The 72,089-nt window shown below is 43.9% G+C and overlaps 1 protein-coding gene and 1 pseudogene across 1 annotated transcript in view; both read right to left on the bottom strand.

Moving 5' to 3' along the window:
- The window catches only part of LOC119929970, a 21,800-nt gene extending 7,677 nt beyond the window's left edge, over window positions 1-14,123 (bottom strand). Inside the window, exons 1-3 of the mRNA XM_038748361.1 lie at window positions 14,019-14,123; window positions 8,796-9,221; window positions 2,525-2,623 (exon numbers count right to left, since the gene is read on the bottom strand). Coding sequence (XP_038604289.1) covers window positions 2,525-2,623; window positions 8,796-9,221; window positions 14,019-14,070 — 577 coding nt within the window. The 5' untranslated portion in view covers window positions 14,071-14,123. The remainder of the gene's footprint in view (window positions 1-2,524; window positions 2,624-8,795; window positions 9,222-14,018) is intronic.
- A 17,765-nt stretch (window positions 14,124-31,888) lies between these two features.
- On the bottom strand, window positions 31,889-55,299 carry LOC119929605 (annotated as a pseudogene).
- Between the last annotated feature and the right edge of the window lie 16,790 nt (window positions 55,300-72,089).

Raw genomic sequence — 72,089 nt, 5'->3', positions numbered from 1 at the left:
TCTCTTCCTCCCTTCAAGGCCCTACTGAGAGCTCACCTCCTCCAGGAGGCCTTCCCAGACTGAGCCCCCTCCTTCCCCTCTCTATCCCCCCTTGCCTTACCTCCTTCCCTTCCCCACAGCACCTGTATATATGTATATATGTTTGTACGTATTTATTACTCGATTTATTTATTTATTTTATTTGTACATATCTGTTCTATGTATTTTATTTTGTTAATATGTTTTGTTTTGTTCTCTGTCTCCCCCTTCTAGACTGTGAGCCCACTGTTGGGTAGGGACCATCTCTATATGTTGCCAATTTGTACTTCCCAAGCACTTAGTACAGTGCTCTGCACACAGTAAGCGCTCAATAAATACGATTGATTGATTGATTGTTACATATTCTGTTGTACTGTCCATGTTCTATTTCATGTTCCATGTTCATATCTGTTCTATTTATTTTATTTTGTTAATGCGTTTTGTTCTCTGTCTCCCCCTTCTAGACAGTGAGCCCATTGTTGGGTAGGGACCGTCTCTATATGTTACCAACTTGTACTTCCCAAGCGCTTAGTACAGTGCTCTGCACACAGTAAGTGCTCAATAAATACAATTGATTGATTGATTGATACATATTCTGTTGCACTGTCTTCAGTTCATGTATGCCACCTCGGGTGACAGAAAAATTGCGGATCAGTTATCCAAATGTGTTGCCTATTTAGACCGGTCTGATCCTTGTACATTTTGGGTAAAAGAGGGGACACTGTAGAATCACCTTGTTCTCACAGAGTTGCTAACACCATTTAGCATTCTACATCTTCTTCCTGCTTTTTATCACATATTGAGGTTCCAGCACTGTACTAAGCACTGAGATATTAAGCAAGCTAATCAGGTTGGACACAGTCGATGTCCTTCCTGGGCTCACAGTCTTAATCCATATTTTACAAATGAGGTAACTGAGGCACAGAGAAGTGAAGTGACTTGCCCAAAGTCACACAGCAGGTAAGTGGCAAAGCCAGGATAAGAACCCAGGTCTTTCTGACTCCCAGTCCCTTGCTCTATCCCCTAAGTCACACTGCTTCTCTAACCTAGTATACTGTTTTGCCCTTCCTAGCAAACTCCCCTTAATCAAGTTTTCCCTGCCTATTTGCTCCTAGCCACTGGAGGTGTTTCTCCTTCCAAACAGAGACCAAAACCTGTGGAATTTGGGGGGTGATGGGGAGGAGAGATGAATGGGTGATGACAAACGGTGGGAATCAGTAAGTTGGCACACCCTAGCAATGACTCCATATCCTGATAGGGATCCAGTGTCTCCCAGACACAGAATGCAGGGTCTTAGGGATGAACCTGTCTTTCCATGGCTATCCAATTCAAATATCTCCAATTATGGCCAGTTTTCTGGAGCTCCTTTGCCCGAAGGGGAAAAAGGAATCTTCTGGGCCCTTTCAATTGACTTTATTGTTTTTCCTCTCCTCCTCCCCACCCCCCATCTGCCCAACCTCCTTCCCCTCCCCACAGCACTTATATATATTTGTACAGATTTATTACTCTATTTTACTTGTGCATATTTACTATTTTATTTATTTTGTTAATGATTTTGACTCCTGTCTACATGTTTTGTTTTTTTGTCTGTCTCTCCCCTGTAGACTGTGAGCCCGTTGTTTGGTAGGGACCATCTCTATATGTTGCTGACTTGAACTTCCCAAGCGCTTAGTACAGTGTTCTGCACACCATAACCGCTCAATAAATATGATTGAATGAATGAATGAATCACAAGAGTCACTGATTTGGGCAATCCTGTTGGACACTCTCCTGTTGGATAATAATGAAAATAAAAGAATAAAAATAATAATAACTGTGGTATTTGTTAAGTGTTTACAACATGTCAAGCAATGTGGTAGATTCAAGACAATCAGGTCAGACACAATATCCCTCTACCACATAGCGCTCACAGTCTAAATAGCCAGAAATAGGATTTAATCCCCATTTTCCAGGTGAGAAAACTGTGGCACAAAGTTAAGAGACTTGCCTGAGGTCACAAAGCAGGCAAGTAGCAGAATTGAGATTAGAAACCAGGTCTTCTGACTTCCAGGGCGTGTTCTTTCCACTAGTCCACACACTCTGCTGTCCCCAGATAAAGATCTTAATTTTTCAGTTGTTTGCATAATAACCACTTCTCTCAGTACCTCAACAATCATTGTAATTATTTCTTAAAAAAAATTTAGGATGTTCAAATGGGGCTCTGTGTAACCACAACCTATCAAGGAAGTTAGATTAGGGTCAGTCACCTCTAACTCACTACCCTGGGCCATTCTTCAAGGACTGCCCTGGTTTGGCTTTTTCTAAATAATTTAGGAAGCATCAGAAACCCAGATGCCAGCTCAACTCATTATGCTTCACCTCCATTTTTTATTTTATTTCTTTTCTTTTCATCATTAGCATCACTAGCATCACAGCTGTTATCCCATCATCTTTAGCAAAATCTACGTGACCTTCCAGCATTTGTAGGGCTCATTGCAAAAAAATCAAAGACAGCTGATCCACTCACCTCTGTGGCTTTGGCAGCCCAACAGAAATAGCAGGAGAATGAGGATGATGAAAATACAGCAGATCCCAACAATGAGGCCCAAAGTCAGGGCATTGCTTCCTAAGAAGAAAATATTGTGCTCTTTGAGTACTTCACTTGGTATATTTATTTTTCAAAAAGAAATATAGACATCCATATGTGCGTGCGTTCAAATGGATACCCAATCAATAAATCAGTAGCATTTTCTAAGTCCTTACTGTTTGTAAAAGCATCATACAAGACAATTTGAAGAGTGCAGGTGAAGTTCAAGACACATTCCTTGCCTTAGAGGACTTACAAGCTAATACTAGAGATAGGCAGACACAAATTCACAAATAGTGGAAACAGGGGAATATATAGAATGCAATCGTGGAGTATAGGAGAATGGAATAGTGAGTGAGAATTAACATAAATTAATATGTACAAACATGCTAAGGAAAAGTGTATGAGCAGAAAAGAACTCTTCTTTCTGGCCTCCCATCCTCCAGCCTCTCCCCGGCCTAATCTATACTACGTGCTGCTGCGCAGAAATATCACTCAGCCCACATCTCTCCTATCCTCAAAACCCTCCGATGGCTTCCTGTGTCCCTCTGTCTCAAACAAAAACACCTCATAATCAGCTTCAAGGCAAACCACGATCTGGCCCCAGTTTACTTCTCTGCTTTCTATATCTGCTAGTCTCTAACTCACTTTCTTCTTTCCTGGCTCTAGGCTGTAAGCTCCCTATGGTTAGTGAATGTGTCTATCGGCTCTGTTGTATTGTACTTCCCAAGTTCTTAATACAGTGTTCTGCATGCAGTTAGGACTCAATAAATGCCCCTGACTGACTGATTCTTTTCTCCCAAGCCAGCCTTCTAGCTATGTCTGATCCTTGAATCTTGCTCCTCTGCCCCCTGGGCACACTGTTCACCCAGCATGAAACTCCCTTCCTCCCTGCATCAAACTGGTCACAACTTTCCCCACATTCAAAACTTTCCTAAATTCTTGCTTCCTCCAACAAGCCTTTCCCAATTATTATTAATAATAATAATAATAATAATAGTATTTGTTAAGTGCTTACTATGTGCCAAGCACTGTTCTAAATGCTGGGGTAGATACAAGGTAATCAGGTTGTCCCTCATGGGGCTCACAGTCTTAATCCCCATTTTACAGAAGAGATAACTGAGGCACAGAGGAGGTAAGTGACTTGCCCACGGTCACAGAGCAGACAAGTGGCAGAGACAGGATTAGAACCTGCATCCTCTGACTACCAAGCCTGGGCTCTTTCCACTAAACCATGCTAATTTCCCAGAACCCCGAGCTCTATCACCCCTTCAGCCAACTTGAGAGCTTATAAACCTATTTATAACCTTCTCAGCATTCAGGTTATATGCATTCAGTTATTAATTTTGACCACTCTAGTTGTAAGCATTTTAGCTTGTAAGTGTAAGCTTCTTATGGGCACTCTGTCACTTCTTTATTGTGTATTTCCCGAGCACCTAGTACAGCGCAAAGCAGCAAGTGGACTCTAATACTACCATTACTGCCCTTGAGCAACTCCAGACAACACAGAATGGAAGCTTCCTTGTCCTGACGGTTTCATATATGAGTTCTTTTTCCCAAGATTTTAATTTTGAAGTGGTTCAGGTGTTAAGCCTATGCTCAATGATGTTCAAATAAATTCCATTTCAGGAGACTAGGTCTGCTACAGCTGCTTTTATCAAAAGTGATTGAACACCCAGGAGAGAGAAAGAGAGAAAACAAGAGAGAGGGAGAGAGAGAAAGGAAAAAAAAGCAGGAAAGTTAGTTCTATCACAAGATAGAGAATGAAATAGATATATTACTGAAACCTCCTCTCCGAAGTGTGTTTATAACAGGATTTTGTTTTTTGAGAATGCCATTGAGATGCTACTTGTCCCCAATCCTGAATTAATGAACACATTAGCAAGCATGGGGATCTACGCAGCAAGCCAGGCTAATACAAGAGTTACTGGGATACAGCCAACTTTAATTGTGAATCACCTGCTTATATAAATCCATTAGTTATCTAAAACAGGTTATTCTCAGCCTTAGGTACCACAGCAAGAACTATAGTAGTTTATTTAAGTAGCTTGGATGGAGAACTTCCAAAAGTATAGCTAATAGTTCCTGAAACAGTGGTTTAAATGCACTAGTTCATCATCATTATCAGTAGCATTTATTGAGCACCTACAGCATCCTGAATTCATTCATTCATTTGCATTTATTGAGCACTTACTGTGTGCAGAGCACTGTACTAAGCACTTGGGAAGTACAATTGCTTGCTATATGACCTTGGTGAGTCACTTACTTCTCTGTGCCTCGGTTTCCTCAACTATAAAATGGAGATTAAATACCTGTTCTCCCTTCTACTTAGACTGTGAGTCCCATGTGGGACAAGGGCTGTGTCCTACCTAATTAACTTGTACCTACCCCAGTGCTTAAAACAGTGTTTGATAATAAGTGCTTAAAAATACCATAAAAAAGACCAGGTAAGTCACATGGGGCTCTCAGTTTAAGAGGGATGATCCCTATCTTTAAGAAGCTTGCAATCTAATAGTGGACACAAATTGCCAAATATACAATAAGAAAAAAATTTCAAAAGTAGTTGGTTGTGGTATTTAATAAGCACTTACTGTGTGCCAAACACTGTGCTAAGCACTGGGATAGATTATAAATATATCAGAGCAGGCAAAGTGCCTGCCCCACAAGGAGCTCACCATCTAGATAAAGTTGGAAGACGAAGAGAATGGTAATAATAATGGATTGCAAATAACAAGCAAGAAGCTCAACCAGGCAAGAGTGCAATGTCAAGCAAATAAAACATTGGATCTGGAAGATGAAAGTCCTTAAACTTCCTACTGTGATAGGTAAACAGTCTTTAGCTAGATAAAAATGATAAACAAAGACAAATCCTTAAACAAACAAATATATAATGAGATATATATGGGAGTGCTCAGATGATAGATGAGACAGCATGACCAGGAAGGTGGAGATTAGTCAAGGAATGCTTTCTCCTTCTCCAGACTGTAAATTCCCCTCTAGATTGTAGTCTCATTGTGGGCAGGGAACCTGTCTGCAAATTCTGTTGTAATGTGCTCTTCCAAGAGCTTAGTACAGTGCTGTGCACATAGTAAGTTCTCAATAAATATGATTGATTGATTAATTTCTCCAGATGGTGAGTTTTTAGGAGAAAATTGTTTTGTCAACTGTAACTATTCAGGGCTTTTGCAGATAGGAGTGAAGTTCTTTGATCATCTTTTTAGGTATAAGAATGGGAAAAACCTGAAGCTGAGAGGCTATAAAGAAGCTGCTCCTTCCGTAACCCAGCTAGCGGGTGGGGTGGGGGTAGGGAGGAAGTGATATGGGCTTCAACCAAGGTGGTAGCAAAGATGGAGAGGAAGGAGCAGATCTTTGAAATACTATAGAATGAAAGAAACACTCGGTGTTGTCTGGAAAAGATTTGATCAAAGTATGGGAATAATGTTCTCTGTCAGTCAACTGCATTTATTGAGTGCTTACCGTTCACAGCGTACTGTACTAAGCACTTGGGAGAGAGGAGCAGCGTGGCTCAGTGGAAAGAGCATGGGCTTTGGAGTCAGAGATAATGGGTTCAAATCCCAGCTCCTTCAATTGTCAGCTGTGTGACTTTGGGCAAGTCACTTTACTTCTCTGGGTTTCAGTACCCTCATCTGTCAAATGGGTATTAAAACTGTGAGCTCCCCGTGGGAACACCTGACCACCTTGTAACCTCCCCAGCGCTTAGAACAGTGCTTTGCACATAGTAAGCACTTAACATATACCATTATTATTATTATTACAATATGATAATGAACAGACACATTCCCTGACCATAAGTTTATAGTCTACCCCGACCCCAAGAAGGGCCTAGAGAAAAGAGTCTCTGCACTTGCACCACTTGAGAAGTGAAAGGCAGTTCCCAGCTGCCCGTCCCAGGCCTCCAACCCCTCCTCCTCCTCAACTGGGAACAGAAGCTACTTCTTTGGGTCCAATGTGCCTGTGAAAGTGGATCTGTAGTTGGGAGTGGGACAGCTGACTCTCTGGGGGGGGATGGGACCAGGCTGGGGTAACCCAGGCTGACCACCCTGGACCCATAGCTGCTAGATCTCAGCCCTGTTGTCTCCTTGCATTCATTCAATAATAATAATAATAATAATAATAATAATAATAATAATAATAATGGCATTTATTAAGTGCTTACTATGTACAAAGCACTGTTCTAAGCACCGGAGAGGTTACAAAGTGATCAGGTTGTCCCACAGGGGGCTCACAGTCAATCCCCATTTTATAGATGAGGTAACTGAGGTGCAGAAAAGTCAAATGACTTGCCCGAAGTCACAGTGCTGACAATTGGTGGAGCTAGGATTTGAACCCATGACCACTGACTCCAAAGCTCGTGCTCCTTCCACTGAGCCACGCTGCTTCATATTTATTGAGCGCTTACTGTGTGCAGAGTGCAGTACTAAGTGCTTGGAAAGTACAATTCAGCGACAAATAGAGGTAATTCTTACCCAACAATGGGCTTGCAGTCTAGAAAGGGGGAGACAGACAACAAAACAAAACAAGTAAACAGCCGTCAATAGCATCAGTATAAGTAAATAGAATTATGGATATATACACGTCATTAATAAAATAAATAGAATAATATGTACATATATGCACAAGTGCTATAGGGCATGGAGGGGGGTAGAGCAGAGGGAGGGAGTCGGGGTGATGGGGAGGGGAGGAAGAGCAGAGGAAAAGAATGGGCTTAGTTTGGGAATGCCTCCTGAAGGAAGTGAACTTTCAGTAGGGTTTTGAAGGGGGGAAATGTGTTAGTTTGTGGCAGTAGGGAGGGCATTCCAGGCCAGAGGTAGAACATGGGCCAGGGGTCGATGGTGGGACAGGTGAGAATTAGGCACAGTGAGAAGGTTAGTGGCAGACGAGAGGACTGTGCAGGCTGGGCTGTAGAAAGAGAGAAGAGAGGTGAGGTAGGAGGGGGAGGATGCTGGGGGAGGCTCTTTTTCTAATTCCTTCAGAGCCACACATTCCTCACCGTACCATCCCCTTCCTCTCTTCCTTCCTCCCCTCAGTCATGTGTAGGGGCTGTGGAAGCATCTGCTTTTGACTTGGGAAACCAGCTAGTGGAGAGTAGGCAAAACAGGTGCACAAAATTGCATCTGCAACTGCTCCCCCAACATATACCAGCATATAGACTTCCATGGCATAGTGGATAGAGCCCGGGCCTGGAAGTTAGAAGGTCATAGGTTCTGATCTGGGCTCCACCACTTGTCTGCTGTGCAAACTTGGGCAAGTTACTTCATTTCTCTGTGCCTTAGTTGCCTCATCTGTAAAATGGGGATTGAGACTGTGAGCCCCACATGGGATAAGGACTGTGTCTAACCCAATTTGCTTGTACCCACCCCAGCAATAAATACAGTGCCTGGTACGTAGTAAATACTTAACAGGTACCACAATTATTATTAATTTAAACCTTTCATGAGCGTATTTGGTTGTAAAAAAAAGTGCATCCAGCTGGATGGCAATCAGCTTGGTGATAGGATTGTATTTCCAAAATATGGTATCTATAGGCAATCTGAAAATATATTGTACAAACTCTTCAAAAGATATAATATATGAAGAACTGACAGGATTCTGGGTCAGACTGAATAACTGAGAGAAGTCAAAGATAACACCAAGATTGTGATCTTTTGGGACAGGGAGGATGGTGGACTTGTCAAGGGGCACAGGACAGTTAGGAAGAAGAGAAGGTTTAGGAGGGAAGATGAGGATGAGGAACTCAGATTGGAGATGTCTTGAAGTCAGAAGGAAATACAGGATTGTGAAACTGTGAGAGATCAGGGCTGCAGATGTGCATTTGGAAATGCATTTGGAAATCATCTTCATAGAAAATATTTAAGCAATGAGTGAGATATACAAAGTTATTTTCTCCATTCTGAAGTCAAATTTTGGTCCTTCAAAAGATATAGATTTATCTGCTGTTTCATGTTTCATTCTATTCTGTGTCCACAATGCTGGCTAAAGTGGTCGAATCTAGTGGCTTCTATTAGTGCAAGATTTAAATTGCATTGGTTTTTCTCTTTTTTTCTCCCCACTTCAACAGCAATGAGACCATGAGACAAAATTGGACCCAGAAGACAGACTCTCACTGCAGACAGCCTTGTCTCCATGGTCTAGGTGGCTGTTTGGTCCTCCCAGCCCACCCCAATTCCCCATCCTCTAACTCACTCTGTACCTGTATTTCTAGGTGGCTTGGTTGCTGCACTTCCTGGCATGGAAGCAGGGGCTGTCACCAACAGCTCGATTACTTCAAACTCACATGCTCCATTAAATGCTACTTTGTAGACTCCAGAGTCATTGAGTGTCAAGTTGTGGAGGAGCACAGAAAGGGTTTCAGGAGACAGTTCCACACGGCCTTGATGGCGTGGACCCTGAGTGAATGACTTGTTGCAACAGTGGGTGGGATTCTCCCAGACACAGCTCAAAGAGCAGTTCTTGACTGTGAGGGAGCCAAGTATTTCGTTCTCATTAAAATACCATCTAATAGCCAGAGGATCAGGAACTGATGAGTTGAATATGAAGCGAAAGGGCAGAAGGACAGACTGACCAACTGTTCCATTGAGTGGAATCTGAGAGCTTCCAGCAAGAACCTTGGGTAATTCTGAAATAAAAAGGACAGCATCATCCAACAGTCTAAAATGATAATTTTAAACATCGTGTATATTCACAGAATTATGACCAGAAATTATTTTTGTTTGTTCATTCATTCATTCAATCCTATTTATTGAGCGCTTACTGTGTGCAGAGCACTCTACTAAGCACTTGGGAAGTACAAGTTGGCAACACATAGAGATGGTCCCTACCCAACAACTGGCTCACAGTCTAGAATGGGGAGACAGACAACAAAACAAAACATGTGAACAGGTGTCAAGTCATCAGAATAAATAGAAGTAAAGCTAGATGCACATCATTAACGAAATGAAATAAATAGAATAGTAAATATGTACAAGTAAAATAGAGTAATAAATCTGTACAAACATATGCACAGATGCTGTGGAAGGGGAAGGAGGTAGGGCGGAGGGATGGGGAGGGGGAGAGGAAGGAGAGGACTCAGACTCGGAGGGCCTCCTGGAGGAGGTGAGCTCTCAGTAGGGTTTTGAAGGGAGGAAGAGAGCTAGTTTGGCGGATGTGTGGAGGGAGGGCATTCCAGGCCAGGGGGAGGACATGGGCCAGGGGTTGACAGCGGGACAGGCAAGAACGAGGCACAGTGAGGAGGTTAGCAGCAGAAGAGCGGAGGGTGCGGGCTGGGCTGTAAAAGGAAAGAAGGGAGGTGAGGTAGGAGGGGGCGAGGTGATGGACAGCCTTGAATACGAGAGTGAGGAGTTTTTGCCTGATGCATAGGTTGACTGGTAGCCACTGGAGATTTTTGAGGAGGGGAGTAACATGCCCAGAGCGTTTCTGCACAAAGATGAGGGGAAGATTTAAGCACATGCTGTTTGTAAAGAGGATTTTCAGGGCTGATGGAAATTCAAAATAACAAAATAATGTCAGGCATGTAAGTGACACAAGTGAGGTCATCAACTACTTGAGTTTTTCACCTTTCTCTAGACCAGTGTTTTAAACCATTTAAGCCTCATTCTCTGAAAGTGAAGAAAACAATGTAGTAGTTTTATCCAAGAGGCTTGAAGCAAGTTCAGATAGTGGTGTGAGAAGTTTCAACTAGTGACACTGGTTAAAAAACTTAGAGCTGACTGGCTGTTGTAGCAATCACAGCACTTTCAGCGTATTGGGACTTAAAACAATTCTGCACAATGAGCCCAATTGCTCTACAGGGAAAGGTTCCCTCTGATTGGAGACAGTGATCACTTGGGGCATCTTCTGGGGTAGAAACTGGCATGGATAATGTACTTTGCACCTGTATATGCGGAATATTCACCCATATCCAATCCATATGCATTAAAGGTCAAGAGCTCCAACCTGACATGATCTGCCTTTCTGTTTATAATTTAGATTACCAAGAAATTCTAGCAGCAGAAAAACCTTCTTAGGCTTCCAGAAGCCCTGGTTGGGAGAACCAGACGGTGTTGATTAAAGGCACACTTCCTCCTAAAGGCCTTCCCCAACTAAGCCCTCATTTCCTATGCAGCATGGCATAGTGAATAGAGATTGGGCCTGGGAGTCAGAAGGTCATGGGTTCTAATCCGTATTCTGCCGTTCATCTGCTGTGTGATCCTGGGCAAGTTACTTCACTTCTCTGGGCCTCAGCTACCTCATTCTCCCTTCTTTGTCACCTCTGAACTTGGATGTGTACTCCTTAAGCATTTGATTTTCACCCCACCCTCTGTCCCACAGCACTTACGTATATATCCTTATACTCTGACATTTCCCTTTCCTGTAATTTATTTTAATGCCTGTCTCACCCTCTAAACTGGAAGCCCATTGTGGGCAGGGATCATGTCTATCAACTTTATTGTTCTCTCCCAAGCTCTCTCAGTACAGTGCTCTGCATACAGTAAGTGTTCAATAATCATCATTGACTGCCATTTATGTGGCTCGTCATAATTGTTAATGACTGAATTTTTCTTAAGGTGTGAAGTCAAGTCTCTCATGGGAGTTATTGGTCCTTCCTAAACTCTGCCTCTCAATTGTTCAGATTTCTTCCCGGGAGATATAAATTGATACTCCACTTGGTTTCTCCTCATTTTATTTCAGGTGAAGAAGTTTGGGGTTTGATGGCTGCCTTTTAAAGAATAATCACTACCGGCTCTTTTCCAGCCCTCACCCTTCCTCACCCAGAAACTTCAATTACCTGCCTTATCCTTTTACAGGGAACATCAGTGAATCAAGTCAGATCAACTGAAGGTATGCAAGTCTCTAATCTGGGTGCTCTTATCATTGTGCCACAGGAAAACAAGATGGAAGGTCCTCTAAGAGTCCCACGGCAAAAGAGCATCCAATCATAGTATCAGACCCAGGTATTTATTCATTCATTCATTCATTCATATTTATTGAGTGCTTACTGTGTGCAGAGCTCTGTACTAAGCACTTGGGAAGTTCAAGTCGGCAACATATAGAGACGGTACCTACCCAACAACGGGCTCACAGTCTAGAAGGGGGAGACAGACAACAAAACAAAACATGTAGACAGTTGTCAAAACCGTCAGAATAAATAGAATTACAGCTATATGCACATCATTAACAAAATAGAGTAGTTATATGTACAAGTAAAATAAATAGAGTAACAAATATGTACAAATATATACAGGTGTGGTGGGGAGGGGAAGGGGGTAGGGCGGGGGGGATGTGGTGGAGGAGAGGAAAAAGGGGGCTCAGTCTGGGAAGGCCTCCTGGAGGAGGTGAGCTCTCAGTAGGGCTTTGAAGGGAGGAAGAGAGCTAGCTTGGCGGATGTGCGGAGGGAGGGCATTCCAGGCCAGGGGGAGGATGTGGGCTAGGGAGCGTGTCTACCAACTCTGTTGTATTGTTTTCTCTCAAGTGCTCAGTTCAGTGCTCTGCACACAGTAAGCACTCAATAGACACCACTGATTGATTTATTGATTTGTCCCTGTTCCAGTTCCTGGTCACAGGACCACCTTCAAGGCATCACCAGGGCAATTGGAACATTAGAGAAGCAACGTGGTCTAGTGGCTACAGCATGGACTTGGGAGTCAAGAGGACCTGGGTTCTAAATCCTACTCTGACACTTGTCTGCTTGAGCAAGTCACTTAATTTCTCAGAGTCTCAGTTACCTCATCTGAAAAATGGGGATTAAGAAACAGAGCCCCATATGGGACATGCACTGCATCCAACCTGATTAGCTTGTGGCTACCCCTGTGTTTAGCACAGTTCTTGGCACATAGTAATCATTTAACAAATACCATTAAAAAAAACTAGGCCACAGGTGGAGACAGTAGCCATATTAAAAACTGCAGGTAAGAAGCAATAGCTTAATGTCATTTAAAATTCTGAAAAATGAGTCCCAACTTGTTAAGTGCCATACACTGTACTAAGCTGTAGAAGCGGCGTGGCTCAGTGGAAAGAGCCCGTGCTTGGGAGTCAGAGGTCATGGGTTTGAATCCCAGCTCCACCACTTGTAAGCTGTGTGACTTTGGGTAAGTCACTTAACTTCTCTGTGCCTCAGCTCCCTCATCTGTAAAATGGGGATGAAGACTGTGAGCCCCACGTGGGACAACTTTGATTACCTTGTATCCCCCCCAGATCTCAGAACAGTGCTTCGGCACATTGTAAGCACTTAACAAATACCAACATTATTATTATTATTATTAAGCTTTGGGGTGGATATAAGCAAATTGCGTTGGACACAGTCCCTGTCTCACATGGGGCTCACAATCTGAATCTCCATTTTACATATGAGGTAACTGAGGCACAGAAGAGTTAGGTGACTTGCCCGAGATAACACAGCAGACAAGTGACAGAGCCAAGATTAGAATCCAGGTCCTTCTGACTCCCAAGTCCATGCTCTATCCACCAGGTTACACTGCGTTTCTACTAGGGAAAGCAGATCCATACATCAGTACCAGGCTAGGCCAGGGCTACACTGTCTAGGCAAAGATGAGTGAAATATATTTGTATATAGCTTAATCTGCCTGTATGGATATATTATGACCTAAAATAGATTTCCAAGTCCCTGCATCATCTGGTTTGGCTGTCTTCACGGCCTGAATTCCCTGAATGACCACTGACTCTCCTCTTCACTTGGGAGCCAAACTCAAGGGTATATCAGTCAAACAATGGTATTTACTGAGTGTTTACTTTGTGAAGGGCACTAACTAAGTGTTAGGGAAAGTGCAGTGCAGCAGAGTTGGTAAACATGATCCTTTCCCACAAAAGAGTTTACAGTCTACAGGGGGAGACAGGCATTAAAGTAGATTACTGATAGTGGAAATACTACAGTACATGGGGACTGAAGTAATCATCTGGGTAGTTTAAGTCAAACTCATCCCTCCCCCCTTGATATTGAGCATCCCTCTTTGATTTGAAATAGGTTGACTGTGCACATTGGCTAAATTATTTGAATAATTGCTCAACTTTCCATTTCACAGTGGCCTTGTATACAGCAGCAACGAATGCATTCTAATCATCAGCACTGCCCAGAGCCACCCTTCAGAAACCTCCCTACCCAAGTCTCCTATACTTTCCACAGAGCCCTGCACCCCAAAGAGAATCAGCCAACTAACTCAGAATCATGTTCATCTTGCACAGTACTGGCACGTAAACTCTTCATAGTGAAACTCTACACCACATCTACCTATAAAAGTCAAAGCTAACTAAATAATCTTTTCATTGTAAGAATTTCAGCTTCTTTTTCCCTCACTAATTGTGAAATAGTTCCAAATAAGTGACCATTAAAGGTAAAATTCCCAGGCTCCAATACTTCGGGGCTGAATTTAGCAGCTCCCACAGTTACGAGGGCCTAGGCTCGGTCTCTCTCCGCACTTACCAAGGAGCAGGAGGAGGAAGGAGAGGCTCCAGTTGCTGGGAGGAAGCTCCATGTCTCCCCGGGAGCAGCAGCTCAGGGCTTGGCCATTACTGGTGCTCTCTGGTGAACCTCTCTGACAGTGTCATCTCAACACACTCAGACCAAGGAGGAGATGGCAACAGGATCACAAGACGTGTGTGTCACTGGCAGATCTCTCTGTAACCCTAAGTCATCTGTAGCTTCACTTCTCTCTTTGTAAAGCAATGGCCTTTTGAGAGCTGTAGGCAGTGCCTTCATCCTGCAGGAGGCATGGAAGCTGTTTCTTAATGAATGCGCTCTTGATCTCCTTCTCTTTCTCTCTCTCTCTTTCTCTCTTTCCTTCCCCTCTCTCAGCTCCTCTTACTCAACCTCTCTCTCCCTTTCTTTCACTCCAGCCCTCTTTCATCGGCCTCTCTCTCTTTCTTTCTTTCTTTCTCTCTCTCTCTGTCTCTCTCTCTCTTCCTCCATCCCTCTTTCTCCTCTCAAGAATAGGAAGAGAGGGACAGGAGGAGGGAAAGGGCAGGAAGAGGAGTTTAAAAATATCAGTGAATGTGTCTGCTAATTCTGTTGTATTATAGTCTCCCAAGCGCTAAGTATAGTGCTCTGAACACAGTAAGTGCTCAATAGATACTATTGATTGATTGATGTCCAGATGAGGACAATGTCACCAAACTCAGAGCATTTGATGATACTATTCCTAGAGATAAAGTATGTTCCTGCTGTAGTATAAGGGGGATCCAAAGGAATCTTGGACTCCCCTGGAACTTAAATCAAAGGGGACCAGTGAGCAGTTCTAAGCATAAATGGTGCAATGATCCATGATATTCACAAGGGGTCAGCAGCTATTTTTTGAAGGGGGCACCCACTGATAACTGTTGAAAAGTTACCAAGAAGACCCTTCTCCATACAGTGGGTGGTAAACATCTGAAATGCCTCATGTAAGATGTTGGGTAGAGCAAAAATATAAAAAGGCGCAAGGAGGATTTGGATTAAGTCATGGGTGAGAGGTCCATGATGGTTCCAGAAGGAACTAAGCACTTAGTACAGTGCTCGGGGCACAGAAAGCTCTCAGTAAATGTCATTGATTGACTGATTGATTGAAAGTCTGGGATATAGAGGGAAAAGTTAGGGATGCTAGATGACCCATCCTAAACATTAGAATGGAGGTGAAGGACCAATATCACATTTCCTCTGAACTATAAACTCTTTGTGGCTAGGGAACATGCCTACCAATTCTAGTAATACTGTCCTCTCTCAAGCACTTAGTACAGGTCTCTACACATAATAAGCCCTCAATAAATATGACTGATTGATTCCCAGACTATGTGGAGTATGTGCCTCCCTTTTAATAATAATAATAATAATAATAATAATGATAATAGTACTTGTTAAGTGCTTTACTATATGCCAATCACCGTTCTAAGTGCTGGGGTAGATATAAGGTTGTCAGTCCCTGTCCCACACAGGGCTCACACTCTTCATTCCCATTTTACAGATGAGGTCACTGAGGCCCAGAGAAGTGAGGTGACTTGCCCATGGTCACAGAGCAGGCATGTGGCAGAGCTAGGATTGAAACCCATGACCTTCTGATTCCCAGGCCTTTGCTCTATCCACTGAGTCATGCTGTTTCTCTAATACCTTTTCCCTTTAATACCCCTCCTTCCCTGGGCCTGATCCTTGGCAAACCCTGAGATGTAGATTTGGGTGTCATCAGCGTAGAGATGATAGTTGAAGCTGTGGGAGCAAAAGAGTTCCCCAAGGGAGTGAGTGTAGATAGAGAACAGAAGGGGACCAAGAACTGACCCTTGAGGAACCCCTACAGTAAGGGGATGGGAGGGAAAAGAGGGGCCCGCAAAAGAGAATGAGAATGAATGGCCAGAGAGATAGCAGGAGAACCAGGAGAGGACAGAGTCTGTGAAGCCAAGGTTGAATAGCGTGTTGAGGAGAAGGGGGTGGTCCACAGTGTCGAAGGCAGCTGAGAGGTCGAGGAGGATTAGGTAATGATGATGATGATGATGATGATGATGATGATGGTGGATGTGGAAACCCAGATGACATTATTTCACTTTGTCTGATGACAGGGAGGGTACTATATACCAATCAATCTGCGCATCAGGCAGAAACTCCTCACCCTCGGCTTCAAGGCTCTCCATCACCTTGCCCCCTCCTACCTCACCTCCCTTCTCTCCTTCTACAGCCCACCCCACACCCTCCGCTCCTCTGCTGCTAATCTCCTCACTGTGCCTCGTTCTCGCTTGTCCCGCCATCGACCCCCGGCCCAGGTCATCCCCCGGGCCTGGAATGCCCTCCCTCTGCCCATCCGCCAAGCTAGCTCTCTTCCTCCCTTCAAGGCCCTACTGAGAGCTCACCTCCTCCAGGAGGCCTTCCCAGACTGAGCCCCTTCCTTCCTCTTCCCCTAGCCCCCCTCTCCATCCCCCATCTTACCTCCTTCCCTTCCCCACAGCACCTGTATATATGTATATATGTTTGTACATATTTATTACTTTATTTATTTACTTATTTATTTTACTTGTACATATCTATTCTATTTATTTTATTTTGTTAGTATGTTTGGTTTTGTTCTCTGTCTCCCCCTTCTAGACTGTGAGCCCACTGTTGGGTAGGGACTGTCTCTATATGTTGCCAACTTCTACTTCCCAAGCGCTTAGTACAGTGCCCTGCACACAGTAAGCACTCAATAAATACGATTGATTGATTGATTGATTGATTGATTGATTGATATAGGAGCCAAACCAGAATTCTCTAATTCCTGCTCCAGTAGCAGGCTGTGTGTCTCCAGCTCCCTGGACCCAGTGGAACCCCCACCCTGGAGCTTGGGAGACAAGCAAAAAGTTCTGTCCATTGAGAAGCAGTGTGGTCTAGTGGACAGAGTATGGGCCTAGGAGTCAGAAAGAACTGGGTTCTAATCCGGGCCCTGCTACTTGTCTGCTGGGTGATCTTGGGCAAATCACTTCACTTTCCTGGGCCTCACTCACCTCATCTGCAAAATGGAGATTAAGACTGTGAGCCCCACATGTGGGACATGGACTGTGTCCAACCTGATTGCTATATTGTACTTACCAAGTTCTTAGTTCAGTGCTCTGTACACAGTAAGCCCTCAATAAATACGATTGAGTGACTGAATGAATGAATTAGTTTGTATCTACGCCAGCACTTAGTACAGTGCCTGACACATAGTAAGCACTTAACAAATGCCATTTTGAAAAAAGCACAAAAGTCCAGCATTTTCTGTTTTTATATCACTGTGGGGGTTGTAGGAGCTGGCAGGTGTGTCTACCTAACAAGGCTACCCATTGAATGGCATTGTTGGATGACATGGGGAGTAAAGCGCTTAGAACAGTGCTTTGCTCATAGTAAGTGCTTAACAAATGCCATCATTATCATTATTAAAGGGGCATCCTAGAGTCCACCTGGGAGGGAAGGCTGGTCACATGTTACCCAGAGCCCCACAAGAAGCTGAAACTCAGTTCCTCTATTCTGTAAGCTCACTGTGGCCAGGGAATATGTCTGTTATATTTTACTCTCCCAAGCACTTAGTACAGTGGCACACAGTATATATATATATATATATATATATATATATATATATATATATATATAATATATATGATAGCATTTATTAAGTGTTTACTATGTGCAAAGCACTGTTCTAAGTACTGGGGAGGTTACAGTGTGATCAGGGTATCCCACGGCAGGCTCACAGTCTTAATCCCCATTTTACAGATGAGGTAACTGAAGCACAGAGAAGTTATGTGACTTGCCTAAAGTCACACAGCTGACAATTGGCAGATCCAGGGTTTGAACCCATGACCTCTGACTCCAAAGTCCGTGCTCTTTCCACTGAAGTGCTCAATAAATATGTTTGTTGGATTGATTGTGCATCCTCATAGGTTTTCCATTCTCAGCTTCCCTACAAGGACAGGATCAATGCCAGGACAGAACTTTTGAGTCACAGAATAACTTCCCTGTGCAGAGAGGATGTGAAGAGATATTATCAGCCAGTCTCTCTGAAACCCTGCTGCCTGGGTCACAGCTGCTACCACAACATTCTGGAACTGAGGAGGAGTAGAGGAACTTCTCCCAGTAGCAGAACTTCTGTCTTTGGAGAGGAAGGGAAAGGATCAGAGGTTAGTACCCTGCACCTCCCCTTTCGTCCAGACATGGCAAATGAAACACGCCAGGCAACTACCAGCCACAGTGGCTCCTTGGTTTTTACAAGCCAAGGAAGTCATCGAAAGAAAGAATAAATTGGAAATAATGTTTCTAAGGAATTTGTAACTACTTACCCGAGTGTACTGTACTGTCTTACTGTTTTCCTGCCAAAGACTTTGAGAAAGAATGTGTACTTACACAACAATTTGTCAAGCACTAGTCAGTCAGTCATATTTATTGAGCACTTACTATGTTCAAAACATTGTACTAAGTGCTTGGGAGAGTATAACATAACAATATAAGGCACATTCCATGCCCACAGTGAGCTTACAGTCTAGAGGGAGAAACAGACATTAATATAGATAAATACAATTACAGAAATGTACATAAGTGCTGTGGGACTAGGATGGGGAATGAATAAAGAGTTAAGTCAGGGTGATGCCGAAGGGAATGGAAGAAAAGGAAAAGAAGGCTTAATCAGGGAAGGTCTCCTGGAGGAGATGTTGGGGGGGAGTAATTGCCTCTTGAATATTAGGATGAAGGGCATTCCAGACCAGAGGCAGGACACAGGCAAGAGGTTGACGGTGAGATAGATGAGACTGAGGTAGAGTGAAAAGGTAGGTTTAGAGGAGTGAAGTGTGTGGGCTGGGTTATAGTAGGAGAGTAGTGAAGTGAGGTAGGAGGGAGCAAGGTAATTTAGTACTATAAAACTGATGTCAAGGAGTTTTTGTTTGATGGGGAGGTGGATGGGCAACCACTGGAGGTTCTTGAGGATTGGGGAAACATTGCCTGAATGATTTTGTAGAAAAATGATCCAGGCAGCAGAGTAAAGTAGGGACTGGAGTGAGGAGAGACAGGAGGCAGGGAGGTCAGCAAAGAGGCTGATACAGTAATCAAGTTGGGATAGGATAAGTGGCTGGATTAAGCACTACTGGTGACTCTACCAAGAAGATTTGATCTTTAACACCAAGGAATTAATTCTAATTTCACATTACTGCTGCTACAGTTTAGTAGGGTTTCTATGCAGTTGGCAGTTATTAATGTATTCCTATTTTCTACTAGTTCAAGGTCCTGTCAGTTGACCCCAAGAAGGGATATCTCTGTAGACATTGAGATGGAGGGGAAAAGACATAGAAGTAGTGGATGGAATGGAGAGAAATGACAGAAGCAATTAAAGAGGTGTCAGGAGAGCCTGCTCTGGAGAGTTTGGGAAAAGAGGGGCAGAAAAAACCAGCCATGGAGTCTCAACCAGCTTTCCTCTAGCCCCATTAATAATGCAGGGAAAAATTAAGCCTTGTGGGGTTGGAGGAGAAGATAGAATGACTGCTCTCCCCTTGGCTCCTTCTGACTGAATTATTCTCTAGTCCTACTGCAGCTATTATTATCATTATTATTATGGTACTTATTACATGCTTACTATGGGCCAAGCACTGTGATATATGCAAAATAATCAGGTTGGGAATAGTCCCTGTCTCACATGGAACACCTTCCCCAAAATGATTTCTCCACCCAACCCTTCAGATGCTCCAGGAACACTGGCAAGAGAAAGAACTAGACTGTAAGCTCACTGTAGACAGGGAATGCCACTATTGTTATATTGTGCTTTCCCAAGTGCTTAGTACAGTGCTCCTGCACACAGTAAGTGCTTGATAAATATGATTGAATAATTAAATGACTCAGGGATCTCTTAGGCTGGATGTGAACCCCTCCTGGATCATACAGGGGATTCCCTCCAACTTGACTTCACTTCCCTCATATAAAGAACAGAGATCATCTCCTACCCCACCACGAGACTAGACAGACACAATTATATCTCATGAGGAAGACTGAGACTCCTCCTGCAACTGCTTATTCAGTCTCCCCATTGAACAATGAAGAGGGAAGTGAGAAGGTTGAGAACTTTGTAAAGAAATAAATGATTAAAAACCACCGGGCAAGTGATCTGGTGGTTCTGTCTCTTTATTTCAGTATTCTCCCAGGATTTTCTTGCTGAAATCTCTCTTGGTCGGCCAGAGTATCCACCAGTCAATTCCCTTCATACTCCATCTTCCAGTTCCTCTCTATTAAATGACATTTCAATGCCACCGTGAACCCTTGGGTGCCTTCTTGGGTGAGAATTCTTCTACCAAGGCAGACTGGACAGGTCTCAACCTCTATGGGAGGACCAACCAAGCATTGAGATGGAGTGGAAATTCAACTTGGTGCAGTGCTCTGCACACAGGAAGGGCTCAATAAATATAATTGAATGAAAGAACCCCCAAATCTCTGCTCTGAAGGGACCAAGACTAGCACTTGTGAATTTAATTATGCTTTCATTAGCACATATGTGTTTGAGTGTGTATGTATATACATATAAATACATACATGTATACATGTTTAACTTATTTATTTTAACTATGCTTAAAGTATTTTAGGGTCTCTCTCTCCCATTACAGGATAAACTCCTTTTGGACAGGGATCAGATCACTTCATTATTCAGTACTTCCCAAATACCCACACCAAATGGATCCACTATGAATGCTACCACTACTACTGCTATCAATCAGTTGTATTTAATCAATGTATATATCGAGTGCTTACTGTGTGCAGAGCACTACACTAAGTGCTTGGGACAGTACAATACAACAGAGTTGGTAGATACATTCTCTGCCCACAACAAGCTGACAGTCTAGAGGGATAGACATTGATATAAATAAATAATTTATAACATAATTTATAGTTATGTACATAGATAATTCATAATAATAATAATGGTGGTATTTGTTAAGTGCTTACTATGTGCCAAGCACTGTTCTAAGCACTGGAGAAGATAAAAGGTAATCAGGTTCTCCCATGTGGGGTTCACAGTCTTAATCTCCATTTTACAGATGAGGTAACTTGAGGAACAGAGAAGTTAAGTGACTTGCCCAAAGTCACACAGCTGATAAGTGGCAGAACTGGGATTAGAACCCATAACCTCTGAGTCCCAAGCCAGTGCTTTTACCACTAAGCTATGCTAGTCTCCAATTCATACATATGTACATTTGTACTACTTACTAGTAGTACTTACTCATACTATTATTACTACTACTACTAGCAGTACTAATAGTACTAGTATTACTACTACTACTACTACTACTATTATCACTACTACTACTCTATGTGACTATATGAAGTCACAAGCCAGTGAATTTGGAGAGATCACACTCTGAGTGGTAGGATTCACCTTTGGGCAGGGGAAGTGCAATATTACTTGAACCTCCTCTTCCCTGGTAATACTGGAATATTTATTTATTTATTTATTTATTTATTCATTCATTCATTCATTCTTTACAGCAAGTGGGGCACTAGTAACCCTGGGCCAGCCTCCTTCGCCACCTTACCCAACTGAGGGATTCCTGTTATAGGGCATGTGTGCTCTGAAGCGATTTCAAAAGATGGGAAATTTCAGAAAATGCAAAAACAAAGTAAACAAAAGAATGAAATAAAATTCTTTCTCATAAAAAAACAAATATTTTATTCACGGTCCTGAGCTGGGGACGACTAGGAGATGGGAAGCTGAAATGTTGGCTAGGAACTGAGCCCAGATAAATTTATGTCTTTTGCAAAAGCCCAGAGACCTTTTATATGGGTAGCAGCATGGTTTATTGGGAAAAGCTGTAGCTACGAGTTGTGGAGGCTAGATGCTAATCCCAAATCTGCCACTGGCCTACTGTGTTACCTTAGGCAAGTCACAACTCCTCTGGACTGCCTTTTCCCTATATATTAAGTGGAAGGAAAATACCTGTTCTCCTCATTGCTTTGATTGCAGGCCCTTTGTAGGACAGGGACTGTGTCCAAACTGATTATCATGTATATACCCCAACAGTTAGCAAAGTACACAGTACCTTGTAGTTAAAAATGAATAATTATGGCTACAATAGTTTTCACATTTGTTAAGCATTTACTATGCATCAAACACTATACTAAGCACTTGGGTAGATACAGGTTAACCAGGTCAGACACTGTCCCTATCTAACATGGGGCTCATAGTCTAAGTAAGAGGGAGAACATGAACTGAATTCCCATTTTACAGATGAAGAAACTAAGACACGGGGAAGTTAAGTAACTTGCTCAAAGTAGAAAGCAGGCAAGTGTCAGAGATCGTACTAGAACCCAGGTCTTCAGACTCCCAGACCTTTCCATCGGTCAATCAATTATATTTATTAAGTGCTCTTACTGTGTGCAGACCACTGTATTAAGTACAGTGTATTGCCAATCAACCTACGCATCAGGCAGAAACTCCTCACCCTGGGCTTCAAGGCGCTCCATCACCTCGCCCCCTCCTACCTCACCTCCCTTCTCTCCTTCTACAGCCCAGCCCGCACCCTCTGCTCCACTGCTGCTAATCTCCTCACTGTGCCTCGTTCTCGCCTGTCTGGCCGTCGAACCCCGGCCCACGTCATCCCACTGGCCTGGAATGTCCTCCCTCCCCACATCCGCCAAGCTAGCTCTCTTCCTCCCTTCAAGGCCCTACTGAGAGCTCACCTCCTCCAGGAGGCCTTCCCAGACTGAGCCCCCTCCTTCCTCTCCCCCTCCTCCCCCTCTCCATTCCCCCCACCTTACCTCCTTCCCCTCCCCACAGCACCTGTATATATGTATATATGTTTGTATGTATTTATTACTCTATTTATTTTATTTGTACATATTTATTCTATTTATTTTATTTTGTTAATATGTTTTGTTTTGTTCTCTGTCTCCCCCTTCTAGACTGTGAGCCCACTGTTGGGTAGGACCGTTTCTATATGTTTCCAACTTGTACTTCCCAAGCGCTTAGTACAGTGCTTTGCACACAGTAAGCACTCAATAAATACGATTTAATGAATGAATGAATGAATGAAAAGTGCTTGTGAGAGTAGAATATAAGGGAGATTACCATGTAAAGACCTACACTCTTTCCACTAGGCCATGCTGCTCCTCTATAAGTAAATGCTTAGTGAATACCATGACAAGAAAGTGTGAAGCAGAGGAAGTTGGCTTGCCAATTTCACCCCATTCTCAGGCTCTTCATATTGTGAAAAAGAGGTTGAATCTCAAGCTTTTCATAATACCAACTTGCATCTGAAGAATCCTACAATTTCTCTTGGGGAAGATGCCACTTTCATAAACAGAAACAGACCTGCTTAGCTTGATTCAACCCACATAGTTATCACATTTATGGCAGGTGGCTTGTTGCTCTCTAAAACTCACAGAAAGAGAACTCTGGCATAAACCAAATGAGGACAGAATGAGAGGAAGCACCAACCTATAGCTAAGACCCTGTTGTGCAATTGAGGTGGGGGGCTACAAAAAGGGCAACCTAAACACGTCAGAACTCCTTATCTTCCCACCCAAACCCTATCCTTCCCCTGAATTTCCATCACTGTAGATTGCACCACCATCTTTCCTGTCTCACAAGCCTGTAACTTTGGCATTTTCCTTGACTCCTCTCTCTCATTCAACTCACATATTCACTCCATCACTAAATCCTGTTGATTCGACCTTCACAACATCGCTAAAATCCGCCCTTTCCTCTCCATCCAAACAGCTACCACATTAATCCAAGCACTTTTCCTATCCCGCCTTAATTTCTGTATCAGCCTCCTTGCTGACCTCCCTGCGTCCTGTCTCTCCCTACTCTGCTGCCCAGACCATTTCTCTACAGAACTGTTCAGGCCAAATTTCCCCACTCATCAAAAACCCCCGGTGGTTGCCCATCCACCTCCGCAGAAACTCCTTGCCATCAGCTTTAAAGCTGTCAATCACCTTGCCCCCTCCTACCAACCTCACCTTGCTATTCTCCTACTACAACCCAGCCCACACACTTCACTCTTCTAATGCTAACCTTTTCACTGAACCTCAATCTCGTCTATCTTGCCACCTACTTCTCGCCCACTCCTGCCGCTGGGCTGGAACACTCTCCCTCCACATATATGAGAGACAATTAATCTTCCCCATTTAAGTCTTATTGAAGGCACATCTCCTCCAGACCTTTTCTGACTAAGCTCTCTTTTCCTTTCCTTCCATTCCCTTCTGCATCACCCCGACTTAAGTCTTTATTCAGCCCCCCTCACAGTCAGTCCCACAGCAGTTATGTACATTTCTGTGATTTTATTTATTTATATTAATGTCTGTCTCTCCTTCTAGACTGTAAGCTCACTCTGTGCTGGGAATGTGTCTTATATTGTTATACAGAACTCTCCCAAGCACTTAGTACGGTGCTCTGTACACAGTAAACTCTCAATAAATACAACTGACTGACTTCAGGGAGCCTCTTTTTCAGGCTTTTCTAAGGCTTCTTTTTCACTTATATGGCTGAGTTAATTTGTCAAATTCTCTGGGATCATCATCGATGGGAAAAAAATAAATACCCAGAATGTCCTGATGCCGGTCCTCTATAATTCATTCATTCATTGATTCATTCAATCGCATTTATTGAGCGCTTACTGTGTGCAGAGCACTGTACTAAGTGCTTGGAAGGTATAATGCAACCTAATGAGGCAGAGAGAAAATGGGGCTGTTTCCAGAATTAACTATCTACTGTCATCTTCCCCCCACCCAACATTGCTTATAGATTTCTCAATAAATATGGAATTGATCACCCATCTGCCCCAACATGTAGTAACCTTGGTTCACTTATGCAACTGGATGCTAATCCCAACTCTGCCATTGGACTACTGGGTAACCTTAGGCAAGTTACTTAACCTCTAGAGTCCCCTAGGAAAGATGTGGGGAGGCTCAGAGCTAGAGCTGTGCTCCTGCTTCTTTCTTTGCCTTTCAAAACTGATGGGAATGGGAGATAAGGAGGAGAGACAAATGAAGAGAGAGGTGCTCTTACAGTTGAGAAACAGTGGGACCTAGAAGAAAAAGCATGGGCCTAGAATTCAGAGGACTGGAGTCCTAATCCCAGCTCTTCCACTTGCCTGTTGTGTGACTCTGGGCAAGTCATTTCACATTTTTGTCTAGACTGTTATCTAGACTGTGAGCCCATTGTCTAGACTGTGAGCCTGTTGTTGGATAGGGATTGTCTCTATCTGTTGCTGAATTGTACTTTCCAAACACTTAGTACAATGCTCTGCACACAGTAAGCTCTCAATGAATGAATGTTCATGCCTCAGTTCCTTCGTCTGTAAAGTGGGGATTCAATAACTGTTTTCCCTTCCTCTTAGAGTGTGAGCCCCATGAAGGACAGGTCTATATCTAGCCTGATCTTTTATCTACTCTATTGCTTAGTAGTGTTTGGCACCTAAGCCATATGGGCTAGTGATTACAGTACAGGACTGGGAGTCAGAAGGACCTGAGCTCTAATCTCCACTCTGCCACTTTTCTGCGGTAATACCTTGGGCAAGTCACTTAACTTCTCTGTGCCTCATCTGTAAAATGGAGATTGAGACTGGTAGCTCTATGTGGGACAGGGACTGTGTCCAACAGATTATTTTATATTTACCCCAGCACTTAGTACAGTGTCTGGCACATAGTAAGCACTCAACAAATACCACACAATTATTTAACAAATATTGTTATTATTATTTAATTATTATTCTCCCAGAAAGTGGGAGCACAGAATTAGGAGTGTGTCTCTGAACTATGGCTGAGGAATTACAAAATAGGGCAAAACAGAATTGCTGTGGTTAGAAGGGGTTTGCTTGTGTATATAGGTGGCCATCTAAGAGACTTCACACATGACTTGGTTTCGGGCAGGGTGACCCAGAAATGTGTAGGTTGCCCCAGGCCATTAAAAAAAACTTAACTTCTCTGTTTCCTCATCTGTAAAATGGAGATTGAGACTGGTAGCTCTATGTGGGACAGGGACTGTGTCCAACAGATTATCTTATATCTACCCCAGCACTTAGTACAGTGTCTGGCACATAGTAAGCACTCAACAAATACTACACAATTATTTAACAAATATTGTTATTATTATTTAATTATTATTCTCCCAGAAAGTGGGAGCACAGAATTAGTAGTGTGTCTCTGAACTATGGCTGAGGAATTGCAAAATAGGGCAAAACAGAATTGCTGTGGTTAGAAGGGGTTTGCTTGTGTATATAGGTGGCCATCTAAGAGACTTCACACATGACTTAGTTTGGGGCAGGGTGACCCAGAAATGTGTAGGTTGCCCCAGGCCATTAAAAAAAACAACAGAATTTGGGCTGTTCCATATAAACTGAGCTATCTCTCTGCTGCATGCTTCATGCTTCACTGAGGGCCAGCTGCAATAGAGCAGTGCACTTGGCACTGGACTTAGCATGAGCTGCTTGTGCAAACTTTGAATGCTTGGACTTTTATGCCCTGCCCCATCAATTAATCAAGCAATGAATGGTATTTACTAAGAGCTTACTGTGTACTAAGCACTTGGGAGAGTACAACAAATTCCCTACTCACAAAGAGCTTATAGTCAGCAAAGCTTGCTGACTTTCACCTCACACTTCCCTCCCACTGTCAGGGTAGCTGAGAGGGAAGAGGCTGATGGGCCCCCCAGTCCTCATGTTCAAAAGTAATGTGACTGCCTAACCCTGTATGCCTAGACCAAAATTCCTGCCCAGGTTGGGTGAGGAAGTTCCTATTTTCCAGTCTATGTTCTAGTGACACAACATCACAGAAATTGCATCTCATCATCAATCGTATTTATTGAGCGCTTACTGTGTGCAGAGCACAGTCTCCTCTCCTTAGAGGATTCTCCAAAAATTAAGGAAAGGTGCTCTTAATAAGATCCCGGACCATGGCACTATGGGGGTGGGCACTCAAGCGCTTAGTACAGTGCTCTCCATACAGTAAGTGCTCAATAAATACAATTGAATGAATATGCCAGCATCAGATTGCATCATATGACTGGACAGGGGAGGTGGTACCATGTGTTGTTGTTTTTTTGAAAAAAGGTACCTGTTGAATGCTTACTATGTGCCAGGCACTATACTAAGCCCTAGGATATAATAATAATAATAATAATAATAATAATAATAATAATAATAGCATTTATTAAGCACTTACTATGTGCAAAGCACCATTCTAAGTGCTGGGGAGGTTTCAAGGAGATCAGGTTGTCCCACATGGGGCTCACAGTCTTAATCCCCATTTTACCTATGAGGTAACTGAGGCACAGAGAACTTAAGTGACTTGCCCAAGTCACACAGCTGACAATTGGTGGAGCTGGGATTTGAACCCATGACCTCTGACTCCAAAGCCCATGCTCTTTCCACTGAGCCACGCTGATATGGAGGTAACCAAATTGAACACAATCCATGCCTCACATGGGGTTTACAATCTTAATCTCCATTTTACAGATGAGGTAACTGAAGCACAGAGAAATGAAATGACTTATCCAAAGTCACACAGCAGACATGCGGTGGAGAGGAGATTAGAACCCAGGTCCTTCTGACTCCTAGGCCCTTGCTCTATCCACTAAGCCATGATGCTTCTTTACTGTAATAAAAATAATAATATTCATTCATTCATTCATTCATTAAATCGTATTTATTGAGCACTTACTGTGTGCAGAGCACTGTACTAAGCACTTGGGAAATATAAATCGGCAACGTATAGAGACGATCCCTATTCAACAACAGGCTCACAGTCTAGGAGGGGGAGACGGACTAAAAAAACCCAAACAAGTAGACAGGTGTCAATACCAACAGAATAAATTGAATTATAGCTATATACACATCATTAATAAAATAAATACAGTAATAAATATGTACAAATATACAAAAGTGTTGTGGGGAGGGGAAAGGGGAAGGACAGAAGTGGGGGTGGATGGGGAGGGGAGGAGGAGAGGAAAAAGCACTTACTATGTGCCAGGCACTGTACTAAGTGCCTGGATGGATATAAGCAAATCAAGTTGGACACAGTAGTTCAACCCGTTAACCTCGGAATTGATAGAATTAATAGGCTGCTCTGATGAATTTGTAAGGCAATCTAACACCTCTTATGCAAATCACAGGCCAGCCACAGACTGATTCTCACATTTAAGTAGCCAGAATTTGATACTAGTATTTTTAGTCCCAAGTCAGCACTGTGGGACACAACACCATTAGGTGCCGGTGGTGCAGACAAGGTGTTTTCCACTAGACCCGTTCATTGGTCCTTGCATGTTCTTCCTGATTGGACACAGCCCCTGTTTGATTAGGTGCTGTCTCTGTCACTGCTGCTGACATCTGTGAGTTTTAATGGTTCTGCCCCATTCCAGCTAGCCTACTTCCTCAGCTCTGTCCTGCTCTAATAATAATAACAATGATAATAATAATAGTGGTGTTTGTTATGTTAAGCACTTACAATGTGCCAAACACTGGGTTAGATAAAATCAGATCAGATACAGCCCCTGTTCCACACTGGGCTCATAAACTGAGGCAGAGGGGGTGTAGGTATTTAATCCCCATATTTTACAAATGAGGAAACTACGTCCCAGAGTTGCTTGCTCACTTTCACAGTGACTTGCTTAACTCACACAGCTGGTAAGTGGCAGAATAGGGATTAATAATAATAATAATCATGATGGCATTTGTTAAGCACTTACTATGTGCAAAGCACCGTTCTAAGTGCTGGGTAGGTTTCAAGGAGATCAGGTTGTCCCACGTGGGGCTCACAGTTTTAATCCCCATTTTACAGATGAGGGAACTGAGGCACAGAGAAGTTAAGTGACTTGCCCAAAGTCACACAGCTGACAATTGGTGGAGATGGGAGTAGGACCCAGGCCTTCGGACTCCCAGGCCTGTGCTCTTTCCACTAGGCCATGCTGTTTCTCTCAGACTATTCTCTAGGCTCTGTCCCCATATCACTCAGCCTACTTTCTGGACTCTGCTCTGAGCCATTCTACCAGCTCTCTAGACTCTCTCCATATCACCCGCTCTCAGACTCAGCTCTTCTCCAGTCAGCCAGCTCTCTAGACTTAGTCCCAGATCCCCCAGGGTTTTAGCAGGGACCTGGAACCAGGCTGGTGACCAGAAAAATCTGAAACACAACTTGTCAGACAGGTAGATAATCTGATTAGTGATAGGCAGGGACGGTTCTAGAAGGTAGGACTAGTGATATATGGGCTAAGAAATGTAAGCTGCTATCCCAGTTAACTGACTGTGAAAAAAGAGTGAGAAAGAGAGATGGAAACTTGCTGACCTTTCTGTTTGAAGACTGCTGTTGGCAGTAAGCATTATTCATGTTTGCAAGTGTGACTGAAGCTTACTGGGAGGAAAAAAAGCATACCAACAGGAAAATTCTCTTCAAATTATACATCTTGTCCCAGGTAAACTTGACTTCTGTGTACTTATCTGCTCCATTAACTGAGGTCTTGTGAACACACTTGATGGTGTTATCAACAGGCAGGGTACAAAAGTAGGTTAACTGGTGTAAATCTGCCACAGGGTTCGAGAACCCAAGGTGGTGACGCATATATGAAAAATGACTCGAAGACATGAGTTCAGATAGAGCAGAAAAGGTAGGAAGGTTGACTACTCACCCGTTCACCTCCCAAGAGGTATGAGTGGCAAGCAGCCCCGATCCCAGCTGCTTCTTCCTCTTTTATTTGGTTCCCAATCCGAGCTACACAAAGGATTCCTGCGTACATGCCACACGTGAAACCTTGGCATTCCTAGATCCTGAGTTAAATTACAACCCTTTGTTTGTCATGGTTTGGTTAGTGTCAAAATTCCTGTTATCAGGATGTTATCAGGAGATAATGGTCAGCACAGGATGGGGACATTCCAGACAGAGAGAAGCCACTTTGATTAATGTAGCTTTGCACACACTGGAGTGCTTTCAGTCTGCACAAAATGGAGGGTTAATGTTGGTATGCACAAGATGGAGTCAGTCATGCCAAGTCTGCTGGTGGACAACACTGGACATTAAAAAAGTCCTAGTTATAAATATGTCAAAAACATCATTTATGCTGTTTGGGAGACAGGCCAAAGAGGAACCAGGTTTTGTATCTCGGACTGGACTGCTGGAAGCTGCTGTGGTTTGCTATTCATCTTTTGTTGCTGGGCTGCCCTGACTGAACTGCTATGAAAGCACGGGAATGAGGAAGTTCAGGAGTTTCAGGTTTTCTTCAATAACAAATATAAGCAATCACAAGACCCTTTGCAAGCCCAGAGGATTGTATAAAGGTTAAATAAGAATATCGCTTATTAGTCCTGATGCTGTGTAGGCTTAAAACATTTTTTTTAGGAAAAAATTGTAAAGTCAGCTTTGGAGTATAATTTAGAGAAAAAAAATACCACAATGAGCTCCCTGCACCTCTTCTACCTACCACACTCGAATTTAGGGTGGCTTTGCAATAGTTTGAGCTCCTCCAAGCTTCAGTACAACCTCTGACATGTGGCACCATTTCGGGGTGTGGGGCTGAAGTGAGGTAGTGGGAAGCTAGGGGCACACTTGGCAGGCATGTGCTCACAGCTCATCTGTTGGAAGTGAGGGAGCAGCTACAGATGTTTCCCACACATCTGAACCGTGGCTGTTTTGGGGGAAAAACAGAGAGGATTTGCTCTCTGTAATTTTGCCAAGTGCCCCAAAAGGAGAAAATCAAGGTGAATTTTCGGACCCTTTCCATCCCAACCACAAACCCCCGAATCTGTGAATTTTGGAAGTAAATACTGAGCCTTTAAGAATGTTGGATGGTAATTGACTTCTCTTGGACCATGAGTTCACTTTCCTTCTTCTCGATCTACATCACCTACCTTAGCCTAGTGAAATAAGGTCTCTTCCAGTCCTCTAGACTGTAAGCTCATTGAAGGCAAGGAACATCTCTACCCACTCTATTATACTCTACTCTCCCAATAATTATAGTATTTGCTAAGTGCTTACTTTGTGCCAAACACTCTTCTAAGCGCTGGGGTATGTTCAAGTTAATCAATCAATCATATTTATTGAGCGCTTACTGTGTGCAGAGCACTGTACTAAGCGCTTGGTAAGTACAAGTTGGCAACATATACAGTCCCTACCCAACAGTGGGCTCACAGTCTAGAAGACTCAGAAGTTAATCAGGTTGAACACAGTCACTGTCCCAAATGAGGCTCCCAGTCTACATAGGAGGGAGTAGCATTGAATCCCCACTTTACAAATGAGATAACTGAGGCATAGAGAAGTTATGTGACTTTCCCAAGGTCACCTAGCAGACACAGGGCTGAGCCAGGATTAAAAGCCAGGTCTCCTGACTCCCAGGTACATGCTCTATCCATCAGGCCGCACTCCTTCTCTAAAATTTTTTAAGCTTCCTAAGAGCTAAGTACACAGTGAGCATCCAGTAAGAATGAATGATTGATTCCAGCACAGGTTCTCCCATAGGTAGATGCCACTGGCAAGGAGACTCTTTGTTTCAGATGGCTATTTGCCAGCCTATCTGAAATGTAATCTGTAAAGATTACCCTGGTGGGTGTGCCAGGAAACCAATCTTTTTATGTAAACGATGAGAGCTTTGCATTTCAGACTGAGGCCTTTCCTTGCCAATGCACCCACAGAGTTGGCCCTGAGTTAGTTGAATCTCACGCCTTTTATGACTATACTTTTTGACAAGGCTGGTTCTTTGTACTTGGTCCCGGGCAGAAAGTGTGATGATATCAACGAGTCGGGGAACAAACCACTGCCTGCCTCTCCTGCCAGGCAAGTGCCGAGTGGGGCCAGGTGCTCTTATCTCCAATGAGTTCCAGCTGCAGAGGCCGCAGCCTCCGCCTGCACAGTAAATCTGCAGTCGGCTCTTAATTGTGGTCAGAACCATGAGGCGAACAGGCATCTTTGAGCTTTCTTACTAAAGCTGTCAGCAGGTCCCTGGGCTTGAAGTGAACAGCAGAAAAGTGACAGGCACTGAAATAGAAAGGCAAGAACCACAAGGGGAAAAATCATCATGATAATGGTATTTGGTAAGCATTCACTGTGGGCCAAGCACTCTACCAAATAGTGGGGTAGACACAAGATCATCAGATCAGACATAGCCCCTGTCCCACATGGGGCTCACAGTCTAAATAGGAAAGAGAACAAATACTGAATCTGCATTTTACAGATGAAGAAACTGAGACACAGAGAAGTTAAGTGATTTTGCCCAAGGTCACTTAGCAGAAAAATGGCAGAGATGGGATGAGAATCTAGGCTCAGGCCTGGGTTCTTTACACTAAGCCATGCTCCTTCTTTCAATGTGAATTAGAAATGTGGTTAATAGTGGGGCTGGATGGAGAGTGTCTCAGAAAGTGATATTCCCATGATTCCCCTTTCCTCTCTGCAGAAGAATGTTTCTTCCCTCTCCTTTCTTCTACTTCCCCATACCCACTATCTCCCAAAATGGTCCTGGGAGGATACTGCACCAAGAGCACTGAGTATGAAGATGGCAGTTTTGTATTGTTGCATTTTGACTTCGTTGGTGTTTTTGTCTGTGAGGGAGTTTTCTTTCCAAGAATGACCTGGAAGAGACTTCCAGTGATAATGAAACAAACTCCCTACCCATTTTGGGCAGGGAGCATGTCTTCTACCTTGATTGTACTTTCCCAAGCGCTTAGTACAATGCCCTGCATAGAGTAGTTGCTCAGTAAGCACTATGGACCATCTGATGATCTCATATCTAGCATTAGGAAGCCGCTTGGCCTAGTGGAAAAAGCACAGGCCTGGGAGTCAGATGATCTGGGTTCGAATTCTGGCCCTGCCACTTACCTGCTGTGTGACCTTGGGTGAGTCACTAAACTTCTCTGAGTCTCAGTTCTCTCATCTGCAAAATGGGAATTCAATGCCTGTTCTCTCTCCTTCTTAGACTATGAACCCAATGTGGGACCTGATTTTTTTGCTTCTACCCCAGTGTTAAGCACAGTGCTCAGCACATAGTAAGTACTTAATAAGTATCATTCACATTATTATTATTATTATTATTATTATTATTATTATTATCATTATCTACCCCAGCACTTAGTACAGTGCTTGGCACATAGGAAGTGCTTAACAAATACTGTAGTTATTATTATTCTTACTGATTAATGCAGGCATGAGGAAAGTAGTTATGAGTTACTGGCATTCCAATATAAGTGACATCCAGGTCTATTGTTCAGCTTCCATCTTAATGAAGTCTTGCAAATAAGCAAAACCCTTGCACTCAGTTCACCTGAGCTACCTGAGAAGATAGTGAGTTTCTGGGGGGCTGCATTGCTGTCTCCATCTCTCCAACCACCAATTCACCTAGAGGAGTGAGGGGTGACTCTACTGGGTTCCAGCAAGAGCTACCAGGGCTAGTGGAGGGAGGCAGAAGGAGTACCATCTTCTCTGGAAGAGGGAAGAGAGGGAGTTGGTTAGGTCAGGGATAGAGCACAGGCCTAGGTGTCAGAAAGTAATGGGTTCTAATCCCAGTTCCACCACTTGTCTGCAGTGTGACTTTCGGCAAAAAGTGAAATGACTTCTTGTGAAAAAGTCATTTCACTTCTCTGTGCCTCAGTTACCTCATCCGTAAAATTGGGCTTGAAACTGTGAGCCCCACGTGGGACAGGGACTGTGTCCAACTCAGTTTGCTTGTATCCAGCCCAATGCTTAGAACATTGCCTGGCACATAGTAAGGACTTAACAAATACCATTATTATTATTATTATTATTATTATTATTATTATTAATCAACAATCAATCAATGGTATTTACTGAGCACATTCTATGTGCAGACACTGTATTAAGCACTTAGGAAAGTACAATACAATAGAGTTGGTAGACATTGATCCCTGCTCACAGGAAGCTCAGGTCTGCAATGGGAGTCAGTCGTTAAAATAAATTACAGATAGGGGAAGGGGCAGAGTATAAAGATAAGGACAGTAAGTGTTGTGGGACTGGGGTGAATATCAAAGAACTTAAAGGGTTCATAGCCAAGTGAATAGTCCACATAGAAGGGGCTTTTAGACTGTGAGCCCACTGTTGGGTAGGGACTGTCTCTATGTGTTGCCAATTTGTACTTCCCAAGCGCTTAGTACAGTGCTCTGCACATAGTAAGCGCTCAATAAATACGATTGATGATGATGATGAAGGGAGGGTGCCTAGAGGAAATGAGAGCTTAGTTAAAGAAGGCCTCTCACCCCTTGGATTTCAAGGAGGAAATATTTTGTCTCCATCCACATCCAAACCCCCAGCCCCCTAAATCCACAACTTGAGCGCACTTGGAAAGGGTGTATTTAGGGTGTCTAAGGTGCATTATTTACTGTATTCTCCCAGGGACTTAGTACATTGCTCTGCACACAGGTAACACTCAATAAAAACAACAAATATCATTGATTGATCAATTGTAGCAACCTTAGAGAACTCTTGACTTCATTCATTTAATCATATTAATTGAGAGCTTACTGTGTGCGGAGCACTGTACTAAGCACTTGGTAGAGTACAGTACAACAATAGACACATTCCCTGCCCACAACGAGATTACAGTCTTGAAGGGGGTGGAGGAGACAGATATCAATAAAAATAAATACATTTCAGATATGTACATAAGTGCTGTGGGGTGGGAGCGACTTTCTACTGGAAGAGCAGGATTTTTTTAAATCTTCAAATCCATTCTAGCAACAACCACAACATGCATTCAGTCCATCTTTACAATATTATTTTGTGTTTCAGGTGTTGTTATGACATCCATTTATGTGTAAAAGTGTGAAAGAAAAGGCAAGTGAGGACATAATTTGAACCTAGGAGAGAAAGTGATTTCCAAACTTCCTCCAAAATTTGACACTTTTCAAAAAAGGCTATGGCCTCAGACTTCTTTTGTCTATAGACAGCATTTGATAGCATCTTTCTGGGTCTGAATGCTTAAAAACCACTTTCCCTCAGGACTGCAAGCTCGTTAAGGGCAGGGAACATGTCTGCTAATTCTGTTATATTGCACTCTCCCAAGGGCTTACTACAGTGCTTTGCACATAGTACATGCTCAATAAATACCATTGATTGATTGATTTTCCTCAAAGTTAAATTCACCCAGCTAGTGTAGACCTCCCTGTTCTGGGAGTTTGGGGATTGGAATGAAATGTAATTAAGTTTTGCATGAAGTTTTAGTACTCGATATATAGTAAATAAGATGTATAAGGGGATAAGATTTTTCTCCTATCAGACCTATCTTAAATAGTCTTCAAAGACACATTGCCAGTCTCTTCTGTTAATGATAATAATAATAATAATAATTGGGATATTTGTTTAGTGTTTACTATGCGTCAAGAACCGTACTAACCAAAGGGATCTTGCCTTGACTTGTGCTGTCGAGTCATTTCCGACCCATAGCAACTTCATGGACACATCTCTCCCGGAATGTCCCAGCTCCATCTTCAATTATTCTGGTAGTGTAGCCATAGAGTTTCTTGGTAAAAATATGGAAGTGGTTTACCATTGCCTTCTTCCACACAGTAAGCTTGAGTGTCCACCCTCAACTATATCCTGTGCTGCCACTGCCCAGCACAGGGGGTTTCTGACATGTAGCAGACTGCCTTCCACTCTCTAGCCAATACCAAAGGTAGGAATGAAATGGATATACCTCTGCTTGACTCTCCCTCCCATAGCTGAGACTGGTAGAGTACAGGAAATTCTCCAGGTACGTTCCTGAGAATGGAAGCAAAGGGATAGATACGAGATAATCAGGTCCCACATGGGGTTCTCAGTCTAAGTAGGAGGGAACTGAATCCAGTTCAGATGAGGGAACTGAGGCACAGAGAAGTTAAGTGACTTGTCAAAGGTCATACAACAGACAAGTGGCAGAGTCAGGATTAGAACCTAGATCCTCTGACTCCCAGGCTTGTGCTCTTTTCACTAGGCCACACTCCTCCAAAGAGATGCAAGGAACATTTCCAAAATGACCTAGGAAGATACATTTTTCAAAATTTCTCATAGCTAATGTTGCCATTTTCTTTCCCACCTAAATATCAGCAGAATTAGCACCTAAATCTCTGTGGCTACTTTCTGTTTAACCTAACACACAAACACTCACACATGGTAGAGAAAACAGACATGAACATTATATAAACATTATATGATAGCTGATTCTGATTCTGATTTTCTTTAATGGGCTTTGTTCAACAGCTCATATGAGTAGAAATATTATTCCACTACAATTTTAAAATTATATTTTTGGAAGGAAGTATTCTATGTCAGATGTCCTATTACTTCGAAATATACTTGCTTCACAGAACCACCTAAAGACAAGTTCCAGGCAATACTTGTCACCCAAGCTGATATCATCTAAGATCCGTCTGTCCTATGATCCTACTCCTGTAATGAATGGATCCCTTCGGCTGGTGGAAAGCGTTTCTAGATTTTAGTGGTTTCCATGGGGGAAGGGAAGTTGTAGCCCCAGAAAACAAAGTAAGCTTCTTTAAAGCAGCCACTTTCACTTCATTCTTTATGGTTTCAGGAAATGGTAAGACTCCTTATTGCAGGCAAGGCTGGATGAAGAGGCTAACCACTTATGGATCAAGCTTGATAGGTGTTGGGCCCTGCTCAACGGGAAGTACATATTTCAGGGGAAGGAGGTGCCTTGAATCCCTGTTCAACTGAAGTAGCTTTCCAAATACAGGCTTGGTGAGAATACTATCTCGCTATCCACAAACCAGGCCTTTTTCCCTCTAGGTCCAAGCAATTCTGCTGCTTTCTCCTAAAGGCTGGGTCAGGGCATGTGACGTGCCATAGGTTTCCACATTCCAGCCAAGAAGAGGATGAGTGCTCACCGTCCCTACCCACCTCCCTAGTTGGGTGGTAGCGTTGGTCGGTAGGGAAAATAGATGCAGACTGAGGTCATGGAAGAGATTACCGCTGTGATCTCAGCAGCAGCAGCAACCAATACCGTGCTTTTACCCATTTTGTTAGCCACCTTTGGTTAACACCCTCAGAGAGGCTTAGTAATGGTTGGGGCCTTTTCCACAACCTTACGAAAACAGGGAGAAATGCCAAAACAAAATAAAGAACAACAGCAACAACAACACAAATCCAGTTGTATTAACAACTACAAAGATTAGAGTCAGAAAATGGTAGGAACAGTAGGAAGAGGGCATATTTGTTAGACAAGGGGACAAGGGCTGTGGTTTCAGGGAAGAGCACATTCCTTCCTCTGGGCAGATTTGGAAGGTTCAGGGCCAGTGACCAACTGGACAGACTAAAGTCAGAAAAAGTAAGAACAGTGGGAAGAGGGTATAAGTGGTAGATGAGGGAAAAGGGGCTGTGGTTTCAGGAGAGAGCACATTTCTATCTCTGGGAAGATTTGGAAGGTCTAAACACCAAAGACCATCCCCGACCAGTCACCACTCCCAAGAGGGGAGACAATTCCTAAAAGATGGGGTACCCAGTACCCGTTACCTATCAGCCCTACTGGGCCACAAGGGTCATCCAGTGCTGTATCCCCACATCCAGCTAGCTTATGTGTTACAAGTGCCACTCTCCTTTCTGGACAACAACAAGGACGATGGCAATGAGAAACAGCATGGTCTAGTGGAAAGAGCACGAGCCTGAGAGTTAGAGGACCTGGATTCTAGTCTCTATTCTGCCACCTACCATCTGACCTTGGGCAAGTCATTTAACTTCTCTGTGCCTCGGTTTTCTCCTCTACAAAATGGGGATTAAATATTTGCTCTCCCTCCCCGTTAGACTGTGAGCCTTGTGTGGGATAGGGAAAGAGTCTGATCTGATTATCTCGTATCTACCCCAGCACTTAACACATTGCTTGTCACATAGGAAGCACTTAATAAATACTATCTCTCCATCTTGCAGTGACCCCATCAGAAGGGACATACTATGAAGGTAAAAGGTGTAGAATATAGGTGTTGGATAGAAAAAGAAAAAATCTTAACAGTGAAAAATGTGGACTCTGTAGGATGTTAGCTAGAGTTCTTGCCCACCCCGACTTCCTAGTCCAGTGGAAGAGCACTTACAAGGCCAGGTGGCTTATCCCGGCTAATGTCATTCTGCTTCCTGAATTGGTTTTGGGTCTGGGCCCAAAGAAGGTGTCTGGGCCCAAAGAAGGTATCTTGTCTTTTTTCTCTGTGGACCCATCCTTCGATCTCACATCCATCTACCTGGTAGTGGGAAACAAAACACTCTACTCCAGGTTAACTAAGGGCATGAAGCAAGGAAGTATATTTCCACACAAGTTCCCCTTACACTCAACACTCCCAGGAAGAGAAGCCGGAGGGGAGTCGTGAGGCAAAGAAGAGGGGAAGGAGTCATATGGGCAAGAAATGGTCAGAATGAGGTAGTTAGTTGTGAAACAGGAAGAGGAAAGATGGTTGCCATAGCCCTGCCCAGCAAGGCCTCTGCTGCAGCTTGCCCCAGCCTTGCCCAGCCCCTGCCAACCTTGGGGACGATATGCCTTCGTAGTTTTCCCAGCCGAGTCCTTCTTCAGCAACTCCAGGTTCCTGTCAGAGACACTGAGGGGAGCTCATAGCTGGGGAAACCCAATGTGGACCCTGGAAATGCTGCTCCTACTGGGCCAGGCTCTGGGCCTCCTGTTTTGGGAGCTGGACAGTTGAATATGTGGGGTGCAGATCTGATGTGGATGGTTCACGCCTCTGGGTTCTTGAAACCACCGCATAAACTGTGGAGTGGCTGAGTGGCTGAGTCTTCAGGCAGTGTCTCTCAGGCCTCGACATCTGGGTGAAAATGAAGAGAAAGTGAGTGACCCAGGCTTCCAGGTTAGATTCTGGGAGGGTGGGAAGTCTGCTAGCTCCCACAGGCAGAGGGAAGCAGGACGGTTTGATGTTAGGGTTCTGATGGCTCCCTCCCCTGGGGTTGCAGCCTGTGCTGAAATGGGGGCTCACACAGCTGGGGTAAGACTGACATGGAGCTGTGTTACACAAGAAGACGAGCTTGGGGAGTCCTGATCAGGGGCTGAGGGAGGTCTCCTGGAGGGGGTCTGGGCCCCCTGTTGGAGAGGGGCCAGAGAGCTCAGGTTCAGTGCTCTCTCACAGCCCACAGCAGGAGGAAACCCTCCCTTCCCCTCCGTTTCCCTCCTTTCACCAGGGATTGGGGAGAAACAGGAGCTCACACTTTGTTCAAGAGGACTCTGAATGGGGTTTCTCTGTGGGGCCCAGAAGACTCGATCTTTATCTTTGACTTGTGTCGAGTCAAAGTCACGGTGCTTCTTGGAAAAGCCTCATCACATAAGAATAAGCAGGAGGTCAGAGGTTTGGGGCCCTTTCAATGACCATAGCTAGGCCTTAGGAAGCAGCTAAAGATGCAGTCCCATCTGATCCTCAGAAGTGTAACAACAGCCCCAAGGGCTGGGTGTGTTGGCAAGAGTCTTGAGCCAAGAAATGGGACCTAGTTGAACTCCCTCAAGTCGAGTGAAAGGGAAATTTCCAGGGCACTGGTATAGTGCAAACATGCTCAGCCCTTCCCAGAATGCACCATACTCTCCAACCCTAAGTTTAAGTCCTGTCCTAAATAGATGACTCTGTTTGGCCAATCAGTCAATGGTATCTGAACATTTACTAATAATAATTATGGAATTTGTTAAATGCGTACTGTGTGCCAGGCACTGTACTAAACACTGGGGTGAATACAAGCAAATTGGGATGGACACAGTCCCTGTCCCACAAGGGGCTCACGGTCTCAATCCCCATTTCACAGATGAGGTAACTGAAGCCCAGGAAAAGTGAAGCTACTTGCCCAAGGTATATAGCAGACAAGTGATGGATCCGGGATTAGAACTCATAACCTTCTGACACCCAGGCCCATGATCTCTCCACTATGCCATGCTCCTTCTCAAACTGTGTGCAGAACACTTTACTAAACCCTTGGCCAATCCAGAAGAAGGTTTTGCTGACTGGAAGCTATTACCATGAACAGTTATTGACTGATAATGTCCCAAAGAGATCTTGGATGGTTGGAGAAAACATGTCTGTTTAGTGAAGAGAACCCAGCTTGATTTACAGACTTTCTTTACCTCTCTAGACAGGAAATGTTTGGTTTAGCCACAGACTATAAAGATTATACTAGATTACTGACTCGTTTCCTACATCGGCAGTGTTTACTATGTGGGCTGCTGCCATTGTCATTAGCCTTCAGATACAGTTCAGCAAAAATAGGTGACTGAAGTGGCCTTTAGTCCTTTTTTAGGATTTTGCAGTCCTTCTAAATAGACTCTGAGTGAACACTCATCTCTCCAATACTTTTTTGGAACTTTATTGACTACCTGGGCTCACAGACATTCTCAAAATGGAGGGTTAGGCCAGGGTATATGGAACCATCATCATATCATCCTTACCTCTCAGGCTAGGTTTGTTTTGTGACTGGATTTTGGAGTATTTACTGGGCATGAGGAAGAGTATTTATTGGGCATGTGCTGCACTAGGCTTGCAGCAGGGCTAGGGGATTTAGAGAGTGTGACCCTCAAGTCTTGAAACACTAAGAAAAGGGTCAATCAGAGTCTCCAGGGAAGATAGCTCAGCACAATATAGTTCCTGTATCAGGAGGAAGGAGAAGAAAATTCAGGAGAGGAAGGTGGAGAAGCTAGTAGATACTGTGTGCGCTCTCCCAAGTGCCTAGCATAGTTCTGCATCCAATTAGTGCTCAACAAATACTATTGATTTATTGATTGATTGCTCATTATGGGCAGGGAATGTGTCTGCTAATTCTGTTGCATTTTATTCTCTCAAAGGCTTGGTTCAGTGCTCTGCACATAGTAAGTAACTACAAGAGAAGAGTCAGTTCTGAGGAAGTGCTATAGAGCATCTTGAAATCCTCCAAACAGAATCCAGGAGTGTTTCTACAGAGTTGCATGATGTCTGATGATAATTTTAGACAGGACTGAAGCTGCACAGTGGTGGGAGTTGATGTGAGGAATTAATCAGACAAAAAATAAAATGTCTACAAGGATTTATTCCAAGCCTTTGGAGGTACAGGGAAAACATTTAAGTAGAATGGTCTAGTGGAAAGAGCACAGGATTGGAAGTCAGAGAACCTGGATTCTAATCCTGGCTCCCGTACTTGCCTGCTGTGTGATCTTGGGAAAATCTCTTAACTTCTCTAGGCCACAGTTTTCCCATTTGTAAAACCTGTCCTCTCTCCTAAGACTGTGAACTTCATGTGAGATAAGAACTGTGTCTGATCTAATTAACTTATACCCGCCCTGTGGCTTAGTGGAAAGAGCCCTGGCTTGGGAGTCAGAGGTCATGGGTTCTAATCCCAGCTCCACCACTTGTATGCTGTCTGACTCTGGGCAAGTCACTTCACTTCTCTGGGCTTCAGTCACCTCATCTGTAAAATGGGGATTAAGACTGTGAGCCCCACATGGGACAACCTGATTACCTTGTATCTACCCCAGAGCTTAGAATGGTGCTTGGCAAATAATAATAATAATAATAATAATAATAATAATAATAATAATAATAATGGCATTTATTAAATGTTTACTATGTGCAAAGCACTGTTCTTAGTGCTGGGGAGGTTACAAGGTGATCAGGTTGTTCCACGGGGGGCTCACAGTCTTAATTCCCATTTTACAGATGAGGGAACTGAAGTCCAGAGAAGTGACTTGCCCAAAGTCATACAGCTGACAACTGGCGGAGCAGAATTTGAACCCATGACCTCTGACTCCAAAACCCTTGCTCTTTCTACTGAGCACTTAACAAATACCATCATTATTATTGTTATTACCCCAGTGCTTAGAACAGTGCTTGACATACAATAACCACTTAAAAAAATACGATTATTATTGAGAGCTCTGGGCTCCTGCCAGCCCTCAGTTACCAGTGTTCAGTCTCTTTATTCCCACAGACATGGAGCCCCTTACCAGAGAACAATCAGGCCTTACCTGTAGCTGCTGTATGATCCTATTCTCCTTAACTTTCTGGGCACGTTCTGTAGGCAAAGGAATAATAATAACAATAATGATGGCATTTGTTAAGTGCTTACTAAATGTAAAGCACTGTTCTAAGTGCTGAGGAGGGTACAAGATGATCAGGTTGTCCCACGTGAGGCTCACAGTCTTAATCCCCATTTTACAGATGAGGTAACTGAGGCCCAGAGAACTGAAGTGACTTGCCCAAAGTCACACAGCTGACAAGTGGTGGAGCCGGGATTTGAACCCCTGACCTCTGACTCCTAAGCCCGTGCTCGTTCCACTGAGCCACGCTGCTTCTCAATAGTTTTAGGGTGAATAAAATATAAATAGAGTAGTTTGAGGGTGACACTGTGCCATTTAGTGCTGATGTCCTCAGGTCGGGCTGATGGGGCCATGCTGGGCATGCAGAGTCACTATTACTGGCCTGTAATTCCCATATCCCCTGCAGCTACTGCCTGCTTCTTAAAGGACCCTGAACCATACTGGGCCCTTCTGCGTAATGACAGATTCTGGGTCCAAAGAACGAGGCCCTTCGATCACACACTAAGAGATCCATTCCAGAAGTATCTCCCACCCCAGATCTTTACAGACTGAGAGCCTCTCGCCTTGGCCACTAGGAAGGGAGAGTCTTGGAGGGGTTGAGATCCCCTCACCACACTCCAGTTCCTGGATTTGCCCTTAGAAGCAAGTTTAGCTAGTGGAAATAACACAGGACTGGGAGTCAGGAGACTCTGCCATTTGCCTGCTGTGTGATTTTGAGCAAGCCACTTAATTTATTTGTGCTCAATTTCCTCATCTGTAAAATGGTGATATGATACCTGTTTTCCTTTCCCCTTAGACTGTGAGCCCCAAATGGGGCAGAGACTGTGTCCAACCTTTTTATCTTGTATCTATCCTAGGACTTAGAACAGTGCTTGGCACATAGTAAGCACTTAAAACCCCACACAATTATTAACATTATAGTCCATGGTTGGCTGACTCTCCAGCCCACCATATTCGTTGATTGTCCATTTTTTTCTCTTTACATTACCAGGATTGACAATCATTTGCATTCAGTATGAAGAAAACCACAGGGCCCTCATCAGCTTACCCTTCATCTTTCTGATCAAGAACAGAATGAGCAAGGGGAGAAGGATGAAACCACAGCAACTTGTGATAATGATGACTCCTATTAGAACCCCAAAATGTGGGTTGTCATTGTTTTTCCCTGTTAAAAAGAAGACATTATCAATTGCAATGTTTTATTTAGAAATAATTAATTGATAAAAAAATCATATGAAGTTATGTACATTTTGAGGGAGGAGATCAAAGAGGACACTATTGCCAATAGGATAAGGCTGGATTTTGTCCCATGTGGGTAAGAGATTAAAATCCTAAAACATTCCAAGTCCCAGAAATAAAGCATGCACACTGGGAGATCTTGGAATGGCAATGGACCCTGGATTCCATTATTCATAATTCCCAGGGTTCTAGGTGGTTGCCTCCACAAAGACTGCCCCCACAAGCACCCCACAACACCTGAAGCTTGCTCCCAAGCCTGACTCAATGTGCGTTGAGCCTGCTACCATATCCTGGCCACCCGTCCACCCCCTCCCCGACTCCATCGTCCCCCTTCCAATATTCCATGTGGACAGATGGCTAGACAGATAGACCAACCCTGTCACCCCCCTGGAGAAGGTCCCCAGCAATGGAAAGAACCAGAGCTCTGGGTCAGATTAAGCGGCTGCTTCCTTTTCTTAGCTGCTCCATCCTGCCTCTGTTTCATTCAGGATCCTGTACTTCTAGGGGCTCAAAAAGGAGCCATTCTCCCTCCCAGTTCTAGTGCAGGAGGCAACACCCTTGGGCTTTCTGAACTCTGGGGCAATGTTGGCAACAGCCTGTGAACTATTAGTACCGTGTTTAGTTAGTAGAGTGTTTTGCACACAGTAAGCGCTCAATAAATATGATTTATAATAACCAATAATAGCAGGGAGCTCAACAATCATAATAGCAATTGTGGTGCTTGTTAAATGCTTGCAATATGGCAAGCACTGTGCTAAAGCACTGGGGTTGGCACTGTGCATTCAGATTAGACACAGTCCCTGTCCCTCAATCTAATGGGGAGGGACAACAGATATTTAATCCCCATTTTCCAAATAAGAAAAATGAGGCACAAAGCATGTAAGTGATTTGCCCAAGGTCACACACTTAAGGGAGAAAGAAAAGCCCCGGCAACCGGACTCCCATCACTGCATCCCTCCTGGGTCTGACCCCAGCACAGTTCTCCTGAGCCCATCAAAACAGGTTCAGAATCAAAGATTCTGGGGGAACAGGCCTGACTGACTCCCTCACTTTAGTTCCAAAGTTAGAATAGGGAAAAAGCAGCTATGCATTTTGTCCTGAGAGACTGAATGTACCTGAAGCAAAGCTAACACTCACTTACAAAATGAAATCCTAAGTGAGCTACCTTTACACTGAAATAGAAAGGAGGCTGGCTATACAATGAGTTCATGTGAGTTTGCACCTTGAGAAGCTGGATTCTGTTCAGGAATCTGCAAGCTCATGCCCTGTTTCTGTTGGGTCTGGGAGCCCTGGCCTTTGGCAGCATTGCCCAGAGGATTGGCAGCCCTGTACTGCTCCCTGCCCCCACTTCCAACTGGAGCAGACCCCAGGGAGGCTGCAAACTCCAATGAACCAGAGAGGCAAAGAGCACGGTGGGAGCCAGGGCTGGCTGCTGGAAAAGCTGGAAATGTATCAGCCAATCAATAGGGCTCTCTGGCTTCAGGATACCCTGGTTATCTAGGGTTGACTGAAGGGTGATAAAGGTGATTTCAGGCTCCAGAAATATCGTTCTCAGCTGCCCAGGGTGATAATAATTAATAATATTTATGGTATGTGTCAGGCACAGTACTAAGTGCTGGGGTGGGTACGAGCAAATTGGGTAGTACACATCCCTGCCCCACATAGGGCTCAGTCTTAATCCCCATTTTGCAGATGAGGTAACTGAGGCACAGAGAAGCGAAGTGACTTGCCCAAGGTCACACAGCAGACAAGTGGCAGAGCTGGGATTTGAACCCATGACCTTCTGACTATCAGGCCCTTGATCTCTCCTGAAGTTGATTTAAAACGTGTCTCATTCCACTGAAGTAGGGAAAGCAAACTTTGCACCAATGAATCTTTTCCTGCAGCCAGATTTGGTCTATCATGTATTTTCATTCTGGGTCCTCATAGAGTTCTTCTGTCAGCCAGGTAGCAGCATCCTTCCTGTCACTCGGGACATCTCACATCCCTAACGGTTAGCTAGTTGCTTTCTCAGCCAGCAGGGAACAGCATGACCTAATGGAAAGAGCACAGGCCTGAGAGTAAGAGGACCTGGGTTCTAATCCCACTCTGACACTTGCTGTGTAACCATGGGCAAATCATTTTACTTCTCTGTACCTCAGTTCTGTCATTGGCAAAATGGGGATTCAATACCTATTTTCCCTCCTCCTTAGCCAGTGAGCCCATGTGGGACCTGATTACCTTGTATCTATCTACCCCAGCAATTAGTACAGTGCTTAGCACATAAGTGCTTAGCAAATAACACAATTATTATTATTATTTATCCAGTGCTCAGGGCAGCAATTTTGTTCTGGAAGTTATTGTCACCAACCACTGCAAAAATGTGTGTGCTCTCTCCCCGCACATTGATGTGTATTCATTTCATCGTATTTATTGAGCATTTACTCTCCTACTACAACAGTTCGCTCCTCTAATGCTAACCTTTTCACTATGCCTTGGTCTCATCTATCTCTCTGCTGACCCCTTGCCCACATCCTGCCTCGGGGTTGGAACACCCTCCCTCCTCAAATCCAACAGACAATTACTCTTCCCAATTTCAAAACATTAGTAAAGGCACATTGCCTCCAAGAGGCCTCGCCTGACTAATCCTCCCTTTCCCCTTCTCCCACTCCCTTCTGGGTCACCCTGACTTGCTCCCATAGTTCATCCCTCCACCTAGCCCCAAAGCACTTATGTACACATTTATGTACACATTTATTTATATTAATATCTGTCACCGCCCCCCCCCCCATCTAGATTGTAAACTCAGGGCAAGGAATTTGAATGTGTCTGTTTATTGTTGTATTGTACTCTCACAAGTGCTTAGTATAGTGCTCTGTACACAGTAAGTGCTCAATAAAAACTTTAGCACAAATGACCCTTTCGGGGTCACACCTGGAGTGTTTCCAGTACTCTACCAGTCTCAGCTATGGGAGGGAGAGTCAAGCAGGGACATATTCATTTCATTCCTAGTTTGGCCAGTGGTCAGCGAGCGGAAGGCAGTCTGCTACAAATCAAGACCACCCTGTGCTGGGCAGCAGTGGCATGGAAGAGAGTCGAAGGCGGAGGCTCAGGTTTACTGTGCAGAAGTAGGCCATGGTAAACCACTTCCGTATTGTTACCAAGAAAACTCTATGGCTACACTAGCAGAACAATTGCAGGTGCAGGTGGGGCATTCTGGGAGAGGTGTGTCCATGGTGACACTATGGGTCGGAGACGACTCGACAGCATAAGACAAGACAGGACAAGCACAAAATTTCACCAAGGAACACCAGAGGAAGTAGATCATGCCTCCTGCTGCTCAGAAGCAAAGGGTATTTAATGACCTTTAGTCTGTTTTGCAGCAGAGAAGAGGGAGTTCTCTTTCACAGTTGGTTCCCACCTGAGTTCTCTGTCAATTCATTCTAGGGCTGAGATGGCCCAACTCTGCAAAAGTTCTCTCAAATGCTTAATACTCCATGAGCCAGGCAATAATCAGACAGGCCAGACCATGATTAATTTTCTCCCTCTATGGGAGCCGGGCAGAGAAAGAGAGAAGGGCTTGCAGAGCTGGAGATTCTCTACTTTTGCCTGCCATTCTTGCATCTTCTTACTGGTTTTTATCTCTAGGTGCTGGCATCTCCAGCCTCCACCTTGTCCCCTCATGGTTAGTCTGGGCACAGGAGGCTATTAGAAATTGCTCCATATGGGTCACATAAACCCTGTCTGAGTGTAAACATCCTGGAGTCCAGGCAAACAGCCTGGCCTAGGTCCCCTTTGCCTGAGTCTCTTACTAGTGCTAAGTTCAACTTTGAGAGATGTGACCTACAGGCTTGAAGAATGACTGCACCTTTCTAAGGACACAGCTTCCTCTCACAGAGGGGCTTGTAGGCCTGAGGGGAAGAAGAGAACATAGTTAGCTGGGTCAGCTCTGAATATCATCAATCGTATTTATTGAGCGTTTGCTGTGTGCAGAGCACTGTACTAAGTGCTTGGGAAGTACAAATTGGCAACATATACAGCCCCTACCCAACAGCGGGCTCACAGTCTAAAAGGGGGAGACAGAGAACAAAACCAAACTTACTAACAAAATAAAATAAATAGAATAGATATGTACAAGTAAAATAAATAAATAAATAAACAGGGTAATAAATATGTACAAACATATATACATATATACAGGTGCTGTGGGGAAGGGAAGGAGGTAAGATGGGGGGATGGAGGGAGGACGAGGGGGAGAGGAAGGAAGGGGCTCAGTCTGGGAAGGCCTCCTGGAGGAGGCCTGAATAGCACAGACTGGGCTGGTAGAATTACTGCTATTTAGAGAAATAATACACACCAGGAAGAAATAGCCGAGAGAATTGGGGCCAGAGAGATGCAACAATGGTGATCTTCTCTTCTGCCTAAGGCATACTTAAGTGAAAGAAAGACTGGGACTTGGGAAAACAATTTCTTGTCTGCTATGCTCAGACCTACTCCTTTGGAAAGTTCATTTGCTCCCACAGCTTCAACCACCATCTTTATGAAGATGATTCCCAACCTATATCTCAATCCTTGATCTCTCTTTCTTTTCAGTCTCACTTTTCCTTCTGCCTTCAGAACATCTCTACTTGGATGTACCACTGACATCTCAAACTTAACATGTCCAAAACACTCCTCATCTTCCCACCCAAACCCTGTCCTCCCCTGTCTTTCCTATCACTGTAGACAACACCACTACCCTTATTTTCTCACAAGCCCCTACATAACCTTTGCATTATCCTCAACTCATCTACATCATTCAACCTATATATTCAATCTGTCGCCATATCTTGTCAGTTCTACCTTCAAAACACCAGTAAAATACTCCCTTTCCTTTCCATCTAATCTGCTACTATGCTGATCCAAGCACTTATTATATCCCATCTTGACTACTGCACCGGCCTCCTTGCTGTCTTCCCTGCTTCTTGTCTTTCTCCACTCCAGTCCTCACTTCACTCTGCTACCCAGATCGTTTTTCTAAAAAGAGTTTAGTCCACTTCTCCCTACTCCTCAAGAACCTTCACCAGTTGCCCATCAACCATTCCAATGGTTCTAAAGCCCTCAATCAGCTTACCTGCTTCTCTCTTACCTCACTACAACCCAGCTCACACACTTCGCTCCTCTAACACCATCCTATTCATTTACCTCAGCTTCATATATTTCACAGCCTATATCTTACCCATATCCTTCCTCAAACCTCAAACCGCCACCCCCCCCGCCCCCTCCATACACTACAGACCCCACTCTCCCCATCTTTAAAGCCTTATTAAGGTCACACCTCATCCAAGAGGCTTCTAATCGATCAATCATATTTATTGAGAGCTTTCTGTGTTCTGAGCACTGTACTAAGCACTTGGGAGACTACAATATAACAAAGAGTTGGTAGACACATTCCCTACCCACACTGAGCTTACAGTCTAGAGGGGGAGCTTACCATTTCTATTATTCCATCTGTCTTCTGCATCACCTAAGCACTTGGATCTTTACGCACTTAATATTTACCCCACCCTCCATCTCACAGCATTTATGTACGTAACTATGATTTATCTTAATGTCTGTCTCCACCTGTAGAGTGTCAGCTCCTTGGGGGCAGAGAATACGACTAAAATCTGTAAACTCATTTTGGTCAGGGAATGTGTCTGTTTATTGTTGTATCGTACTCTCCCAAGCACTTAATACAGTGCTCTGCACACAATAAGCATTCAAAAAATACGATTGAATGAATGAATGAAAACTCTATTGTATTGTACTGTCTCAAGAACCTTGACTGTAAGTTCATCTCTAGACTGTAAGCTCATTATGGGCAGGGAATATGTCTGTTTTATTGTGATATTGTACTCTCCCAAATGCTTAGTACAGTGATTTGTACACAGCAACTGCTCAGTATATATGACTGAATGAATGAACCTCATACAATGCTTTGCACACAATAAGTTCTCAATGAAGATTGACTCCTTAGCCCTTCTGGTAACAGTATGAGTTTTATTTGCACATGTGGGATATTTCTAGGTTATTTTCCATCTTCAATTCCAACCTCATTTAGAACTGTGGATTGAATAGAGATGTACAATGCAGAAGGACTGTTGATACTGCAATCTTATCTAAGAACCTGAAATGTCCTCTCTCTCTCTCTCTCTCTCTCTCTCTCTCTCTCTCTCTCTCTCTCTCTCTCTCTATGTGTATATATATATATATATATATATATATTTCTCTTTCTCTCTTTAACTATCACAGGAGACAGGTTACCATAGTAGAGTCCCCAGTGCCTATGGGTGTCCTGCAATACTCGTGGTCGCTCCATACCTGTTGATCTGGAGGTGACAGGAGGCTCCGTTGCTGTTGCAAACACTGACAGTTTTATCTTCATATTTACATTACTGGCTCTGACAGTGTAGATTCCACTGTCATTGAGTCTCACGTTCCGGAGCAGCAGAGAAAAGTTTTCAGGGGACAATTTCACTCGGCCTTGATGGTGTGGACCCTGAAAGAACGACTTCTCTGCACAGTGGGTGAGATTCCCCCAGTCAGCACTGATGGAGCAGTGCTGGCCTGTGAAGGAGCCAAGTGTTTCATTCCCAGGTAAATGCCATTTAATAGTCAGAGGATCAGGAACTGGTGTCTTGAGTCCGAAGGGAAAGGGCAGATGGACAGACTGACCAACTGTTCCATTGAGTGAGACCGAAGAACTTTCAGTGAGTGAAGCCTGGGAGAATCCTGAAATAAAGAAACAGTGTTACTTGATCATCTGCCCATGGGGAAGTTGAATCATTTCTTTCCTCAAGAAGTCCACACCCTTCCTTCTCACCTGCACTCTAACTGGAGACGGTGAACCAACTGCTGCATGAGGAAAGCTGGAAGTCCATTTTCCTCTTAGGAGACAGGTTATTTAGAGAAATTAGGAAAAAAATTTTGTGTATCTGGCCTTCCTACAGGGTGATCTGTGCATTTACTAAAGGAAAATTCAAGCTGGCCCATGAGGCTCTGATATCACCCCACTCCCCAAGGGCTTTTCTCCCTTCAGAGTGCTAGTGGTGTGGAGAGTGAGTTGGCTGGATATTTAGTAGCTACTCATGCATCCCTAGGGTCAGACTGGGGTCCTGTACCAATGTCCAACAACTTCATAGACCAATCCATCTCCCCTAAAGAATGATGGACTCAAACTGCCAAGAGAAGCAGCGAGACCTAGTGGACTTGTGTTTCAATCACAGTGCTGCCACCTGTCTGCTGTGTGACCTTGGGCAAGTCACTTCACTTCTGTGCATCTCAGTTACCTCATCTGTAAAATGGGGTTTAAGAGTGTGAGCCCCATGTGGGACAGGGACTGTGTCCAACCTGATTAGCTTGTATCTACCCCAGTCTTACAACAGTGCTTGGCACATAGTAAGTGCCATAACAATAATGATCATTATTATTATTATCTTCTATCTGTCTGCACTCATATCCCCCACACTAAACACCTGTTTGTGCTCTCTGCTCCAGTTAGGCTAAAATACTTTCAGTCCCACACACTTTTCTCTCCCCCAAAAAAACCACTGGTCATGCTACTCTCTAACTGAACTGCTCTTTGGTCTCCTCATCATTGAACCACATCATTCCCCTTCTTGAAAACTTTGTTCAAGACCAACCAGAGCTGCCTTTTCTTCATTAGTTCCACCTGACTGAGACACCGGTATCCGCAGCTCTGGCTAGCCCTTGCTTACCCCTATAACTAAGCTTAGGGGCTTCAGACTCACATTCAGCTATCGTTTGGGTTCTCTGCTTCTGTGAGTTGTGATTTTTGATGTCTTAAATATAGTATATTCGTGGTAACACTATTTCCCCAGTAGTATGGAAACACCTGGAGGGCAGAATCAAGTCTTGTTTGACTCACCTTCGCACCCAGTACTGTTCAGAGCTGGGAAGTTCACGGGAAGCAGCATGGTCTAGTGGAAAGACCATGGGCCTAGGAGTCAGAAGACCTGGGTTTCAATCCTGGCTTTGTTACTTGCCTGTTATGTGACCTTGAACGATTCATATACTCCCTTGTGCCTCAGTTTTCTCATCTGTAAAATGGGGATTAAATACCTGTTTTCCCTAACCACGGGACTGTGAGCACCATATAGGAAAGAGACTTATTACCTGATAATTGTGAATCTATCCCAGCACTTGCTACAGTGTTTGACACATAGTAAGTACTTAACAAATACTTCAATTGTCATTATTATTAGAGCACCTCATTCCCCACCACAGTGAGGGGAAGTGGAGACATCCCTTGACAGTGAGGAAGTCTTTTATTAGCTTAGACATTTTCCTCCCCTTACCACCTTGGGCAACTAGCCAAAGGTTCTGGGTTTGCCCCCTGCCCAAACCGGTGCCACAAAGTGGCTGGATTGTAGAATCATGTCAGACAATGGTCAGGACCCACAATAAACTCAACCTCCCAGTCTCAGGAAGGCTGGGTTTCTCATGGATTCACCAACAGATTCAATCTATCACCAAATCCTGTCAGTTCAACCTTCATAACATTGCAAAAATCCACCCTTTCCTCTCCATCCAAACTGCTACCAAGCAGTTATCCTATCCCAATTGGATTATTGCATCCGTTTCCTCACTGTCCTCCCTGCCTACTGTCTCTCTTGCCACTCCAGCCCATACTTCACTCTGCGGCACAGATCATTTTTCTACAAAAACGTCAAGGTCATGTTTCCCCACATGCATAGAACCTTGAGTGGTTGCTCATCCACCACTGCATCAAACAGAAACTCCTTTCCTTGGACTTTAAAGCACTCAATCACATTACTCCCTTCTACCTTATCTCCCTGATTTCTTACTACAACCCAGCTGGCATACTTTGGTCCTCTAATACCATTCCACTCCCTGTATCTTAATTTCATCTATCTTGCTGCCAACCTCTTGCCCACATCCTGCCTTTGGTCTGGAACTCCCTCTCTCTTCCTAGCCAACAGGTGATCCCTCTCCCTTCCTTCAGAGCCTTATTGAAGGCACATCTCCTCCAAGAGCCTTCCTTGACTAAGCCTTCATTTCCTTTTCTCCTAGTCCCTTCTGCGTCACCCTCATATTTGATGATGATAACGATGGTATTTGTTAAGTGCTTACTATGTCCCAAGCACTGTTCTAAGCGCTGGATTTGTACTCTTTATTCATCCCTCCCTCAGCTCCACAGCACCTATGTACATGCCCAGTGGAAAGAGCAAGGCCTTGGGGGTCAGAGGATGTGGATTCTAATCCTGGCTCTGCACTTGACTGCTGGGCTACCTTGGGCAAGCCACTTAACTTCTGTGTGCCTCAGTTATTTCATCTGTAAAATGAGGATTAAGACTGTGAGGCCCGCGTGGGACAACTTGATTATCTTATATCTACCCAGCACTTAGAACAGTGCTTGACATATAATAAGCACTTAACAAATACCATTATTATTATTATATATTATATATTATAATATTATATATTATTATTATGTTTCCAGCTTGTACTTCCCAAGCGCTTAGTACAGTGCTCTGCACACAGTAAGCACTCAATAAATACGATTGATGATGATGATGATTATATCTTTTTTATTTATTTATTTATTTATTTATTTATTTATTTATTTATTTATTTATATTAATGTCTGCCCCCTTGCCCCCTAGACTGTAAACTCATTGTGGTCAGGGAACAAATCAACCAACTCTGTTATACTGTATTCTTCCAAGTTCTCTGAACTCAGTAATTGCTTCCTCTCCCCCTCGTCCCCCTCTCCATCCCCCCATCTTACCTCCTTCCCTTCCCCACAGCACCTGTATATATGTATATATGTTTGTACATATTTATTACTCTATTTATTTATTTTACTTGGACATATCTATTCTATTTATTTTATTTTGTTGGTATGTTTGGTTTTGTCTCCCCCTTTTAGACTGTGAGCCCACTGTTGGGTAGGGACTGTCTCTATATCTTGCCAATTTGTGCTTCCCAAGCGCTTAGTACAGTGCTCTGCACACAGTAAGTGCTCAATAAATACGATTGATGATGAATATGATTGATTGACTGACTGATTGATTCTTCTCTTTATCTGGATCAGGTTAAACGTAGGATGAACACACTTGCTCCTGGAAACTCAGGATCCTACATGTACTTGTATGAAGCAGAGGAGACAGCGTACAATGAGTGCAATGAAATTAGCATCCACTCCAGGAGAATCATGGGAAGAGTATGTAGGCTTCCAATACAATGAACAGATTTATCTGTGAGGTTTCCAAAATTTCAAAAATTCTTTGTGCGAGAGGGGATTTCTCTCTGCCTCTGATTCTAAGTGCTGTAAATCTATGATGGATATATGCTAGGTATTGCAGGAGCATAGGTTGGAGTCAGATATATGAGAGTGATTAACAAATACCGTAAAATTTATTATCATTATCATTATTATCAACAATCAGTGCTATCTCTTGAGTGCTTACTCCATGTGGAAAACTGTACTACGTATCCAAGAAACAAGTAGATAAAGTCACTCTCCCCCATCAGCTCTAACTCTAGCTCTAGCAGGGGCCTGGGAATCAGAAGGACCTGTGTTCTAATTCCAAACCACCACTTGTCTGCTGTGTCACCTTGGGCAAGTCACTTCACTTCTCTGGGCCCCAGTTACCTCATCTGTAAAATGGAGGTTAAGAGTGTGAGCCCTACATGGGGCAAGGACCATGTCCAACCTGATTAATTTGTAGCTACCCCAGCACTTAGAACAATGCTTGGTACATAGTAAGCGCCTAACAAATCCCGTATTTATTGTTAATTATTAAATGGAATTCAATGAAGCTATGATTCTCACTCTACCTTCAACAAATGTTAATCAGTAAATAGCCAGCTATGCACCCTATAAGACAAGCTCCATTAGCCATGTAGCAGAGCTGCCATCATGACTCCACTATGCCCAGAGCTCAGCTTTTCCAACAGGCTTGCAATAAAATCACCAAGCTGCATATCTTCTGAAATTCGTATTGTCCCTAGCTAGTGAGTGGGAAACAACAGTCAGTCCATACAGCACCCACTCTCTTTTTCCTAAAACACTCCCCCGAGTGACATAGAGCCTAGCCAACAGTGTTTTAATCAAATTCACAATCATTTAACTAAGTGTAGATACAAATATAAACTAATTTAAATTAACATAAACTAATTTAGCTACTATAGATGTGGCTTTTCTGATTAGTTCCTTTGACTATTCAGTCATATTTATTGAGGGCTTACTATGTGCAAATCACTGTACTAAGCGCTTGGGAGCATACAGTGTAACAAGCAGACACATTAATAATAATAATAATAATGGTATTTATTAAGCACTTACTATGTGCAAAGCACTGTTCTAAGGGCTGGGGAGGTTACAAGGTGATCAGGTTGTCCCACGGGGGGCTCTCAGTCTTAATCCCCATTTTACAGAAGAGGTAAATGAGGCACAGAGAAGTTAAGGGAGAAGGGAATCAGTCCAGGGAAGGGATGGAGAGATGGGGGGGAGGAATGGGGGATGGGGAGGGGATGGGGGTAACGGATGGGGGAGAAGGGATGGGGGAAGGGATGGGGGGAAAGGGTTGGGAGATGGAGTAACAGATGGGGGAAAGGATGGGGGAATGGGGAGGTGGAGGAAGGGATGGGGGTAACAGATGGGGGAAGGGATTGGGGAAGGCATGGGAGGAGGGATGGGGGAAAGGATGGGGGAATAGGGGTGGGGGAAGGGATGGGGGGAGAAGGGATGAGGAGTGGGCGGTGGGGTGGGCCTGTGTGGGGCCTGGTGTGCTCCAGTCCCGCCGCTGGCACCGGCAGCTGTGGTTACATTCCTGCCCACAGCGAGCTCACAGTCTAGAGGGAGAGATAGACATTAATATGATGAAACGATTCTATTTCTGGGCTGGTGAATATCATGATAAGAAGCCTTCATCCCTGTACATGTCTGCCTCAATATACAATTACCAGGGGACAGGGAGGGGAGGATTGGGGAGGGGGAGAGAGGAAGCAGTAGGGTCTGACTCTATCTCTCCTTACACTTACCGAGAAGGAGGAGGAGGACAGAGAGGGTCCGGTCATTGGGAAGAAACTCCATGTCTCCCCAGGGCAATGTGGGATGGCAGCAGCTCAGACCCAGGCCATCAGCTCAGGAAACTTCCCTGACATGACCTTCAGGTTCAGCCTTCCCACTGAAAGGGTAAGGGTGAGGGTGTCACCCTCTCCTCCTTTCCTCCTCAAGAGCGCAGGACCTGGCCATCTCACAGCTCAACCCCCTCAGAAGTGCAGACGCCAATAAGAAACCACTCAGAAATCCCAGAGGTGGTAAGCACCCCGCTTCAGGCCACCTGGGCGAGAGGAGCCAGTTCTTTGAGGGGGTTGGTTTGAGGAGCGGAGATGGGGTGGCTTCCTGGCTCTGAGGTTTTACAGAGATCTCTTTAGGGGCCAGGAGTCTGCTTCTTGATACTATTTTCATAGCACACACTTCCTCTGTTCCTTCCTCTTCCCCCACCCTCCTCCTCCTACCTTTGCATATCTAAATGACTCGAAGCTTTTCTCTCCTTCCTGCTCTCACTGACTTCTCCAGCTTTGTTTTGAGGCAGCTTTGCCATCCATCCATGTTGATAGTTCTACTGCCTCCAGGGTGGTACACGCCTTAACTGTGCCGACTTTTTCCCCCACCAGAGCACAGGCCTGGGAGTTGGAAGGTCACGGAACTCTAATCCTGGCTCTGCCACTTGTCTGCTGTGTGATCTTCAGCGAGCCACTTCACTATTCTGTGCCTCGGTTACTCCATCTGCAAATTGGGGATTGAGACTCTGAGCCCCATATAGGACATTAGGAGGCCTTCCCAGACTGAGCCCCCTCCTTCCTCTCCCCTTACTCCCCCTCTCCATCCCCCCCACCTCCTTCCCCTCCCCACAGCACCTGTATATATGTATAAATGTTTGTACATATTTATTACTCTATTAATTTTACTTGTACATATTTATTCTATTTATTTTATTTGGTTTATATGTTTTGTTTAGTTGTCTGTCTCCCCCTTCTAGACTGTGAGCCCGTTGTTGGGTAGGGACCGTCTCTATATGTTGCAAACTTGTACTTCCTTACTGCTCTGCACGCAGTAAGCACTCAATAAATATGATTGAATGAATGAATGAATGAATGAATGAATGAATGAATGAATGAATGAATGAAAGGACAGGGATTGTGTCCAATGTAAATTGCTTCTTCCCATCCCAGTGCTTAGTACAGTGCCTGGCACATAGTAAGCACTTAACAAATACCATAATTATTATGAATTATTATCCCCTCCAGACACTGCTCTAACCTCCTTAGCCTTGACTTACCAGTCTGAGTCCTTACCTGCCACGTCATCCACAAGCCCTCACCATCCCCAATACTGACCATGGTCAGAATGGAAAGAGTACCAGCCCCTGGGAGTCAGAGAACATGTGTTCTAATCCCAGCTCCACCAATTGCTTGCTGTGTGACCTTGAGCAAGTCACTTAACTTCTCTGTGCCTTACTTTCCTCATCTGGAAAATGGGGATTCAATACTTGTTCTCCCTCCTACTTAGACTGTGAACCCCATGTAAGACAGGGACTGTGTCTGACCTGATTATCTTGTATCTACCTCAGTGCTTACTGTGGTGCTTGGCACATAGTAAGTGCTTAACAAATACCGTAATCATTATTACATTCCCAGGATAAATCAGTAGCATCGATAGTGGTAGAGAGGTCAGTGCCTTTGATAATGCTGACCATTCCCCTTCTCTTGCAATTACCATTTGATCTTAGTTTCACCATCATGGTCCTCACCTGCATCTTCTATTTCTCTGCTTGCTCCATCTCAGTCTTAGTCTCTGATTGTTCTTCTGTTCTCATCTCCTAATTGTAGGTGTCCCTCAGAGCTCTGTTCTAGGTACCCTGCTCTTCTTTCTATAATAATAATAATCATATTATTTGTTAGGCACTGACTATGTGTTAGGCACTGTACTAAGTGCTGGGATGGACAAAAGCAAAATGTGTTGGACACAATCCCTATCCCACGTAGAGCTCAGAGTCTCAATCCCTACTTTATAGGTGAGGTCACTGAGGCACAGAGAAGTGAAATGACTTCCCCAAGGTCACACAGCAGACAAGTGGAGGAACTGGGATTAGAAACCATGACCTTCTGTCTCCTAGACCTGTGCTCTTTCCAATACACCATGCTTGCTCTACATTCACTCTTTGTCTACATTCACCCACTTATGATTTCCCAAAATACCTCCTCAGCCCCAACCTCTCTCTCGCTAAATAAATTTTTTATGGTATTTGTTAAGCATTTACAAAGTGTCAGGCACTGTTCTAAGCACTGGGATAGATATAAGGTAATCAGGTTGGACATACCTCGCTAGTCTCTTACTACAACCCAACAAGTACACTTCACTCCTCTAATGCTAACCTTCTCACTGAACCTCGATCTCATCTATCTTGCCACCAACCTAACACCCCCTCCTGACTCTGGCCTGGAAAGTCCTCCCTCCTCATAGCTGACAGACAATTACTCTATACAAATCCTCTTGCCTCTAGGTCAATAACTGCATCAGCCTCCTTTCTGACCTCCCTGCCTCCTGTCTCTCCCTACTCCAGTCCATACTTCACTCAGCTGCTATGATCGTTTTTCTATATTTCTTCAGGCCACATTTCCCCACTCCTTAAGAATGTCCAGTGGTTGTCCAACCACCTCCGCATCAAACAAATATTCCTCACCATTGGCTTTAAAGCACTCATTCACCTTGCCCCCTCCTTCCTCACGCTGCTACTCTCCTGTTGCAACCCAGCCCACACACTTTGCTCCTCTAATGATAACCTTCTCACTGAATCTCGATATCATCTATCTCACTGCCAACCTCTCGCCCACGTCCTGACTCTGGCCTGGAACGCCCTTCCTCCTCATATCTGACAAATAATGACTCTCCCCAGTTCAAAGCACATCTCCTCCAAAGGACCCTCCCTGACAATGCCCTCTTTTCCTTTACTTCAACTACCTTCTGCATCACCCTGACTTGCCCCCTTTATTCATCCCCACCTCCCAGCCCCACAGTACTTATGTGCATATCTGTAATTCTTTAATTTATATTACTGTCTGTCTCCCCCTCTACCTCACTGTGTCAGAGATTGCATCTGTTATATTGTTATATTGTACTCTCCCAAGCCCTTAGTGCAGTAAATGTTCAATAAATACAATTGACTGACTGAACACCACTTCAAACTTAACATTTCCAAAGTTGAAACTTCAAACTTCTCATCGTCTCTCTTAAACCCAATCCTCCTCTTAACTTTCCCATCTCTATCAGCACCACCACCCTCCTATCCACTTTTAAGTTCTCTTTCTACATTTCTTTGTTCTGTCCTTTCCTTTTCTGAGCGTATTTGTTATGTGCTTACTATGTGCCAGGCACTGTACTAAATGCTGGGGCAGGTACAATTCAATCACATTGGACACAGTCCATATCCCAAATGGGACTCACAGTATTATTCCCATTTTACAAATGAGGTAACTGAAGTATACAGAGAAATTAAATGACTTGGCTAAGGTCACAAGCTGCAAGTGGAAGAGCTGAGTTTAGAATCCAGGTCCTTCTAACTCCTAAGCCTGTGCTCTGTCCATTAGGTCACATTGCTTTCCTTTCCACCAAAATGGCCAACCCTCTGGAGCCAGTTCTCATAAATTCTCAAACAAATCACACATGACCCCCTCCTCCCTGTTCACTAGTCTCCAACCTTCCCCACCTTCAGTGTATCATCATCATCAATCGTATTTATTGAGTGCTTACTGTGTGCAGAACACTGTACTAAGTGCTTGGGAAGTACAAGTTAATGATTTCCCATGTATAATATAGTATAATATACTATATTATATTGCTAACAATATACTCTATATTATATATATATAATATATTATAATATACTATATATAGTATATAGTATAATATACTATATATATAGTGTATAATATACTCTGCTGCCCAGATCATCTGTGAAACAGTGTGGCTTAGTGGAAAGAGCATAGGCTTTGGAGTCAGAGGTCATGGGTTCTAATCCTGCCTCCTCCACTTGTCAGCCACGTGACTTTGGGCAAGTCAATTAACTTCTCTGTGCCTCAATTACCTCATCTGTAAAATGGGTATTAAAACTGTGAGCCCCATGTGGGACAACCTGAGAACCTTGTACCTACCCCAGTGCTTAGAACAGTGCTTGGTACATAGTAAGCACTTAACAAATACCATCATTATTGTTGTCATTATCATCTGAAAAGATCATATAGAATGTTCTAGCGACTTTTCAAAAACCTCCTTATAGCAACTCAGTTCCTTCCTCATCGAGCAGAAACTCCTTAGCATTGACTTCAATGTTTCCCAATAGTTCTCTCCAACTTAAATAGCCATCCTCTTCACCAACTGCTCCCCAAATCACACTTTTCATTTCTCTCCAAATCACCTTCTCTAACTACTGCTCTGCACCCAGTAAGTGCTCAGTAAATAAATACAAATAACCAACTGACTGACAAATCCATCAGACCACAGCTTACCCTATGTCTCACCTCACCTCCACCAGGAAGCGTTCCCCAATTAATTCCCAGCATCCCAAGTGGTGTTGATCCTAAAGTTACCTTAACGCTTAAGCATTTATACCTGACATTAATTTTAGCAATTTGTTTTTCATTTTTATAAGCTCTCATCTCAAGATTTCAAGTATTAACAAAATGAGTGTGATTCTGATGAGAATATTCTCTTCTCACCTATCGCCCACAGCTATGCAACTAGGCAGACCACAGTCAGTGACACATAGGGTGATGACACTGTCCCTCTTAGCAACTAGATTTGCTGACTTCAAGGATGTCACACGTGTTATGCCAGGCACGCAGTGTAGCATGCTGATTAAACAAGTGCCATTTTGTAGAGTTTCATCATTTTCATGTAATTCTAGTGCACTGGCCTGGCAGACCCCTAACTCTCCCATAAAACTTTTTCACAGCTTTGGTGCACCTCTCCTTGGTCACACATCTAAACCATGGTGACACATCTAACCATGGAAGTAGCAGCAGGAGCTGTGGTGAAGGGGATTTGGTGGTGAAAATTTGAAAAATGTAAAAGTGTCCATTTCTGCATCAGTACTGAAAAGGAGACAGTCCAGCTGAAAACTGGATTACCCATTGTAAAACTACATGACTGGCCACCTTAGTGACACTCATTTAGACAAAGGTGGATCCTGACACAGAGACTCAAAGACACAGTACAGACCTAGAAACAGGCAAATGTACAATCAATCAATCAATGGTATTTATTGAGAGCTTACCATGTGCAGAGCATTGTACTAAGCACTTGGGAGAGTACAATACAACAAAATAAGCATATGTGCTCCCTGCCCATAACGAGCTTACAGTCTAGAGGGGGAGACAGATAATAATATGAATCAATAATTTATAAGTACAATTGCAAGTGCTTAGTATACTGCTTCGCATGTAATAAGCGCTCAATAAATGCGATTGAATGAATGAATGAAAAATACATAATTTAAAGATATGTACATACGTGCTGTGGGGGCGGGGGTGAGGCAAATATCAAATGCCCAAAGGTCACAGATCCAAGTGTATAGACAACACACAGGCACAGGAAGTCATGCTCACACGCACACATACACACACACCCCCTCTGGTCTCACGTCCTTGATGAAGTACCTCAGGGTGAGGTTGGTAGGCAGTTAGAGAAAGTCTGCCTCCTTCTGTCCACACAACTTTGCAGATCACAATTCCCTTCCAGGGGTCCTCTCTGAAAAACCCTCCATCAAGGATGGAAACTGGTCGGGGGCAGAGACCACTGAGATGCAGAAAAGAGAGATGAGAAGAAGAGAGGAGAAGCAAATTCTCCCCTAGAACTGCCCCATCCACCAAACGCATCCAGCCCAGCCCCTGATCATTTAGAGAGTTTTCCTCTCCTCTCCTGTCCCAGCCTTTCCTGCTTCAGACTCTCCTAGGACCCCAGACCGCTGCCCCAGATTCTCCTGCCTAGGAACCTCCCTAAAAATCCAGGCCTCCCAGAGAAGTGGATTGGGATTCTGGGTTGGGAATCTTTGAATCCTGTCTCCTACTGAATGGCAGTCCCAGGGTGTAGGGAAGACAAAAGAAGACCATTAATAGCACCCATAAATACCGAAAGGCCCTTGGCACTCCAAAAGCAAAGATGAGTGCTATATAACATAAAGTAGTAATATTCTAAGGGAACCAAAAGAAGCTCTTTAAGGAAATCAAGAAAAGTGGGTAAGAAGGGTTCCATGACTTCCCCTCCCCTGCACCACATTGCTCCAAAGTCATTGTGTTCCCCTCCCATATCCTATATACGTAGGCACCACAGTCGTGCCACAGACCTCAGCAGCAGAAGCCAAGGTGGACTAGCCTGGGAGTATAAAATAAAAATACTAGACATAAAAACAAGCTCCTAGGCTGAAATGGACCAGGGTAAAACTGAATTTGTTAAGGTTCAAACCAAGCTGAGACACCCCCTCATGCTCCACCCCCAGAGTTCTTCCCTTTTAGGATTATTTTGGAACCAGGAGGAGAAGAAAAATATGCTGTTTGGGAATGGGATGTCCCAGGATATTTCTTGCCATGTCTCTCTTTTACCTATAGAATGTCTGACAATTTGTGTCAACCTATCAGGCTTATTAGATTCTAGGCTGTTCAGGGGCACAGATTATGTCTTCAACTTCTGCTGTGTGTTTGCAAGGGCTAAGTGCACAACTGTGCCTTCATGCGTGCTTAATAATGGCTTTTTCTGCTGGAAGTGATGATACTTGGAGGTCTTTTCAAGAAAGTCCAAACTCACTTTTCATCTGACTCAGATGCTAGTCAGATCCTGGTGTCACAGTCCTGGGACTTGGTTCAGATTGAGACAGACAGAGGTGGATCCCAGAAATTCCACATTATTATTATTATTGACATTACTATTAATGCTTATTAATGAACTTTATGAGGATTTTTAAAAATTAGATTCACCTTCAATGATGGAAAATAATCCAAATAAAAATGAACTCAGAACTCTGTCACAAACACTTTTAAGGCAACAAGCTGAGGTAGTTTTGACACAGGAGGAAACTGGCAGTAAAAATTTGCCTTAAATAACATGCTTCTAGATGTCATTACCTGTCTTTAAATTGATCCTTCCCAAACTCTCAATAAGGGAGCTCCTAATAAATGAGGAGAGAGGGGATGGTGGAAGGAAGTAAAATGGAGGGAAAGAGATGGACATAGAATGCAGGGAGGAGATCATGAGGAGACGGATGGGAAAAGTTGGATAGAAGGGTATGGGAGGAGAGAGATGTGGGATACTTGAGTTGGGGAAAGTCAGGAAAGGGAGAGGAATATGATATTTCCAGTCAGTTGTGAGGCCATTTGCCCAGTTGTAATTCCAGGGTTCAAGTACCCCCAGCAATATATAGCCCAAGGAGGGATTTTACGAAGCCCCATCCCAGCACACCACAATATTGCCCCAGGAATTTGCTGTGACTGTTAGTTTTAGTTGCCCTCTAAAAGGGCAGGAAGCGCCCAACACCCTGCTAGCCAGTCCTGCATCTAAAGCCTATATTTGAGGTTTAGAAGAATGCTAAATGTCCCATGTCACCCCTGCAACAGTGAGTCCCCACATTTGCAGGGTACACACACATACACACACTAACATATATTTTGGCACACTGATATTAAAAAGATAAAGCATCATTTACATTCATTCATTTAATTGTATTTTTTGAGTGCTTCCTGTGTGCAGAGCACTCTACTAATCACTTGGGAGAGTACAACATAACAGTAAGCAGACACATTCTCTGCCCACAACGAGCTTACAGTTTAGAGGGGGAAAGAGACATTTAAGTAGTTAAAGGTCTCAACGGTAACAGTAACTGTACAATAGAAAACTGGGATGGGTTCCTAACATACCTAGAGGTTAGTAATGTGTATTGAGTCACTGCTTTGGAAGCTCCTCAGGAAGTCTTCGCTCCTGCTGGTTCTTGTGTTTTTTCTCATTATTTTCCTACCAAATTCTGCCTTGTAACTGGCTCTGTTCTGGTTGATTCATTCCCTCAATCGTATTTATTAAGTGCTTACTGTGTGCAGAGCACTGTACTAAGCACTTGGGAAAGTAGAATAAGGTGATAAAGAGTGATTATCCCTGCCCACAGTGAGCTCACAGTCTAGAGTGATGTCACCAAGTGAGTGATTAGCACTCTGTGAAAAGCAGCTTTCTTTCTAGGAGGGGTCAAAGGAGGGAGCAGATTCCCTGTTCCGGATATCTTCTGGACGGTTCTCTGTTTTCTAGGTGGGGCAGGCCTACTGGGTCATCACAGGCAAGAAGTGATGTGAGCAGAGAAGGAGGAGTCAAGTGGCAGGAAATGGTCAGGGTGAGGTAGTTCATCAGAAAACAAGAGGGAAAAAAGGGCATCACAGCCCCACCCCAGCTGCAGTTTGCCCAGGTCTAACCTTGCAGCAGGTACACCTCTGCAGTTCTTTGAGCCCAGCCCTTCTTCAGCAACTCCAGGTTCTTGTCAGGGACCCTGTGAGGAACTCGTGGCTGGGGAAACCCAATATGGAAACATGAAAATGCTGCTCCTCCTGGGCCTGACTTCGGGCCCACTGTTTTGGGAACTGGAGTGATGAATATGTGGGAAATAGATCTGGTGTGGATGCATCATGCCTCTGGGTTCTTCCAATTGCCACAAACACTGTGGAGCAGCTGAGTGGCTGAGTCTTCAGGCAGTGTCTCTCAGGCCATCGACCCCCGGCCCACGTCATCCCCCAGGCTTGGAATGCCCTCCCTCTGCCCATCCCCCAAGCTAGCTCTCTTCCTCCCTTCAAGGCCCTACTGAGAGCTCACCTCCTCCAGGAGGCCTTCCCAGATTGAGCCCCTTCCTTCCTCTCCCCCTCATTCCCCTCTCCATCCCCCATCTTACCTCCTTCCCTTCCCCACAGCACCTGTATATATGTATATATGTTTGTACATATTTATTACTCTATTTATTTATTTATTTTACTTGTACATATCTATTCTATTTATTTTATTTTGTTAGTATGTTTGGTTTTGTTCTCTGTCTCCCCCTTTTAGACTGTGAGCCCACTGTTGGGTAGGGACTGTCTCTATATGTTGCCAACTTGTACTTCCCAAGCGCTTAGTACAGTGCTCTGCACACAGTAAGCGCTCAATAAATACGATTGATGATGATGATGAGGCCACAACACCAGGGTGAAAATAGAGAAATAGTGTTACCTGGTGGATAGAACACAGGCCTCGGAGTCAGAAGCATCTGGGCTCTAATTCCAGCTCCACCACTTGTCTGCTATGTGAGCTTAGGTGAGTCACTTCACTTCTCCATGCTTCATTTACCTCATCTGTAAAATGGAGAGTAAGACTGTGAGTCCTACGCAGGACAGGGACTGTGTCCAACCTGATTAGTTTATATCTATCCCATCGCTTGGTCCAGTGCCTGACACATAGTAAGCACTTAACAAATATCATTGAAAAACATTAAAATGAAGAGAAATTGAGTGACCTGAGCAGCTACGTTTGATTCAGGGAGGGTGGTGTAGTTCCCACAACCAGAGGGGAACAGGGTGGTTTGCTGTTATTCATTCATTCATTCAATCATATTCATTGAGCGCTATGTGCAGAGCACTGTACTAAGTGCTTGAGAAAGTACAATACAACAATGAACAGTGACATTCTCTGCACAGAGGGAGCTCACAGTCTTCTGACGGCTCCCTCCTCTTGGAGTGCAGCCTGGGCTGGGGGTGGGGGGTTGGGGGGCTAACATGGAGCTGTGATATACTAGAAGAGAAACTTGAGTAGTCCTGATCTCCCAGGAGCTCCCTGGGAGAATGTCTTGTCCTTCTGTTGAGGAAGTGCCACGGAGCTGGGGTTCAGTCCTCTGTCTCTCACAGCCCATGGCAGGAGGGGATCCTCCCTTCCTCTCCCGTCCCCTCCTCTGAACAGGGATTGGGGAGAACTGGGAGCTCAAGCTTTGTTCGGGAGGATTCTGAATGGGGTTTTTCTAATGGCCCTGGAAGACTCAGTCTTTATTGTTATTGGTCAAAGACTTGAGTCCGGTCAGATTTACCCTGCTCACCTCAAACCCTTCCTTGCCTGTTAAGTGGTGCTCACACCTGACTGGAAAAACCCTGTGATACAAGAATAAGCAGGAGGTAAGAGGTTTGGGGGCCTTTCAAGGGTCATAGTGAAGCCACAGGAAGTAGCTAAAGCTGCAGACTGGGGAGTGAAACAACAGCCCCAAGAATTTGGGGTGGGGCTGGGAGTCTGGAGCCAAGGAGTTAACTGAGTTGAACTTCCTCAAATCAAGCTCAACAGAAAAGAAATTTCTAGAGCATCGGTACAGCACAAATGCATTCTGCACTTCCTAGAATACACCACACTTTCCGTGTCCAATAGGAGTGCCTATGCGTCCAAATTTATTTTTTTTTAATTATAGCATTTATTAAGCAAGTATTGTACTATCTGCTGGGGTAGATTCAAGATAATCAGGTTGGACACAGTTGCTGGCCAACATTGGCCTCACAATCTAAATACGAGGGAGTAGAATTTAATCCCCATTTTACAGATGAAGAAACTGGGGCACAGAGAAGTTAAGTGACTTGCTCAAGATGGCCTAGTGGATAGAGCACGGGCTTGGGAGTCAGAAGTTCATGGGTTCTAATCCTGGCTCCACCGTGGGTCTGCTGTGTGACCTTGGGCAAGTCACTTGACTTCTCTGGGCCTCAGTTCCCTCACCTCTAAAATGGGGATTGAGACTGTGAGCCCCACACGGGACAGGGATTGTGTCCAACCTGATTTGCTTGTATCCACACCAGCGCTTAGTACAGTGTTTGACACATAGTAAGTGCTTAACAGGTACCACAATTATTATTTTTATTAAGTGGAAGAGCTGGGATTAAAGCCCCAGTCCCCTGAATCTCAGGCCTTTGCTCTTTCTATTAGGTCATTTTTGTCTTGGTTTATGCTGTCGAGTCATCTCCATTACTAAGACATACTGCTTCCCAAATAGTCTTTTCCATCAGGTGCTGGAAGGGAGGGAAGAATTAGCAAGGAGTGCTCAGTATTCTTGATTGCTGTCAGTGGCCAGTCTGACCTAACTCTGAGATAAGCACTTAGTACAGTGGCCTGCACACATTAAGTGCTCAATAAATACGATTGACTGAATTAATTCCTGTTCCAAATGGAAGGCTCCACTTGTTCAGTTTTGAGAAGGTTACTCTGACCTGAAGCCACAGTAAGCACGGCTACAGGACACCACAACAACCTGAAGACATGGTGGGTGACTGGAGAATATGGGCTTTAATAATAATGGCATTTGTTAAGCGCTTACTATTTGCCAAGTACTGTTCTAGTGAAAAGGAACTCCACCATAGAACTTGTTTTGCCTCTTAATATAGGAAATTATTGGGTTAGCTGCAGGCTATAAAGTTTGCTCTATGTTACTGTCTCAAATATTTCCTACATTTGTAGATTTGCTAAATTTATTCCTGACATCTTCACTAGCATTTAGGTAGAGATCAGCTTGAAGTGGTTAAAAGGAAGTGGCCCTTAACACTTGATCAGATGTGCTTCTCTGTGCCCTTTCTCCTTCCCAAGGCTTCTGGTGCTTTTTTTTAAATGCTGAATGGGGTGAGGGTGGGCTGACAAATGAGGCCAGGACGTTTGGACACACTTATCAGATCCTCCTTCTCCATAGTCTTTGGGTTGTTTTGTGAACCATTGACTGAAATTAAGGCCCTCCAGCATGGAAATGCTAACAGCTGGGGCAGTCGAGGTCTCTGGTGCAAGAATGGCCTACCTGAGAAGAAAAAGATTGATTGATTGATTGATTGATTAACTGGATAGAGCATGGGCCTGGGAGTCAGAAGGACCTGGGTTCTAATCCTGGCTCTGCCACTAGTCTGCTGTGTGACCTTGGGCAAGTCACTTAGTTTCTCCATGCCTAAATTACCTCAACTGTAAAATGGGGAGTAAGCCTGCAAGCCCTGTCGGGCATGGACTGTGTCCAAAATCATTAGGTTGTATCTACCCCAGTGTATAGTGCAGTGCCTGGCATACAGGAAGCCCTAAACAAATGCCATGTTTAAAAAAAGGAAAAGAGGAGGGAAAAGCTGTGGAAGATGGAGGGTGTAGTGAGGCTGTTGTGGGAAGCAGAGAAGAGATGGGAGACAGGATTGAGCCTCACTCCCAGAGTAACTCCATCCAACCTCCATGTTATCTGTGTTCTTAACATTCTGGTCCTTCTCTTCCTCCTTAATAATGATAATAATAATAATAATGGTATATGCCAGGCCCTGTACTAAGCACTGGGTTAGATACAAACTAATCAGGTTGGGCACTGTCCACGTAGGTTCCAGCTTCAGTAGATAGTAGATGAATTCAAAGGCTCCAGTTCATTCTGAGTACAAAACAGGACCTGGCTGTGAGTTTATTAGGTAGGTAGAAGCCACAGGACCTGTAACATAGCGGTTATCAAGTCCCTGCAATGCTGGCCTTGGTTACTGAATCAACCCCTTTAGTGAGTAGTGTCATCACAAAAACCCACTTCCCTCTTCCCTTTGCCTTCTACCCTCAGATCAGATATGATGATTAATCTGCCTCTTTTCTCTCCCTACACCCCCTATTTAAAGTAAGCCATCCAACAAATCCAGGTTATGTATCTGAGTGAGAAATGTTTATTTTCCATGGGAGACTGTAAGCTCCCTTTGGACTGTAAGCTTGTTGTGGGCAGGGAATGTGCCTGTTTATTGTTGCATTGTACTCTCCAAAGAGTTTAGTACAGTGCTCTGCACACAGTAAGCACTTGATAAATACAATTGAATGAATGAAAATTACTACGGGCTCAGAGACAGGGTAAGGTATCACTAAAGGGATAGCCTTTATCCAAAATGTAGGACCCTTACAACATGCTCCATTTTTATTTTCCCTCGAGGTGTCCAAGATAGAGCTTGTTTTGAGATGCTCTCTTCCTCCATCCCAATCCAATCTCCCTGGGTAGTGATGCCAGACAAACATGAGGAGCAGAAGTTTTGAAAAAAGGATTTAGGTGTCAGTTTTGAGGAAGCTCCACAAATTCTCTTGAGCCATGGAGAACAGAATCCAATAGAATCCTCTCGACTGTAAATTCCTTGTGAGCAAGTAATGTGTCCACCAACTCTGTTACAATGTACTCTCCCACGTTCTCCCAAGTGCAGTGCTCCTCACTTAGTAAGTGCTCAACAAATATCGCTGATTAATTCATAACAGGCTCTCCTTAGAGCTGCATGGTGTCTGTAGGATAGAGAGAACTACTTCAATCAATATTTTTTGAGCACTTACCCTGTGCCAAGCACTGTACTAAGGGCTTGGGAGAGTCCACTAGAGTTAGTAACAATAATAATAATGGTATTTGCTTAGCACTTACTATGTGCAAAACACTGTATTAAACACTGGGGTAGATACAACCTAATCATATCCCACATCGGTCTCACAGTCAATAGAAGGGAGAACAAGTATTAAATTTTGATTTTGCTCATGAGGGAACTGAGGCTCAGAGAAGTTAAGTGGCTTGCCCAAGGTCACACAGCACGTAAGTGGCAGAGCTGGGTTTAATAATAATAATAATCATGGTATTTATTAAACACTTACTATGTGCCAAGCACTGTTCTAAGCACTGGGGGTAGATACAAGGTAATCAGGTTGTCCCACGTGGGGCTCACAGTCTTGATCCTCATTTTACAGATGAGTTGTGTGACTTTGGGCAAATCATTTAACTTCTCTGTGCCTCAGTCACCTCATCCTTAAAATGGGGATTAAGACTGTGAGCCCCCTGTGGGGCAAACTGATCACCTTGTAACCTCCACAGCGCTTAGAACAGTGCTTTGCACATAGTAAGCGCTTAATAAATGCCATCATTATTATTAAGTGACTTGCCCAAAGTCACGGAGCTGATACGTGGTGGAGCCGGGATTAAAACCCACGACCTCTGACTCCCAAGCCCGTGCTCTTTCCACTAAGCCATGCTGCTTCTGAGGTAGTCATATTGCTGCCTTGAAGGAGTTTACAGTCTAAAAAAAGAAATAGTCACAGAAGTAAATTACAAGTAGGGGGAAGCAACAGGCTTTAAAATATGTGCATAGTGCTACCAGAAGGTAGTACCCGAGTACCTAGGGGGTGAGTCCCCTAGTATGTAGGTACTCCTCAGTGCTTGTCACATAGTAAATGCTTAACAAATACTATTATTATTATTATTATTATTATCCTCAGCTCAGATTGGAATGCCTGCTCACCCTGATATACTTACTGTTTAGCACAAGTGGCTCAGGAGCATGGCCTAGTGGAAAGAGCCTGGGCCTGGGAGCCAGAAGACCTGGGTTCTAATCCTTGCTCTGCCACTTGTCTGCTGTCTGGCTTTGAGCAAATCACATAACTTCTCTGTTCCTCAGTAATCTCATCTGTAAAATGAGGATTAAGACTGTGATCCCTATCTGGGGACAGTGACTATTGTTCAACCAGATTATCTTGTGTCTACCCCAGTGCTAAGTATAGTGCCTTACCCATAGGAAGCGCTTAACAAATACCATTAAAAAAGTGACTCCTCTGGATAAGAAGGATTGATAATCATTTGAATTCAATATCAGTTGAAACTGAGAACCCCAACCTACTTACCTCAGAGACTTTCTGAGGAGAACAGGTGAAGAAAGAAAAGCAAGATGACACCCACAGCAGCTTCCAGTGATAAGGATTCTTCTTATAGCCTGGGTGCCTGGCCTTTCATTAAACTTTTCTGTGAAGAAGAAGAATTTATCAGTTGAGGTGTTTTCTTTAAAAATCAATAGAGTTTTTGAAAAATCCTCTATCAAATTATGCAAGCTTGGAGGGAAGAGATTGAGGTAGACAGACTGGCTGACAGGTTTGGAGCTTGCTCTATGGATAAGAGCCTAAAGCCCTAAGACATTCTAAGTCCCAGGAATAGTGTGCACATTAGGGTTAGGGTTAGTCTGTGAACCCTGTGTGGGACAGGGATCTGATGTCCCTGTCCCAGGTGTCCTACCTGATGAGCTTGTATCAACTCCAGCGCTTAGTACAGTGCTTGGCACATAGTAAATCCTGACAAATACCATCCTAATAATCCTGGAGCAGCACTGAGCACTAGATCCCACAGTTGTTTTCATTATAGTTCATGGTTGGCTGTTTCTCCAAATCACCACATGCACGGATAGTCCCATTTTTTTCTCTTCACATTACCAGGATTGACAATCATTTACATCCATTATCAGGAAAAACTCAGACTCCCAATCAGCTTAATACTGATCTTTTTGATAAAGAACAGAAGGAGCATAGAGAGAAAGAGGAAACCACAGCCACTTCCAATAATGATGATTGCTATTAGAGTCACAAAACATAGGCTGTCGTTTTTCTCTATTAAAAAAGAAGACACTTATTAATTGAAATTTAAAAAAGAAGACATTTATTAATTGAAACGTTTTATTTAGAAATAGTTTATTAAAAAATCTCACATCAAGTTATATTCGTTTTAAGGGAAGAGATAGAAGAGGACGGACTGGCCCAGGAAGGGAGCATGCATATTACCTGATAATCGTGTATCTACCCCAGCACTTACTACAGTGTTTGCCACCTAGTAGGTACTTAACAAATACTTCAATTTTCATTATTATTACACCTCATTCCCCACAGTGAGGGGAAGTGGAGAAACCCCTTGACAGTGAGGAAGTCTTTTATTAGCTCAGACATTTTGCTCTCATTTCCACCTTGGGCAACTAGACAAAGTTTCTGGGTTTGCCCCCTGCCTAAACCAGTGCCACAAAGTGGCTGGATTATAGGATCATCATCATAATAATAACGATGGCATTTGTTAAGCGCTTACTATGTGCAAAGCACTGTTCTAAGCACTGGGTGGATATAAGGTGATCAGGTTGTCCCACGTAGGGCTCACAGTTTTAATCCCCATTTTACAGTTGAGGTAACTGAGGCCCAGAGAAGTTAAGTGATTTGCCCAAAGTCACACAGCTGACAAGTGGTGGAGTCAGGATTAGAACCCATGACCTCTGGCTCCCAAGCCCGTGCTCTTTCCACTGAGCCAATGGTCAGGACCCACAATGAACGCTATCTCCCATTCTCAGGAAGGTCTGAGTTTCTCATGGTTTCTCCCACAGATTCAATCTATCACCAAATCCTGTCAGTTCAACCTTCATAACACCACTAAAATCTACCCTTTCCTCTCCATCCAAACTGCTACCAAGCACTTATCTTATCCCACTTGGATTATTGTATCTGTTTCCTTGCTGTCCTCCCTGCCTACTGTCTCTCTCCCCACTCCAGTCTGTACTTTTTTTTTTTTGATGGCATTTATTAAGTGTTTACTATGTACAAAGCACTATTCTATTCACTTTGCTGCCCAGATCATTTTTCTACAAAAACGTTCAGGTCATGTTTCCCCACTCCCAGAGAACCTCGAGTGGTTGCTCATCTACCACAGCATCAAACAAAAACTCCTTACCTTGGGCTTTAAAGCACTCAATCACATTACTCCCTCCTACCTTACCTCCCTGATTTTGTACTACAACCCAGCTGGTGCACTTCACTCCTCTAATACCATTCCACTCCCTGTATCTTCATTTCATCTATCTTGCTGCCAACCTCTTGCCCACATCCTGCCTTTGGCCTGGAACTCCCGCTGTCTTCCTAGCCAACAGGCTATCACTCTCCCCTTCTTCAGAGCCTTATTGAAGGCACATCTCCTCCAAGAGCCTTGCCTGACTAAGCCTTCATTTCCTTTTCTCCTAGTCCCTTC

This window comes from Tachyglossus aculeatus, chromosome 6 (genome assembly GCF_015852505.1).
Source record: "Tachyglossus aculeatus isolate mTacAcu1 chromosome 6, mTacAcu1.pri, whole genome shotgun sequence".
Taxonomy (NCBI): Eukaryota; Metazoa; Chordata; class Mammalia; order Monotremata; family Tachyglossidae; genus Tachyglossus; species Tachyglossus aculeatus.
The sequence above is the reverse complement of the archived record's forward strand: the minus strand, read 5'-3'. Positions and strand labels throughout refer to the sequence as shown.